Source organism: Pleurodeles waltl, chromosome 8, assembly GCF_031143425.1.
Source record: "Pleurodeles waltl isolate 20211129_DDA chromosome 8, aPleWal1.hap1.20221129, whole genome shotgun sequence".
Taxonomy (NCBI): domain Eukaryota; kingdom Metazoa; phylum Chordata; class Amphibia; order Caudata; family Salamandridae; genus Pleurodeles; species Pleurodeles waltl.
Genome location: NC_090447.1, coordinates 251303322 through 251375410, shown reverse-complemented (window position 1 = coordinate 251375410; position 72089 = coordinate 251303322).

The window sequence follows — 72089 nt, the reverse complement described above, 5'->3', positions numbered from 1 at the left end:
TATATTACACTGTGTTGCTGCAGAGGAGTTCACGTGAAACATAAAGCCTTGCCTTATATAAGATCCGCTACAAGATATAGCAATCACTTTCCTGTAACTGGAAGACATGATATTGCACCTGTACACAATACTTAAGTCTACAGTTCATGAAACAATAGTTGCTCAGTAGCTGATCCATTCATGGACATTTCCTGTTTATAAAATACCACAAAATACAACAGATATACTTTCTATGGTCATTAAATCCTTGTAGTCTAAAACAATTTCACAGTTGAACTTTGACCTTGCTATTGCTTAGCGTTTCTTTTTATAACAGAAAAAAATGAAAAAATAATAATTTACAAAACCATTAAGGGTGACTTTGTGTGGTACAGTCACACATTTGCACACTATTTGAAAGGACATATGCTCATATATGGAAAGAAATACACGTCTATCAGAAACCATGCACAATCAGAATGCATACAAACACTCATGCACACAGCAAAATAAAATGTAGGTACACCTGAAAACCAACCAATAAACATACATTCTCACAAGAGAAATGCAGGCATATTTGTAGAAACAGTTGGATGCGTCCATGAGTGCATGGATGAATCAATGGATACATGAGTGTGGGTGAGTATGCGGAAGAATGGGTGTTGTGCAAAGATTGGTATATTGATGAAATGCAGATAGATGCAGAATGCCAATGAAAAACTGTGGGAAATTGGGTTAAGGAGGGGATGGTTAAACCCTACTAAACCAACAACCGCAGTTCTTGTCAGGGTGAAACACAAGCAAAGACCACACAACAAAAATCCCACATCAACTTACAAAAACAGAGTAACATTTAATAAATTATTTGACACCACAATGACAAAAATCCAATTAATAGAACCAAAGATATGCAGTTTTAAACATTTAACTGAAAACAGTGCTTAGAAGCCTCAAAGCACCCCAAATGTGGCTATCTGGTTGCACCAAAATGGGAAAAGTCACAAGTTCAGACTGACTGCGATGGATCATGGGCCAGAAACAGGATCCAAGTTAGGCCGCTGCACAAAGTACCTCATATCCGGGTTGTAAAGCATTGAGAGGTCCTCCATCAAGGTTGCATTGTGCAGCATATGAATGCAAAATCCTGCTTCGAGGATTCATCATGCAGCAATGGTACCAAGGAGCTGGAAGGCTGGGATGAGAGGTCCTTCTTTGAGGATGCAGCACACAGCGACAGATTCAAGGAGCTGCGGGGTCCTCCAGATTTATGATATGCAAGTGTGGTATGTGACAGCTCCTCTCCATCATTAAGTCATAGATGTCCCGTCCTTCTAACATCTATTCCTCCTTTGCCTCACTGTCTGGGAGCAATACACAAAGACCAACTGCCAGCAACACCTAGTCATGTGACCTAGGATGCAGGCTGCAGGCACCAAATGGTCAGTACAGGAAAAAGCCAAAATTCTAAAAGTGACATTCTCAAGGTTGTGACTTAAAATCTGCCTTTACCATTAAAGAGTTTTTTCAATTACAGTTTTTTAGGCACCAAAATCGACATTCCTATCTGCTCCCAATTGAAAGTTATCACATATTAAATGTAGTTAACCCAATGTTATCTATGTACTGTTGCTTGTTGTTGCCATCCCTTGCTGTGCAGTAAAGCCTATTGTATATTTTGATGTATTCATCCACCTTAAAGCCATGCAGGTTTAAAACACATATATCCTCAAATGAAACTTCCTGGTACATTATAATTCTAAGTACCCAGTTCTTGAGGGAATATTGGGTTACAATACATAAATACAAGCATTTATGGCAAATGATTGTCTCCATCATAACGGCTGTCAAAACAGGGAGTTATTTAAAGTATCTCACTACTGACAAGTGAAACTCACATGATAATTGTGAAAGACCTAAAGTTCATAGGTCATGCAATCCTTCTTCTTCAAGCAACAATCACAATACCGTTCCAGCACATCTCTCGTTTTCTTGAATATGGCAATGTTTGCTTTGAAAGGCATTAAAGCATAACTAGGCCATGCCTATTTACTTTTTACAGCATTTTGTAACAGTGGTGTGAAATTAGGGCTCATTATGGCAACCCCATAGTGTGTCATCTGGTTTCATTAAATGTTAATTTCAAATTAAGTAAAGATATAATGCAAGTTATCTTCACGTCTCAGGCTCTTAGGCCCTAATAAACAACGCACAAAGATATTAACAAAGAAAGGAAACGAAAGCTATTAAACTATTTCTTTTTCCTGCATTAGTAACAGTTTTTACTGTGTAATTAACATCCTAATGCCATCTATAAAATACATTGTAGTCCCAAATGTATAGCACACGAATTCACAGCAAACCGTGGGTGTTTTTGGACGTTTTATGTTTGTTCTTTTGTGTAGACTTCTATTGCTTTATGAATAAACCTTGTATTATGTGCTTAGTGCCCTTGAATACTTTCTATTGGTATGTCTTAGAAATTACGAGTTGTGTCCCTTTTGAAGTGTAAACCACTTTTCATTTTAAAAGTAGTTCTGATATGGTATGCTTGCAGGCATCCGGTTTCATCCCATGGCGTGGTGGCCTTTGGGGCTTTTTCAAGACTCTGAATTATTTTCTTGTTTTCGCATTCTGTTTAGGAGCCTGATTATGAGTGTAGGCGCTATTTATCGCACCTGATAAATAAACACGTGGTAGGTTATTTATCTGTTATGATAAATGGCGCGTAGTACGAGATTGTGGGGAAAAACCTGCAGATGTTGGTGTTTAAAGCACCAAAATATGCATGATGCCGGAAATACTATATGCCTTTCTTCTGTTAAATGTAGGCAGCTTTGACCTGCAGAAATGTAACAATGGTAGAGGTATTTAATGCATCGAATAATTATTGGATACCTTATATACCTTCAAACTCGTAATTCCAACCCATGCTTAAACGGGAGTTTATACGGGGTCCAAACTAACCAACCCACTTGTAATCAGGCCCTTAGAATTCCTAAATGTATTAATCACAGTCCTGCAGTCCACAGTCAATGAATAGTTTACATCAGCTGGTTAGAATTGGATATAGATTAAATCAAATAGTTTGATAAGTGCGGATAACAATGAATGTGCAAGGCATTAGGTGTGAAGAGAAGAAAACAAGCAGTGAAAAGTGCTGGGGGTTGGGTGAGGGTACAGTTCATTGGTTGATTCACCAATGGCTCGTGAATCGGGCTTTGTAGGAATTCTGCTTCAATAAAACAGAGACTGTATCGAATTTTACGGAAGACTGTGTTACACTGACTGGTTGATGACATAAAAACTCTAGATTTACCTTCGTCTGTATTATCTGTGCTTTGTAGATCCCCATTGCATTGACTTCAACCCCCAGATGGGTCTATGGATCAACTACCTCCAACGCACCTAGATATTAGGTAACAAGTGTAATTGGTTCTTTTCTTGCTACCTTGCCTCAAGTAAATGGATAACAAGCATTCTGCAGGACCTCTATTCTGCGTCCAGCTAACAGTGGTCGAGCAGACTGCCCCTCAACAACTCATACCAGCCAGACAAAGGTTGACTAGCAGGTGCATCTGCACACAACCCTGTTTTTATCCTTGATTAGCCGTTACCTTTTCAGTCACTCTGTTATGATGACCAAACTAACATGAACCCATGTATTTGGCTCCAATAATTGCATGGCTCGCAGAAGTGTGCACTGGAATGCCCAAATTATGTAATTTATTCTCAAAATTCCTCAGTCAATGCGAATGAATAGCCCAGGAAGCATGAGTATACATAGACATTTGATGAAATTGATTTACAAATCAGTATCATAAATACAAAAACATAATCTAGAGTTATGCATCCCTCCCTACGGGCACTTTGTGTTGTCAGTAATGGCACTTTTTCTCCACCCACTGTTGAATACATAAAATAACATTCTGGTGAAAAACTTTCCTTCAACACCAACAAAGTCATGAGTCTGCAACTTTTAAGAGGGTTAGAGTGTGCTTCATGTGTAGTGGGTAGAGACTTGAGCCTCGCCATGATTCAGGAACCGAACCCCCATTTCATATGTAAATAAACAATGGATACAGCCATTTTTTCATCAAGCAGAATTCGTCTTAGAAACCTATGTGAGTGCCTGGTGTGGTTCCGATGACAGTGTTCCTAATGCAGTATTGATATTGAACCTACATTGCCCCTTTATTATTTCTGAAGTTACAACATCACATCCATGGAATTAATAGAGATGTCTAACTCAGCGTTTAGCAGTGACACAATTGCTAGCGCCTGGCACAGGGACATTTTCCACCTTGTTCACAATAGACCAGAAGCCCCTTTTTAATGTCCTCACAAATGTCAGCACGACAATACTCAATTAAGACTTCCGCACAGTTTTTTATGCTGTATTATTCAATTAATTTATTGCTGTTTCATTCATGCTGACATTCTATTTATTCTCTTATAGCCTGAGGCTTTATCCCACCCCTCTACTGAGCAAGCCTCACTTATAGTGTAAACCAACTAATATTATTCAAGGTTTTTACCAGGCAACTTTAATATATGACTTTTAAAATCATTTAGCAAGGCTGTCCATTTGGCAAATGTGACTCACATCCCCTTTTTATGTCATTAGTTTTCTTTGTATCAAACACTTTCCACCACTTAAACCCTTTCTCTTGTGTTGGAATTCCACCTTTGTTGAACTGAAACATCTGTTTAATTCCCTTAAACAATTGCCAAAGCCACTCAACACCTGCTTAATATTTTCCTTGCTTTGGGATTGTAGAGAGGGAAACTTCCAGGAGAGACTTTGTCATTCCAGTGCTCTTCCATGTTCTGCAACTATTATTTTATAGGTGAAGTCCTTAGACACAATAATGTGTCCATTGCTGTAAACACCCAATAGACGTTCAATCATGCTTGATAAAGGGCCAAATTTTACCAGTCTTTCATTATGTATAGGTTGAACATACACATTAATCTGCTTTATTTTCAGAAAACAAAAGGTAGATATTTTTCTTAACAGGATCACTTGTATGTTAGCTTAGAACTGATGGAGAAGGGTGGTCAAAATATGTTTCTAACATTCCTCTGGAAGATACAGTTTATGAATCAAAGGTAATCTGTGTGCATGTTCCATACTATTAGAATCAATTCTTGAACCTGAGTAACCTTGTACTCCTTTTAAGATTGGTTGTTTGAACTTCATAAGTTCATCACTTTTGCCTCTCCATTTAGTGAGTTTTTTGATTACTAAAGGAACAGGCATTCCACCACTCTTTGACTTAATGTCTGAAATCTCCAGTTCTGGATGGTACTTTCTTGTGTTTCTAACCTGGCCCCTCATTAGTCCAGGTTAGGATTATTTTGATTAACTGTAAAATGTGCTTGGTCCTTGCTGTTACACCGAGTTTATAGGCACACTCTGGTTTAATTGTGATGATCAGCGACTGGGAGGGCTCTTCGGTACTTATTTTGTCTTAAATATATCGTAAATGAGCAAGCAGGCGTCACAAGCAGTTTTAACAATATTTTACTTTTCTTCCTTGAGTTAGTGTTTGGATTACGCAGATGTTGATGTTTTTGTCTCTTGCCAGTTCCTTCATTCATGAGCTCATGCAAATTTACTTCTATCAAATTCTCTTTTGTTGTGGCACAAGTAGATATGACAGTAGGGGTAAGATTACTTTAATTAATTAATGAGTTGAATCGTAAAAATATGTCAGATTTCCTCTCCTTAGTCTCTGGGCTAGGAGTATCAAGAAGGCATGACAGTTTATCTGAAAATCGGTCTAAAAGGAACTCTGTCTTATCACTGTAAAATAAATAGATACGGTGTGCAAAGGATCTATTTTGAAATCCAATTTATTAGATTTCTGGTTTACTGTATTCGTCTTTGCTTCCAATGTAGTACAAAGTATCCTCTTCAGTCCTTGAATGGGTTTGCTCTCATTTGCTCGTGAGGACTTGACCAATTTATAGGAATTGCTTAAGTGCTTTGTACCTGATGCTCATGTGGTGCTTCAGCAAACTCATTCCCAATTACGAAAAACACCAAATTAAAGCCCCCTTTCCGATATTGATCTACACACTATGAGCAAGATGTATCAAACATTTTTGCGAGTGAAAAAACTGCATTTTGGTATGTATCAAATCCAATTTGAGATTTTGTAACTTGTTACCGAATTGCAAATTGGATTTGCGACTACATACCGATTCGGTATTAGGAAGGGGTGTGTCAAGGACGTCCCTTCCTAATACCGAATAGCAGAGGTATGTATGATTGTTTTGTGACCGTGAATGTGGTCACAAAACAATTGCAGTTACCACCAATTTCAGATTGGTGGTAACCCATTCATAAGGGGGAAGGGGGGTCCCTAATGGACCCCCTTCCCCTTTGTGAATGCATGCGAAAGGATTTTTTAAAAGCAGGCAGTGGTCCCACGAACCATGCCTACTCTTAAAAAAAAAAAAAAACTTTTCATTTTTCTTTTTTAAATGCATCCCATTTTCATTTAAGGAAAACGGGCTGAATTTAAAACAAAAAAAGATAGCTTTATTGAGGAGCAATCACAGACATGGTGGTCTGCTTGAGCCCAGCAGGCCACAATCCTTAAGATTGTAGCCACTCGCAATGGGTCACAAATTGCGACCTACCTCATGAATATTAAGGAGGTAGGTCTATTTGCGAGCCCTTGCGAATCGCTATATGAAACTCCTTGAGTTTCATACATTCCAGTAGCGATTAATTAATTGTGATTCGCAAAAAAAATGCAATTTGGTATTCGCTATTGGGAAACTTGATACATTTGGCCCCATGTCCTTTGCGATTTCTTAACAAGTGGTTCAATGAAACCTGAATATGTACATTATCTAACATTTGCGAGTGTATTGGAAGCTTTGAAGTAGTCAACTGCTGTTGTTCCAAAGTATGTAGTTGGGCCTCTATCTTTAACATTATTGTTCATAGCACTTCAAGTGCAGGACTGTTAGGAATGGGCTCTCTTGTTGGCAGTCAGTTTGCACTCTGTTGAAGCAGGGATGCTCACTCTAGTCAGGGCAATCGAGATTCACACTTAGGATAACCCCTGCTCACCCCCTTGGTAGCTTGGCACGAGCAGTCAGGCTTATCTCAAAGGCATTCTGTAAAGTACTTGTACCCACATACACAGTTATACAGTGAAAACACTACAAAATGGACACCACACAGGTTTAGAAAAATAGCCAATATTTATATTAATCAAACAAGACCAAAACAACAAAAGTCCAACATACACAAGTAAAGTTATGAATTTTTATAATAAAAAGAGTCTTACTCCATAGAAAACAATGGAAACGTTGTTATTACACAAAGTACCTGGTTTGCGTTAAAAATAAAGCCGCACGGGTGAGCATGCAGTGGAAAAGTCATCAATGTGTCGATTCCTTACTTGCAAGTGAGGCTGGGTGTCATTTCTTCTCTGGTCAGGTAGGCGATGCGTCGTTTTTCTCTCCCACAAGAGAGCGATGTGTCGATTTCTGGACAGGGCACCTCAGAGCCGCACAGGATCACATGATTTTGACGCCCAGCCACCCAGTGACAATGCATGTAAAATCTGGCAGCAGGGTGATGGAAAAAACACGCTACAAGGGGTCGCGTCATTTTTACCGCCATGTTGCAGGTGGTGCGTCAAAATGTTCCTCGCATGCCTTCCTGTGGGTGAATTTCAGTCCTTTTTCAACCAGTTTCACCTTTCAAGGGCTCAGGGACTGGATAGGGCACCACTTGGCAGGGCAGGAGTCTCAGCAGTGAGTCCAGGTCCTGGCAGAGGAAGTCTTTGATGGCCCTGAGACTTCAAAACAGGAGGCAAGCTCAAACCAAGCCCTTGGAGACACTTCACAAGCAGGAATACACCATAAAGTCCAGTCTTTGCCCTCATTTCAGGCAGAAGCAGCAACTGCAGGCCAACCCAGCAAAGCACAATCACAGGTAAAGGGGTGGTACTCCTCCTCCAGCTCTTCAGCTCTTCTCCTTGGCAGACGTTCCTCTTGGTCCTAGAAGTAATTTGAAGTCTGGGGTTTTGGGTCCAATACTGATACCCCTTTCTGCATTTGAAGTTGTCCAACATCAAAGAAAAGCCTCTGTTGTTTACAGGATCCTGCCCTGCCCAGGCCAGGCCCCAGACATACACCAGGGGGTTGGTGTCAGAAGATTACCCATTAAATCAAACTTCCACAGGAGCAGATGCCTTTTACCCAACTCCCTCCAACAGATGCATGTTCAGACTTTAACTGATTATCTGAACCCTGCATCCACAATGGGGAAAGGGGAATGTAAATAGAAAAAGAGAGACCGCCTCCAGATCCAGTTCCAGCCTGTGTTTCCCACTTGAAGATAGAATATTCAGCGTGTGTCTCTGAAAACCTGCACCTTTCTTACTATTGGGATTTTTTTTAAAGGAAGGACCTGCAGTCTGGTGATAAGATCATAGATAAGTACCTTCCTACTGTGCATTCAACTGTTCAGCCATTCACATTCACCCAATTCTATTGTTCTCCTAACCTGGATCTTTTGAGACACTAGCCTCTCTCTAAAAGAACAATGTTAACTTAATATCTTCTTTTCTCCAGGGGTCAGAGGTTTCTAGGTTCTCTGGAGAACAGTTCAAAAGTTCACAAATATACAAACTACTAATGTATTTTACAGGAAACGAAAACTCAAGTTTGAGCTTTCTCAATCACAGTCTTTAGGAATTAGTCTGAGCACTGAGGTTTGTCTCTAAGACTGACAAGTCTGCAAAGCAAGAGTTATTGAATATATATGAACAGGTATATATTGGCAAGTCTGGAAATCATACAAAAGGATTCTGTACTGCAATTGCTTGAAGTTCTGTTAAGCCAAAACACATTCTCCTCAGAAAGCTGATAGCCAGTTGTTGGAAGAAGGAATACATTCAGCTTCTTCAAAAGGGAAAAAGTAGCTGGTGTGCATACCATAACAAGAAAAAGAATGAATTACTCAAAACTGGAAGAATTCTCTATGAAACGAAGCGCCTCAGGAACACTGCTCGTCCTCCTCAGGATGACAGTTGAAGTGCAGGGTTCACAGAGAGAAACAGCTGGAAGGAAGCTTCAGCACGATACTAAGGTAGAAACACTACAGCGCTGATCTTACAAGGATTTGCGACCACCATCTTGAGTGGCAGTTGAACCTGAAGAAACTAGTTCTAAGAACAGCCTCCGCAAGAGCCACCGGGAGTGAGGACGACACTGCAACCAATGTTGGAACAAGGAAAAGGGGAATTGTTTTTGCTGAGGGAAGAACTTAACAACACTGGCAATAGTTTTCCTGATAGTTGGAGACTACATTGTGGGAGGGCAGGCACAGGCCATTCAGGTGTAAGTGACCACTCCTCCCTCCACTCTAGCCCAGGTGGCTCATCAGGATATGCAGGTTACACCCCAGCACCCTTTGTGTCACTGTCTAGTGGAGATGCACAAACAGCCCAACTGTCAGTCTCACCCAGACAAGGAATCCACAAACAGGCAGAGTCACAGAATGGTTTAAGCAAGAAAATAGCTACTTTCTAAAAGTGGTGTTTTCAAACTAACAATCTAAAAACCACCTCCACTAAGAGATATATTTTTAAATTGTGAGTTCAGAGACCCCAAACTCCTTATTTTTATCTGCTCTCAAAAGGAAACTGCACTTTAAAGATATTTAAAGACAGCCCCCATGTTAAACTATGAGAGAGATAGGCCTTGCAACAGTGAAAACTGAATTTGGCAGTATTTCACTGTCAGGACATGTAAAAACACACAAGTACATGTCCTACCTTTAACATACACTTCACCCTGCCCCTAGTGCTCCTTAGAGCCTACATTAGGGGTGCCCTACAGGTCTAAAAAGGGAAGGTTTAGGCTTGGCAAGTGGGTACATTTGCCACGTCGAATTGACAGTTTAAAAACTGCACACACAGACCCTTCAGTGGCAGATCTGAGCCATGCTTTCAGAGCTACTCATGTGGGTGGCACAATCCGTGCTGCAGGCCCACTAGTAGCATTTGATTTGCAGGCCCTGGGCACCTCTAGTGCACTTTACTAGGTACTCACTGGTAAATCAAATATGCCAATCAGGGATAAACCAATCACCAACACAATTTACACAGACAGCATATTCACTTTAGCACTAGTTAGCAGTGGTAGAGTGCCCAGAGCCCTAAAGCCAACAAAAACTGGTCAGAAAAAAAAGGAGGCATGAGGCAAAACGTTTGGAGATGAGCCTGCAAAAATGACCAGGCCCAACAAGGACCATATCCTATCCAAGTTTCATGCCAGATGTTTTTCCAGCGATGACAGGCACCAATGAGTTTGGCACCTGGGTTTCATTGAAAATCCGTTTTATTTCCCTTCATGATTCCTTTTCTCTGTTAACTAGTTAAAATTCTTGATTTTAAACATTTGCCACATCTCAACTCATTCCCAAGTCCCTGACTATTTCAGGAGAGTAGCTGTGTACTGACCCTGCAGCACACCTTTTGCACTACAAGTGTGATGCCAACAGTAGAACATATTTGTAGGCCAGTAATCCATTGCACCTCGAGAAAGATTGGGTGCATCCTCCCATCTTCAGCTGGTCCTGCATGTGTCCACTTCCTGTGCAGTCAGAACATAAGGAACATTATTCTGTGCCAAAAGTGTCTCCCACACCACAATTTCCAAGGTGTTGCACTGCATGTTCTGAACAGCAATTTCCAGTTTGCTTTCCAGTAGACTGCACTTTATTGTCAAATAACCTTATGCTGCTCCAGCAGCCAAAATACATTTAAAAGACAATTATTCATTTGGCATGTCATGCTTAGGGCACCAGCTCTCTGTACCAGTGCAGGGGAGCTGAGAGTGGACAAAACGTGGGGTGGGATAAGCACAAATGTCACTCGGTATCACAATTTCCAAGGCATCACATTACTTTTTCAGAACAGGTAAGGTCAGACTGCTCTTCAGTAAAGTGTACTTATGCTGACAAAAAATGTCTTCTGCTGCTCCAGTTGCAGAAAGTCTTTTGATGGGTGGTTATCAAATTAACCTGTAGTGGGCACGGTGTCCTCCTATATTCTGTCACTTTTGAGTTCACAAGCTCATCTAGGCCATGCACACAGAGCTAGTGAGCAGTCAGAATGTGCGGTATGGCATGTCCAAACTTCCACCTGCTCTGCACTCAATTGTCAATATGTCAACATTCTTAGGTGACCTCATCTTTATTGCATACACGCACTTTAGAATATCTGACACCTTGATGCCATTGTTAAGGAGAAGATTCCCTTCCATAGTGTATTTACGTTGGACAGAAATTCTATACACATGATTTCCCGACTGCAAAATGCCAGTAATTCACTTGGACCAGATTTAGTTGACTTACATTCTCTGCTGCTCCTGGCTCAGGATAGTAAAATTATGGTGCCTGGAGATTTTATTTTGTGGATTGGATGGTATGACAGAGCAACATATATACAGCCATGACCTATTGGCTGAGTTCCAATCCTACTACGCATCTTTGTATGAGATGGAGTCAGCCGACTTCATGCAGGAATACCTAGCGGAAGTCTCTTTGGTCTGGCTGGTCTTCCTATATTGAGTAGATAGTGCCGGCCAGTGACACCCCGGCCGGGGGGTAGAATCCAGGTTCTGAAGGCCTGACAACGGACTTTTACAAAGCATAAAAAGACATTTTAGCCCCTTACCCCCTAGCAGTATATGCTGTGGCGTTCTCGGATGGAATGCTGCCCTCAATGCTGCGTGAGGCAGTTATCTTGGTTCTCCTTACACACGAGTCATGCCTCATGTAGGCCACTATCTCTACTCCATTGTTATTATAAAATCCAAGCTAAAATGATTGCAAACCAACTGTCCCTTTTACATGAGAAGACAGTTTTCCCAGTTCAGGCTGGTTTTGTCCCCCATAGATTCACATCAATTACCCGGCATGCAGTGTTCGCTGTTTTGCATCAATTGAAACCTTAGCTGAAGGCTGCAATAGTCTTACTTGAAGCCAAAAAGGCATTTGATTCCATGTAATGGTCCTTTCTTTTGTAATGCTAAGGCTGGATGGCATCTCAAAGGTATTCGTAGCACTGATTCACTTGCTCTATTCTGGTCCTGTTGCCAGAGCCACTGTTTATGGTATACTTTCAGAAACAGGGTTACACGGCAGGGATGTCCCCATTTCCTTTACCTTTTATCTTAGCCATGGACCCCCTGTCGCATAAGCTCTCATTATTCTAATCAGAATACTGGATTTGAGTGGCAGAATCACCTGTGGTGTGGGAGACTGAGACTTAACCCACTACAGGTGATACCTGTTGCCCTAATCAGGGTTTTGCTCCAGCTAACTAGCAGTGCCTCATCTCTACCCAAGAGCAGAAATGATTGGGCAGCCGAGCGCATGACACAATTGACTCCTCAAAGAAATCGTGGTTACTCAGGTCTCATCCTTTTCTCTAAGTTACATTAGTCTCACATATACAATGACAAGCAAAGGCAGTATATGTTTCAATAAGGTTTAAATGAAGCAACTGCATCTTAGACAATAAAGCATGTACTGCAATAACCACGATGACAAAGCTTGACAAGATTAAAATTGTGACAAGGAGAGTAAAGCATAGAAATAATGCTACCATATTGTCACTAGAGTCAATAGACTAATTCCTACCTAGACGATATTAGAGCATGGCATGTTAAGCTCTAGTTCTTCCTGGGAAGATATCATCCCCATGCCTGAGCAAAGGCCTGAAGTCTGCATAAGCAGCTGTAGCGAATCATTCAGCAATCAGCATACAGTCGGGGTCTTCTGGCTGGAATCTCCCTCTAACGTGTATGGGAAAAGGATGTGTTTTTATAATAAAACAACTGATGTTCTGAGAAAATGTCCCTACGTAAGTATGTGTGTGTTTCTATGAATACCAGAGACAAAACGTTTACCACGTTTACTGGCAACCTATCTAACTGTAGCATTGAGAGAAGCACAGAGTGCTGGTTGAAGAACACAGTGCTGGCCTAAGCAAAGAATAGCTAGATAGAGAGAAATGAAACAAGACTGCAAATGTGGCTATTGTTAAAATAATAAACGAGGCTGAATAAAATATATCTAGGTGAAAGTACACAGCAGCAGGCCTAGTGTGCTAAAATAACATGTATGGAGCTATAACTAAAATGGCTACACAACGCCCTGGCATGACGCCTCCAGGTATGCCACATGCACAGGGGGCCCGCCTTTCGCTCTGGCAAAATATTATCAGGGATGATATTATGCTCTTTGTGAAACACCTAGAATATAATGTATTCTTGTTGATCAGGGAAGCTGTTAGATTTGGTAGATACTCAGGTATCTCTCTCAACACAGATATATTTCTGCTCACTGATGGCACGGCGTCCTGTTCCCTGGAACACCTGGTTCAGTAGCTACAATGGCAAATGGATGCTTGCCTTTTGCTTCCCTATTTGTGGCAGGCATTGTTCAAAATCTCAAAATAGCCTTTCCAAAAAATGTATTTTTTCACACTCTCAAATCCTGGTTGCTAAAACATATTTGGGAATAAGCTGGGATACAATGACATTTCCCCATGAATGTGGAAGCATCAAATTCCATTATTTCGAGCTTTGTTTTTATGGGGCTCAATGTCACTTTGTTTCCCATTGGTATTGCCCAGGCACACATCTCCCGTACTTAATACAGGGTACAAGATCAAATAGATTACATTCCAGTGATGTTGATACATCTCCAGGGATTGCCTAAGCTATATAGAGAGATAAAATCTGTAGCCACATTATTCTGGATGTGGCGGACACTATGGCACAGAATGGGTGGCACCTTCTTATGCACCTCACTTTGGAATGGCTATACAGAAAATATTGACTAAAATGGCAATGCCTTACTTTAGTCACCTGTATGCAGTTGCCCTTTTCCTTACTTTTCGACAATTACAGGTGCATGGAAACCCCACAAATTTAGATATTTTCACGTATGCCATATGGAATACACTCCCCAGGCACCCGCAGAACCTGCTGGTTTTCTGGCACTGACTCAAATGCTTACCTCCTCTGACACAACACAGTGGGTGTCTTTGCTGTATGCATGAGTGTTCCACCATTGAGTAAGCAGAGCTGACCTAGATCTGTAATCATGGGCTGCGGACCTAGACACACACTTGTGTGATGCACAATGGAGGTACTGCTGTACACTGACCGAATGCATATCCTTGAATTACTGACACAAGCTCCTGCTTTTTAACTATCTACACAGGGCATACAGCACACTGGCCCACCAATACCGCATTGAACCTACATGTCTCCATAGATGTACATGCTGTGGAATTAAACATACAGGCTTTTTACATCTAGCCTAGGAGTACCCCTTTATTGTCGTCTATGGTGTGTGGTGCTGAACATGCTAGAGCAGATGACAGATCAACACATAATAGCCAATACACTCATAACAGTTTTGAGTTACATACAAGACACACCCAAGAGCACAAGGCCCTTTATAGCTTAACATAGAGTGGCCTTATAAAGGGGAACTCACAACACCCCCATGGTCAATGACAGGCTCTGGGCCCTAACAAACTATAATGACCATACCCAAATGTATCCGTGTCAGTGTGAACCACAAAACTCACTAAATTAACCTGTCCTGAACCCTCTGGTAGTTTGACATAAAAGCAGTCAGGCTTAGCTTCGAGGAAATGTGTAAAGTATTTATGCAGCCTTTAAATAGTAATAAAGTGAAAAGACAACACATGAAAAACCCCACACCAATTTTAAAATAGAGCAAAATGTAATAACAAAGTTGACACCAAAACAACAACAAATCTAATCAGTAGAACCAGAGTCATACATTTAAAAAAGTTTTTAGTAGAAACTAGCGCTGAAAAGATCAAAGTGCCAACTCCAGACATCTAGTGGCATGAGACCAGGGCAAAGACGAAGGTTATAGCCAACTGCAATGGAGCATGGTTTAGATATAGAAGGTGCATTGGGCCCTGTCTTGAGTTACCTTTGGATTTAAAAATAATTTTTGAAGTGAAATGTCTGAGAAGTTCAGTTCAGCTGGGAAAGGGACCCACTGGTGTCTGAGGAGGACACGTAATCGTAGGGGATCCTCTGCACCCAGTCGAGGTGAAGATTTCTACTTTCTGACTTAGTCTCTTTTTTGGAAGACTGGGACCTACCTACTTGCAGATCCATCCACGGTTCATTGTCGGTCAGCCTCCTTTCGATTCCGATGGCACTTATTGGCAGAAATATCCCAAGTTTTTATTTGGGCACTTTTAGTACCCCTTCCAAGGGTCCATGACTGGTGAGTACCATTTGGACTGTAGGACACACTTAGGCAGAGTCCAGATGCAGAGTTCAAGTTGCTGGAGCTTTTAGTATTCCAGTAGCTCAGAACAGGAGGTCAGCAACTAGCCCTTAGAGTCACTCTGTTGGTCCTGGGTTCAAGCATCAAGAAGTCCTCCAGCAGCAGGGTAGTCCTCTGAGGGTTCAAGAAAGGCTTCAAGCAGCAGGGCAGTCCTCTCAAGTGAAAGGCAGGCCTTTTTAGTGTCCTTCGCAGGTCCAGGAGTGAACTGAAGAGTGGGTCTGAGGGTCCTATTTATATACCTGGAGCCACCTTTGAAGTGGAAGAAACTTCTGGAGTTTTCCACCTACAAATAGTTCTAGAAATTCCTTCCTCTCTGCCCAGGCTCCAAGGGGTCTGGAGTAACAAAAGGCTAGTGTGAAGTTCTTTGTGAGTGTGCAGAGGCAGCTCCCTTGAAGTGTTGATGAGGCAGGGAAATGCTCTGCCCCACACATCTTGGCAGGATGGTCTATATTCCCGACAACTAGCCTCCCTTTGTCTCTCTGACTGGGAGGAATACACAAAGGCCAACTGCTATAGTAACCATAGTCATGTGACCCAGGAAACAGGCTGGAGGCACCAAATGGTTAGGACAAGAAAATACCAACTTTCTAAACTGTGACTGTGACTTAAAATCCAACTTTACCATTAAAGAGGGTTTTAAATTACAGTTCTTTAGACACCAAACATGACATTTCTACCTGTTCCGAAACAAATGTTATCACTTATTAAAATTAGTAATGTAACCTTATATTATCCTGTGGGCAAAGTATACCTCACAATAGTGAAAAACAAATTTAGGAGTTTTTTACTACCAGAACGTGTTAAACTTAAAAGTAGTGGTCCAACTTTATAAATATGCTGCACTCTGCCCTTTTATGGATGTTTAGGACTTACCGTAGGGGTGACGTATATGTATTAAAAAGGGAGTTTTGGGCCTGGTATGAGGTTTATTTTGCCAGATTAAATCAGCAGTTTGAAACAGTGCTCAGTCTACAACGTCCGGCCAGAAACCTGTTTTAAAAGGCAACCTATGACGGTGACACAATAGTGCTGCAGGCTCACTAGTAGCATTTACTTTACAGGCCCTGGGAACATGTGGCACCATTTTACTAGGGCTTTATAAGAAATTAAAAGGGTCAATCAGTTGTATTACAATATTACTAGGTTTTAAGGAGTGGAGTGAGCACCAGTACTTTAGCACTGGTTGGCAGTGGTAAAGTACACCATAGTACTAAAGCCAACAAAAACAAATGTCGGCAAAAGGATGTAAATAGGCAAAAAGGGTTTAAAGGTTTCTAATAAAGAGTCATGTTATTTGAATTATAGTTTTCTTCAAGTATTTTTAGAACTACTGTGTAGATTCAGCCTACTCTTGGCACACTGTAACCTTCAATCTATTACCATCTGTTTCCCAAGAAGGTAGAAAAGGGTATCCACATGAATATATGCAATATCAGGTACTTTTCGTACACTTTAAGCTTGTGGCTTTGCTTGGACTCTGCCAATTCACTCAGGAAATGAGAGTTAATGGATGGACAGGTATTTTGTCTCTTATGGATTTGATCACAGTATTTAATGTCCTGTCCTGATTGATTTACTTTTTTTTAATTATTTTTGGAAAAGGAAGAGAGATAATTACATTCATACATCATTGCCAATAACCAAACAGTTTGTGAAAAAATAAAAAATAAAATATATGATTACATCTTCTCATTCAACTGGAGAGGGACACTTCCCTTGTTTATCATCCCAACAAAACATCAGATTGAGCCTTCAATCATTGACCGTAAGCCAGTTCCGAAATTGTCCCCAAATAGCTTTCAATTTCTTCCTAGCCAATCTCCCCTTCCGTTCATACAGGGCAATTTCCAGATCATTCACAGATAATAACCGGCCTAACCACTGCTGCCATGATGGTGGTTGCGGGTTCAACCATGCAGAAGAAATACATAATCGATAAACCGCCATGGCAAGGAAAATAAACGCACTCTGTCGTCCCCTTATTTGTTCCGCAACCCCTAAGACCATGATCTCCGGGGTGAGGACCATGTCATACCCCAATATTTATTTTATCACGAGTTGCATACCATCTCTCAATGTCGTTAATTCCATGCACGTAGCAAACTATATCTGTTCCGTGGACCCCACACCTTGGACAATTAATTCCTCGTGAGCCCCCCCACTTAACAAGGTGGGCCGGCGTATAGTACAGATCGAACATGGTCTTATAATGTTGTGCTTGTAGAGACGAAGAGAGTAGCATAGTGTGTCCTAATTCAAGTGATTTAAGAAAATGAACACTTCCATCAACCAGTTTACCGCTCCACCTTTCACTATGCTTCCCCGGATCATCGGGTTGTTCTGCCATCAATAAGGAATAAATTATTAATTTAATAGTCATATTAGATTCCCCCAGAATACCTTTTAACAATAGGTTGCTTTTAAACCCCTGTGCCCCCCCCGTTTTCTTGCCCAAAAAGTCTTGTACCTGTAAAAAAAAAAAAAAATCCCTTTGTTCTAAACCGTATCATTCTTGAAGACTCATAAGCGCCTTCATTCCAAAATCGTCGAAAAAGTTTCCTAACCTCACTATGCCTTTGGAGGCCCATTTTGGCACATAGTTATCCTTAAATATTTCCGGAAGCGACAGATTATTCTTAATTAGGGTATAGTAGTTAAATCTTCCAAGCCCGTTTTTTAGACGCCATGGCCGCCAACATTTATAGGCCGCCTCTAATACCTTGTATCGAGCTTTCTTATAATACCCCGGTTCATGGAAGGTTAGCAAACACCCATTGGAGACAGATCCCACGAGCAGCTCATAAATATTGGGAGTATCTTCAACCTCGTTCTCCCCTGGTCTACCCCCCATAATGGGCGCATATATTGAAATGCTGCTGCCATTTGATATAGCTTCATATTAGGCAAGGCCCACCCCTCCTTCTCCCAAGGTAGAGACATAAACTTACCCGATCTTCTACACTTGCCATATGCCCAAATAAATCTCATAACTGCCCGGTCCATATCTTCAAAGCGAGAATTTGTAAAGTTCAAGGGTATGGCCTGAAATAAATACAATCATTTTGGGAGGAGAATCATTTTGACCATATTACACCTCCCCATGATAGTCATATGCAAATTATCCCATCTATGCATATCATTTTTAGCCTTCGCAAGTATTGGATCTAATTTCAGGTTGATGATTTCTCCTACTCTTGGTGAGATATTGATACCCAAGTAAACCGCATGCTCCACCCTCCGATTGTCCTGAGAATTTGTATATTGGTTAATCAACAACTGTGTTTTGGTTCTGTTTAACAAATGCCCGGAGAACATCCCGAACTTGGTCGTCACCTCTTCGATTTCTTTCAGTGCTAAATCCGGATTGGAAGTTATAATGGCTATATCATCCGCATACGCTAGGACTTTTGTGTCCCATCCATATCTGCACACCGGAATAATCTGCTTGTTCCCTTCAAGCTGTCTAAGCAGGGGATCTGTGTATAAGGCGAACAACAGCGGAGAGCATGGGCATCCCTGCCTAGTGCCTCGCCCCACTTGAATACATTCAGACTGCCCTCCCATTAGTTGTATTCTAACTCCGGGGACTTATACATAGCTTTTATAGCCAGAATGAACTTTTCCCGAAAGCCATAGTTCTCAATGACCTGCCAAAGATATTTCCAATTGACTCGATCAAATGCTTTCTCTGCGTCTAACAGGGCGACAGCCATGGGCTCCTCCGCAACTTCTGTTGCGTCGAAAAGCGTGATGACTCGTTGAAAATGTTCTACTGTATCTCTACCAGGGACAAATCCATGTTGTCGAGGTATTACCATTTCTTAATCACCAGGGATAATCAAGCAGCGAATATTTTTTAATAGACTTTAGCATCACTATTAATTAATGTTATCCGCCGATGTGAGGCCGGGCTCTGTGGGGCCTTCCCTTTCTTTAAAAAGACTACTATGTTGGCCATTCCCCATGATTGCGGGGTTTCTCCACCGTTCTGTACCTGGATAAACAGCTCGATCATCAGTGGACATAACAGTGTTTTGAAAGTTTTATAGAACTCTAAAGGAATCGCATCAGCGCCAGAACTTTCCCGGTGGCCAATTCGCTTAATGCCTTGTCTATTTCTAGACTACCGATCTGACCCTCCAATGGCAGATAATCCTCTTCTGATACTTTATTAAACCTGATGGGGCTTAAGAATTCCTGCATCTCTGTCACTGAAAATCCAGTTGTATCACTATAGAGGTCAGTATAAAATCCCTGGAACACCTTCCTAATACCATCCGCGTCTAACACTATTTGTCCCTGTTGATCTTGAATCTCTCTGATGACCCCAGCTGCTACTTTATGGCTTGCCCTTACCGCCAGCAGGTGCCCAGTTCTTTCTCCAAACTCATAGCTTTCAGAGCATTGTGCAAGATATTTTCCCACTACTCTTTCTGCGTTAACTTCATTTATTGCTGCCCTTGCTATAGCAATCCGCTCCTGGGTATTCTTTGTATCTTCCCCCCGTTCTATGGCTGCAATCAGCTGTATTTCTAAATCTCTGCGCTTCAGATGCGAGTCTCTTACTTTACTTTGAGCCCTTTTTTGTTTCTTCAAACTAAAGCTCAGAGTCGCCCTCGTACTCCTGCCTTCAAGGCTTCCCAGACTATCTCTATAGGGGCAGACCCTAAGTTAATCTCTAAGAATTCCGCTATCCAATTCCTCATGTAGTCACAGTATTCGAGGTCCTTAAGAAGCCCTCTTTCGAAGGTCCACCTCCTGGTTTTGTACTCGAGACCATTTAACTGCAAGTCCAATACCAATAGATCATGATCTGACATAATTTGTGGATATAATTCCATGCTAGCTTGTGTTAACAATTCAGGAGATGTCAAGAAAAAATCTAATTGAGCCAATTTCACATGAGGGGAAATAAGTGTACCCGGGGTCTAAGTCGCATACCTTAACCCAATCATCCACCAGTCCTAACTCTTTCTGCAGACCTACCATTGCCTTAAATACACGAGGATTCCGTCCCTGATATTTCTTAGCCACAGGCGCTAATATATCCTGCAAGCCATCCCAAGAGCCATTAAAGTTAAAAGCCCTGCATAGGATATACGGGGAAGGCCAGCCGGTTAGTTCTACAGCCATGGTATCCATTACAACTGGGTCATCAATTACCGCCCCATATACAGAACACAGCGTAAAACTACCTCCACCATAGAAGCATTCTACAATTGCCCATCTCCCATTCCTGTCAGCCTTCTGCCTGGAAAATTTCACTCTATTACTCCGGTCCAGTATCGCCACCCCTTTAGTTTTCACATCTTGTTTTGAGCATACCATCATTCTCATACCAAGTGACCCTAAGATTCCACGGTTTTCATATTCCACATGAGTCTCTTGTAAGCAGTAAATATCTGCCCTGAGGGTTTTTAAATCTTCCATAACTTTCCTTCTTTTTCGGGGATCATTTAAACCACAAATATTAAAAGAAGCTGTTCGAAGTCTAGTAATTTTTATCCCCTTTTTCTTTTTCCCCTCCCCTCCTTCCCGGCCTATTCTCCCTCCCAGCCTTTTTTGTTTGGTGTCCATCCTGGCTGTATGCAATCTACATATACTTCCTTTCTTCTCTCCCTCTTTAGTCCTTTTATTCTGCTCAATTCTCTTTATCCCTTCCTTCCCCCTTTTCCCCCCCTTGCCCTCTCTTTCACCCTCCCTACCCTCCCCCTCCCCACACCACTCCCATCCACCCCCCTCCCCCCCCCACAAGGGCTGGTTGGGGTCCCTTCTTCCCAGCCAGCCCTCCCCCTTCCTGTAGAGCAATCGGACCGCCTTTGGCCCGAATGTTGGCATGACGTAGATATGGGGTGCCCGCCCACCACCGAATTCATTGCCATCTTAACCCACATCATTTTAGCCCCGTCAAATATTCCTTTGCTTGAATCTCTAACATAAACCCTCTCACTTTCCCATTCTTAACCGTTTTTAGGCGAGCAGGGGCTATCAGGTAAGCTTCTCCTCCCTTGTCAAAAAATTGTTTGATCAGCTGTCGGAGCCGCCATCTACGCTCCACAGTTGTATGAAAAAATTCTGGTCAAGTAAAAAAAGTAACCCCTTCCATATTAGGGCGAGATTTATCAAAAATAGCTTGCCGCAACAAATAGTTACCAAAAATCACCAGAATAGCTCTAGGATATTTTGAGTCAGCTGAATGTACCCCCTCCCTCCTGGTTGGGGGAAATCTATGGACACGCTGAATCTCGTTATCCCAGTCCCAATGGTTCAATTTGGGAAATGCCCCCTGTAGTAGCTTAATCATGTAAGCCCGGATGTCATTCCCTTCCAGCCCTTCCTTTATGCCCAAAAAACGTAGATTATTTCTTCTCTGTTGGCTCTCAAAGTCTTCTAACTTCCACATTATGTCAGTCAATTGGCCCTCCTGCGTAGCATTCTGTTGTTTCAGCATATCAACATCCTCTTCAACTGCTACTGTCCTCTCATCCATTTGCCTAATTTGGCTTCTATCTCAGTACATGATTTTGCGACTTTACGCACTGCTCCTTGCAGCCGCTTTGTGGCTACCCTGGCTCGGTGACTTTCAATCTGAGTTTCTGTTTGAAATTCTTTAATTGAATTAAATATCGATTGTAACATCCCAGAGTCAGTGCTCGCTGCGCATGTATCATTCTTCATACCCCCATTGTTTCCTTCCATGTCATTGTCCACCAACTGTTGACCGCCTGTAGCAGATATATCTGTTGTACGTGTTGTGTCCGTTAAACTAATGCTGGAATAATCTCATTTTAAAGTCTTACTCCCACTTGATGCAGAAAATTCGGTGCCCTCCTGCGACCCAGACCTTGTTTTTGTGCACTTTTGCTGCCGCCGCCTCTGCCGTACTGTGGGTTTGTTACTTGATGATACATTTCCCCTCTCGGTGGATATGCTGCTACCAGATTTGCTAAGGCTATGCTCGTCAGCACTACTGAAATCGTATTCCTCTGTCAGAGAGGAGAATTTGTCCCGCTATCTTTTGCCCAGTCCAAGATTTTCATCTCTTTTTCATTTTCCTTGTCACGCCCTCCTGGGCTTTGCCAAATATTTTGCCCAGCTACGATATCCCGTGTGAGTATATTACTCAAATCTTCTACTTGCATAACGGTCGCATGCTGCTGCGCAAGGGGCCATTCCTGGCTGATGGGGGGATCCTTTTCCTTCCTTCTTACCATGGCACAGCTGTCTGAGCCCACTAATCCACCACCACCGGGTGGGGCTGCTGTTTCCTTAAGAGTCTTTTCACTGAGGGCCCCCACAGGTAAACTTTCTGTGGCAGTCTGACCTTCTCCAGAGGTGGGGGTTATAAGCGTAGTTCCACTTTCTTGCGTCCCTCCTGCAAGAAAAGACGTGATAGTAGCCTGGGTTTTACTTTTCCCCCTATTCTCCGGGAGTTGGGTGATGTTATCATCCACCTTTACATCTTTCCCTTGGCTAGTTATGTTTCTCCCAGTTTGTCTACCCATTGTCATTGTCATTGACCGTAAAATGTTTGCGCCGTCTGTCTTATCTCCAGAGTTCCGAGCCATTTTTGGTGCCATACTTATTTTCAAGGAATGGGGAGTGCTCTCACAAATCCAGCTAGCCCTACTATTACTACTTCCACGTCATGTATCACGTCATGTATCACTCTTTTAATAACACCCGTTGCAGGCTGATAGGGGGTGCAAGAGCGGTCAGTACTAACCTTGGTAATCAATAGCATTGGGGCCACCCAGTACTTGTTAAAATTGTACCCCGTAGAGCTTCTAATCTTCAAATTTCTTTTGTTATAGGTCACATGTTCAAAAATTCAATAGGGTAGGTGCCCTCAGTGTCCACACACCTTTATATTTATATATTAAATCTGCTAGAGTCTTTGCACGAAGAGGAAGAAAAAATAAAAGAATCCTGCTAGCATTTTCTCAAAAGTCTAGACAAGTCATTTCAAGCCACTTTCCCCCCTTTTCTTACTTGGGCTTTTCTTTTTTTTGTAGAATCAAGAGTGCAGAGCAGGTCAGGCGTGGGGGTTATTTCTGAAATACTCCCATCTTGTCTTCTCCTGCATTGTTCCAAAAATTTGAGGACAGCGTGTGCTTGCCCCCCATGGCTGTCGTTGGTGCTCTGTTCGCGAATCCAAAAATGGGGCGCTCTACAGCACGGCACTATGCCTGTGGGGCCGCCCCCAGCGCTTCCTTTCTTGCCGCCTTGAGCCGCGGCATAACACCGATAATCCGTGGAGGGGAGAGCTTCCCTCCGACCTCTCCGCGTCCGGGTCCGGGTCCGCTTCCGTTTTGTGGCGCCGGCTGACTGGTGTCCGATATCCGGTGTGGGCGTGGCAGACAAGCCTACCCCCTCTCTACGCGACGGCCATCTTGCTCGGAAAGTCCTGATTGATTTACAATGTCATGAATTAATAAAAGTATTTACTAAACAATTGAAACTTATTTGAATGAACTAAATGGAATGTATCTTAAGTGTAACTTAACAGGTAAAAACTAAAAGACATATTGACAAGATTTTATGAAGAATGTTTAAGTAATCATTAAAAGATTGCATTAGAATCTGAGGGCCTGATTCACAAATGTAAAACTGCAATTTTGTGTAAGTTTACGATTGTTTGCTATTCCCAAAATCATTGTACTAGTAGTATCTTTAAGACTACACATAAAAAGATAGAACTGTTATTTGAGAGCCAGGTTCTCACTGTTTGGTTCATTGAATTTTAATATTTCGTGTGGGTCAGAAATGGAGCAGGAAATGTTTTCCTTATATCAACTCCCTATGTAAGTGACTAAGCCTTACCAAATGTCCTGAAAGGTACAAAATGTAACAAGCACTATGCCTGTCAACTTTGGGACTAACCCTAAGTGTGATCATGTGCAGTTCTAGTTGACGAGAAGGGGGAAGTGAGATGGAATACAAACACAATATTGCAGTAGGTCAATCCTGGAGGAGATGTAGGCACAGATTCTCAACAATTTTGCTGTGACTTACTCTTGTGTCTCCCCAATTCTAGGAGAAAGCCAAGAGTATTCTTGGCATAGTTCTGAAATTTATGAGTGAGCCAGGAATACTAGAAGAGTAAAGTAAATCACACCCAGTCAAATACAAATCTTTGTGAACCTGGTGTATACATTCATTATCATTGTGCCATTCCTATGCAAAGACTTAGCTATCAAAGTGCAGGTGAACCAGTAGCACTGTGGCCCAGGGGTCCAAGAGACCAACTTCACCCCAACTGTAGCTTATTTGTTACTACCAAACCAGGGGATGGGGGTCTCTTCCTTGCTTAGAATAGGGTCCAAGACACCCTTTATTACACTACTGCTCCTATGGCACAGTTGCAAAGGGGGGAAACATTTTACCTCATCTGTGTTTGGTACGGGTTCATCTTGACTCATATTCCTTTAGACAAGAGTTTACATTCAAATGGTTGTGTCTGCCCCATCTACAACCATAATTAAACTGTAGAATATCTGTCATATTTTTTCATTTAATGTCTATTCTATGGTGTGTGCCTTTTAAGGAACATTGGGACTCGGGCATTGTCTACATATCACAAAAACAAGGGCCCAGATTTAAGAGGGGCTAGTGCCGTTCTCACAACATATTAGCCTCAGTTTTTTTTCATTAGTGGGTCGTTAGATGGCCAAATATGCCACGCCATATTTACAAAGTGGCGTAATAGATGCATTGCACCACTTTGTAACCCTTTGCGCTACATTATGCCTGAGCTAAGAATAATTTATGCTAAGGGTGCATTCTCCCTTGGGGGCGGCCTAAAAAATGGTGCAAAGAAATCTAAGAGATTTCCTTGTGTCATTTTGTTTAGCACTTTTAATGCCTGCTCTAAGCAGGCATTAAAAGGAGGCTTCCATTGGTTACAATGGGCCTCTAGATGCTTTGTAGGATTAGCGTTAATCCTGCAAAGCGCCGCACCAGTGTCAAAAATTCCCTAACTACTGCTGTGGTACACTGTATATTAATTACGGCACACACAGGGTGGCTTTAGGGGGCAAAAGTAGGCACTAGGTGCATCGCCACTTTTCATAAATATGACCTAAGGTTCCTTAATTAATCCTATACCAAGCTGTGGTTTGACCACGGATTACAACAGTTTCCAAAAACATTATATGCTCTGAGGTTCAAATAAATGCAGTTTGTTGAGGTTTGAAAGTTGAGTCGTAACAAGGTTCAATTATTTGATCCTCAGACCCCTTGATAGTTTTGAATGACTCTATTTAATAGACATTGAGCTCAATACATTTATAATTGCTTCAGGAACGTGAAGGTTTTGAAGCACAATTTATAGGGTGGCGGACTATACCCAAGAGACCACTGATTGCATGTTTGTCAACTTACTGAGACTTGCAATGTTTTTATGACATGTTATATTGTTGTTTACTTGTGGTAACAGGAATTGTATCATTAAAATAATGTATATATGTATATATATATATGTGTATATATATATATATATATATATATATATATATATATATATAGAGAGAGAGAGAGAGAGATATATATATATAGATATATATATACACACACACACACACATATATATACACGCTGGATTGCATAAATAAAGCCTGATGTGAAAAGGAGAGTCAGTAGACAACCCACTTCTTGATTTATGATCGATTGGGACACCTTGTTATTGTGACATATTTTGGGAGGTGACACAGTCCTCTTCCGAAAAAATAATTTACATTTGTTGTGTACTGTTCTATTTGTTTTGTTATCATATATGTGTTCCTTACAGTGGCCATTGTGTATTATTTGTTTCATTGAATGTACCTGCAGTAAATATTGTGTACTATTTGTATGCCTTCCGTCCAGGTCTGCACTGGAAACCAAAAGCAGTACTGGCAAATATTTTCAAACCAACCCACACATGCAAGTAGCGAGTGAATGCAGAGAGCGAGCCTGATCACTGCAAGAGGTGTGTGTGGAGGTTCTCCTCTCAAGAAACCTTTGGAAAAATGGAAAGTAAGCTGCCTCCTATAACACATTATTTATCATAGAGCCTTGTGTAATCATTGAATCGATGTATGGGGATTGGAGATATGACTGCATGGCTCAATGAATGCATTAATTGAATGGGTGAGAAATGGGTGGATTAATTCATTCAAATGTAGATGACAATAAATAAAGCCTTTTAGCTACGTGGAGCAAATGGTTTCAAAGCACTGAATAAGGGGCGGATGCTCTGGTTTTTATGTTATCTTTTACAACAAAATATCACCCACCCCAAATGCAACCAACACCAATCCTTGTGACTCAAGCGTGGCCCGGATATTTAAGAAAGTGCTCTGATTTAATTCTTTAAAGAATTAACCACAACGTATTAAGCTTTGATATCAAAGGGGAGAAAGAAAGAGATAAACATCTAGTGCCTGGATTGCACAACTCAAGCCAGGAAACCTGGCATCAATCCCAGCTTCCAATTGACCACACTGTGTGACAGAGGGTTATGATTGTTTCTAAATTCATGATTAGATTCACCTCTAATAACTGTCATTAATGCAAAAGTGTAACGTACTGCCAGTCTGGGCCTACTTCTTCCCTTTGCAGTTTGTGGTCATGTTTCAAAGCAGTTAGACTTAACCACAAATAAAGCCCTGGCAAAGCCAATAGATCTGCTGTTGGTGATAGTTTGTTTGCGCTTATTGTTTTGTCATGGTTTTTGCAAAATTATATTGTTCAGGAAGCTACAGGGTCTTTGTTGATCTAAAACAAAGCATAGGCTGTGGATAAAAATGTTTTCAGTCTCATAAAAGCACCCATTATCATAGTGCTCCCTGGCACTAAAGGCAACTACTTTGTGTGTGGATATGCTCATCGTGAAAAGGAAGGATGCTGTAACTCATTGTGAAGTCAGCCAGTGGCTAAAGTGGCCTGACATACTGCCCCTTGCTCGGTGGGTGGAAGAAATATTTGAATGACATAACCACAGATGGATTGATGAAGTGTGGTTGAAAACCCTTATAAGAAACAATGTCATACATATAATTTTCATAATATTAAAGGGTATTGGTTAACACGGACCTACAAAAGCCATTTGCTGCCAGCCTCATGCCGGTTTTCTTCCTGGGTAAAGTTTATTAAAGGATCATGGCTGAAACTGAGTCCAGAATATCCATGTTCTGAACAATTGTCGGCTTATGAATTCACATAGTAATATATTGAAGCTTTTCATTTGTGTATAGCAGGCTTACAAAAAGAGGATGGCTTAATACAGAACTCCTTCAAATGAATGCAATCTGCTATGTTGTGAAATACCAACAGTAACTTCAATAAAGGGCACTCTAAAAGGAATTTACAACAGCATTTGCAAGAGACAGTAACTGATAGTGTCCTGCTATCACATCAGGCAATAAACACAAAGGCAATCCTAAATTGATTATAAAGTAAAAATAAAAACACTGGTACTAAAGGGAACTACTTTGTGTGTGGATGAGATCATTGTGAGAAAACAAAATGCAGTCACTCAAAGTGAAGTTAACCATGGCTGAAGTGGGCTTACCAATATCCCCATGCGGTAGTGAGTGGAAGCAAAATGTGAATGACAGGACACATCGATGGCTGAAGAAAGCTGACAGAAAGCTCTTTTAGGTCAGTATATAATAAATGAAATTTTAGCAAAAGCAAAATGTCTTGGCTAATGCCAGACCTAAAAAGGTACATCTCTTACATAAATCAGTACTCAAGAGTGGCACATCTATGATGCCTAGTTCTTCCTCAGATCCTTTTATTCAGTTGAATCTAAAAATTGTAAACGTATCTTCTAAGTTCTGGAACACAAGTAACAAAATTACATCATATGCAGTTTTTGTAGACTTAAAATTAGATGCCAAGGAAACAAAAACAATTTCACCTTCATGTAAAGAGTTTTCAGGTGACTTACATGGCTGTGTTAGTTTGTGGGACCTAACAACTATGCACATGAGTTATTTTCTTGTTTGCTTCAATTTGAGAAATCCCTTCTTCCCTATTTGCGTGGCTGATGATTTTGAAGGGTTTCCTGTGCCAGCTGAATTTAACCCATAAGGAAATGGTATGAGTCAATATGGTCGTGTAGGCTTGTGTTTGTTTAGTCCCTCTTTCACATTATTGAAGCCCTGCCTTCTGATAGTTCATCCTTAATATCACCTGCTGATAACACCTCCTTCACATAATACTCCAAGAGTCGAGAAGATTGTGTGATATAGACCTGCCAGAAGAAACTGTAATGTTGGCTACCTGCCTTAGTGATAGCCATTCCATGCAAATTGCAACTTAATTTTGACTAGGTTTGAGCTGTATAAATACCACATACACACAAATATCTATACTACATCTAAAGTAGAAAGCTATGTACATATTTTCTGAATCTCATTGGCTGTTGAGCATGACACAAAGTAGTAGACACTAGCAGTATGAAACCATATTCAAATTCAATTCTATATTTCACAATGCTTCCTACTTTTCATGTCACTAGTGGGCTAGAGTGGAAGCTTCCATGCCTGGTTATGGGGATGGTACATCTGAGCACCCTCCTGAAGGGTGAATGAGTCTCCCCTGAACAGACATTGACAAGTCTCTGGTAGACTATGTAGTCCAGCTTGTAGGCACATTCTAAATGTGGCCCCATCTCATTATCTACCATACCTCTATGTAAAGAGGGTCCCAATATGTTCTTGCCCATGAGTCCACGTTTTGCTAACCCCTTTGTTAATTTCACTTTTTAATTTCAGTTGATCTATTTTCTTTCTTATTTTTCATTTTAATATTTCTATTATGTGAATGGATATATGATTATTTTAATTCATTTGTCTTCACTAGTTGTATATATCTACCTTTTTTATTATAATCTTCAAAATACAAAGACAAGTTGAACTTGAACTATGCCTTCTTGTAACCAGTTGCATTTTGGATGACTATAGTAATCTCCAGTTTCCATTGTTTTCAGCAAAACCCCTTCTTTAGGGAAGACCCTGTTGGAGCTGGGATCTCAGTTAAATATCAGTTAATGAAGCAATGCTTACTAACTCATAAGGGTAGAAACCCACCAACAGTCCAACAGACATTGGATGTAGAGGAGATTAACCAGGACCTGCATATCAATCAAATGGTCATCACAGTTTCAAATATTATTTTTCAGTCAATGATGAAAGTTGGTGTGACATCAAAAACGTTATTTATAGTTGTTTTAAGTTGACCAATCTTCATTGCATTCAGCATATAATTTCATCAATATCAAACAATAATTAATGAAACATAACTACCAGGCAATAATAGAATAAATATATTAAGTGAAGTAAAAGTCCCTAATCTAAGAATAGGAATGGATCAGTCAGAACCCATAAAAAGCTCCAAATAGAGAGGCTTAAGCATGAACCTTCAGAGTCAAATATTAGTTATTGATCCAATCAGAACTTACCATAAAGAAAAGTTCATGAAACACAGTAAAGTTCAGAACAGCACAGCTGTGGCCAGGAAAGTGAATGAGTTTGGGGAGAATGTACCTAGCAGAGCTGATTTGAGAAATGCATGAGCCTACTCCAGGAACATGCAGTTATATTAAACAACATATCTAGTCTTTTGCAACATGTTTCATCTTATTCATCTCACCAGCCCATCAGCAATCGGTGTCTTCATGGGCACAGGAACATCTTTTTGTCATGCCACTGCAGAAACAATAGTCCACAGACAGCAATGTTCAAGTTAATCATTTTTAAATACTTTGTATAAATCCATGAGTGCTCTCATCATTTACTTTGCATAAGAAAACTGCAGCTTCATGTTTACATTTTACATCATTTTATTAAAGTACAAGATACCTATTGATTCTCTTTACTAAGGCATATGGTATGAAACAGTTTGTAGAGTTATCCTAGATATTTTACAATGTTATTATATTCTATGAAAGATTTGCCTATGGGAAGTTCAAACTTACTTCTTTTACATCAAATCAGCATTTTCACAGTATGTCAGATTGTCAAAAGTTTAACATTTCACATTTATAACCTAGGTCTGTTTTCAGCAGAAAGTGTAATATGTGTAAATATGACAGCCTACTGCTTTTACTTTTTCCGTCAGAGCAGACTTTCAATTGCGATCAATGACTTGTATAACTGTCTACAGGAGATCACCTAGAACTTGAAAAGCTAGTTAATTGAAAGGCTTAAAGAAGTCAATGACCAGAGAGAGGGCTCAAAGATATTAAAAGACACTGACAAGAATGCACTAATAACACTCTTTTCAGACTACTTAAAGTTAGCTCAACAGAAGCGGACATTCTTTGAGGGTGTGAAATAAAAACTGAAGTCAAAGAGCCTTCAATATATGCTGATGTACCCAGCTACCATGAAAGTCCTTCCTGATTCACGGGCCCACTTCTTTAGCAACCTAGAGGAGGCATCTGGGCTGTGGGGTTGGGGCAGAGTCGAGATCTGGGGGAGGCCCCAGTCGTCAGTACCCGCCAATTACTCACCCACTCTCACGAAGTAAACCTAGATCCAGGAAATGTCTCACTACATCACACGGATCCTCAGAGTTGTCCGATATAGAGGCAGACCTAATGCGCCCGAATGAGCATTAAGCCTTAGATCCCGGCATCCCCACGGCTCAATCACCACTCCAATGATGAGGTTTACTCAGCCTTGGACAAGGAATGAGAGACAGGATTTTAAAGAGTCTACCATGCTTATTGAGGCCTTGATGGTGGTAGGCCCTATACGCGGCCACTGGAAGTAGTGGGTGATTCCCAATTTCACAGTTACTGGAGGTCCCCCAGGGTGACTCTCAAGCAGCAGAGGTGATGTTTGGGTGTTATTTAAGTTTCGGGGGTGACAGATGCTTCTGGGTGGTAAGAATAGGGTGGTAGATTCAAGGTTTTGTTCTAAATGTTTTGCACTAGCCCTCCCCCACCCTCAATTGTTTGTTATACTGTGTTTGTCTCACATCCCCATCTCACCAACTAGAGGGATAAATGGTATTCCTTATGAGCCCCCTGGCATCATTACATTACCATCTGAGCTAGAATGATTAACTTCTTCGTATTGTCATGGAATGTCAATGGACTTTTAGACATGCTCAAAAGAGATGCCATCATCTGTTATGCTGAGAGCAAATTTCCTTGGGTCCTTATGCTCCAAGGGACTCACTTTCTGGGCACACAATGCCCCTTTCTCAGTTGCTTCTGATATGACCGAGTGTTGCTTCACCAGGGTATCAAGGATGGTGGCAATTCTTCTCCACAAGGCCTTTTCTATACTCTATACAAAGCCACACATAGACCCACTGGACATATTCTTGGGCACTGAGTGGTCCCTTGAGGCAGTTAAAATTAATCTGTTGCTTAGTTACATCCCACAACATTCAGCCTGTGGAGCCCTGGATGACTATTGGTCTCTCCTCCTGAAGTTCCCCTCAGGATTACTATCATAGGAGAGGATTTTAAATTAGTCTCGGACACCATACGTGACTCCACGGCACACACCACAACCCACTGTGGTGGAAGCTTGAAGGTGCTGATGCACTGGATAAACTATCTAGGTCTTTGTGACACCTGGAAAGTGTGGCATCCCCACAACAAAGAATTTACACACGTCAGCAGACCATAAAACTCGCTCCTTTATTGACTTCATAATGCTACCTACTACCGATCTCTGCCATACAACTGCGATCAAAATCCTCCCTCAAGGCATCTCTGGTTACTCCTAGTACTCCTTCACTTGGATAATCTGGAGGTAGTTTGTATGCCCATTTGGCAGCTCAACATCTCGTTCCTGAAGGACAAGTGATAAAGACCTATTTTGGTCTTAACTGCTGCTCCGTCTCTTCTGTGGGCACCTTGTGGGCACCTAGTGAAGCCAAAATATGGGGCAGAGCTAAATATATACTGCACTCAAAAGAAATGACATATTGACAACAGGTGGTGGCCTTTGAGACCCAGATTCTTCAGCTTGAGACTCACTGCGTGGCAGAACCATCTTCTGTCACCCTCAGGCAGCTGGATCTGGCCAAAGCCACACTCTGTCAAATTGTTCTTGAAGAAGCCCGGCAATTATGGCATGCCTCCCACCAGCGAATATATGAGTTTGGTGACACACCCAGTAAGGGTTCCTACTGGTTAGCCACTACAGATTTATCCTTGAGAATAGTGCCTTAAACCCTTAACTCCCGAAGGCTGAAACATTGCATCCGCGGCAACCATAGTTGCCTCTTATGCAGAGTAGTACCGAGCCCTCTACAGCCCATCGATGCAGCCCCTTGGGATATCATCTGGGTCCATTCTAGGGGCCATCCCCCTTCTATGACTCTACCTGTTCAAGCAACAGGAATTTGACTCCCCTATCTGAGGATATTGAAGGCCATTTTCAATCTGAATTTGACCAAACCTCCGGGCCCCAATGGATTCCATGCTTAATTCTATCGAAAATACTGGAGCTCCTGATGCCTCAGCTGTTGAAATCATACCTAGAGGAACAAACCAAGGGGGGCTTTCCTGGCTGAGTTGGATCTAGCCACCATAGAGGTCCTAAATAAATCACCAGTGTGGTCCAGTGTGAGTCAAGAAGGCTAAATACGAGAATAGACACAGAACTAAAGATCTTTGTGAAGGCCCTGGCTCATAGGTTACTGTGGGTCATCAGAGACTTGGTTCACCCAGATCAGTGTGGCTTTATGCCAAACCGTAGTAACAGACATTGTGTTACACACCTCCATGTGACCCTGGAAAGCAGTTCCGAGATTGGAGAAGGCGTTCAACTTTATTGACTGGGTATTTATGACTCAGTTCCCAGTGCGTGTGGGTTTTGGCCTGCAATTTCATTGATACATTGCACTACTTTATTCTGCACCCTGAGCACAATTGCAAGTTAACGGTACACTTTCTAGCCCGTTCCCTATTTGTAGAGGAACTAGACAGGACTGCCCCCTCTTGGTCGTGTCAGATCCATCTATAGTGCGTATTTTATCTCTCCACGAAGAGGCTTCAGGCTTTGGACCAACTGAACCAAGTCTCGATGTGATGAGAGGGAAAGAAGCAATAGACTGGCAGACCAGCAGCCCTATTAAGAGGACCAGTTATTTGTATTTGGGAATACATATTTCAGTGGAGCCTGAACTCTCCTGGTCCCTTAATATGTCTCTGCTACTCACCAGAATAAAAATAGATTTTACCTGTTTGACACACTGATCCCTTCAAATCCTTGAAAGTGTAGCCTTATATAAAATGATGGCACTTACCCTGGTTCCTCTGTGTCCTTCAGAACTTTCCCAGACGTACCCTGGCTGGCCGGCCCCCACTTATTGCTTGGGATACTGGATGCCAGTCATATGACAGAGACATGGGCATGGTGGACATTCACCTCCAGTTATTGGTCATCAGTGACTGGTTGAGTGGAGGATGGGATGAGCTGGCATATAAACTGGAATTGTCCCTCCTTGGCCAAGACAGTGTTATGCATGTGGCACATGGGGGCCCCTTAAAAAAGCATATTCCCAAACCCACCAGAGTGGTGGTCATGGTCTGGTGCACAGCACTGGAGCGGTTGGATTGCAAACGGCTAGTCACGCAACAGACACTGCTGTGGAAGGGTCAGTGGCTGGAACAGGTCTCACAATAGGCAGTCTTCCATAAATGGGATGATATAGGTATTAGTTGCTTAGGAGATATGTGGTAGAGTACATCAAAGAATTCCTTTTAAGACCTACAGACCCAGTTTTCACTCTTCATCATGCAATTCCATAAATACCTACAGTTGAGACATGCACTCTCCTTGCACAGGGAGACACAAATAACCCCAAAATAATATCATGCACTTGCCAAATTACTCCAAAGAGCCCTGCAAAAAGGAGAAGTTTCCCAGATTTACAAGTTGCTCTTAATTAACTCGCCCACTAATTTTGAGCCTCTTAAATGGAAATAGGAAGTCTGGGTGGGACCCTTGGATAAGTCAGACTGGAGGATCTCCAGGGTGGTGGCTATCTCCTTGCATCTTCAGCGTATCCAGCTCTGCTACATACACATCACATATCTTATGCCTATACGTTTATGAAAAGCCAGCACATAGCTGTCTCCGAGCATGTCTGGTGCACCTCTTGGGAGGTAGACTTTTATCATGTAGTGTGGTTCTGTCCAGGTATAGTGCACTACTGGTTGGCGATTGGGGGCTACTGTTGGAGGTCCTCGAGCACACAGTGGAACTGTCCTCAAGGGCTGCTCTGTTGGGTATCCTGGAGGACCTGGGGGAGGCTGGGGGAAAGAGCATTGGTGGGTATGGGCACATTGCTTGCCAAGAGAGATGTTGCCAGGCTTTGGAACACTAAACAACCCCCTACAGTAGCAGACTGGCAGAGCGCTATGGAATGGTGCTCCAAGCTAGCAGGGCCTATTTATCTAAGCAGGGGCTGCCCACAAAGCATACAAAAATATGGGGTTGGTGGTGGACTTACTCTGGATTTAGTACTGGTGTTGATGATGGGTGAAGGGACAATTGACGTACATACTTTCTGGTTTCATAGATCCTGTATGGGAGCAGTGTATGGGCTTTGTGGGCTTAGCAATGTTTATGTTTTTGCTTCTTTTCTAAAATGCATAACATTTGATTATTGAAAGAATTGCACTAATAACATATCAATCAATTTAATCAGACATCTTATTTTAATTTCCAATCAATAGATAGACTGTAATATACAGCATCTGGTTGCAAAGCCCAGAAAACTGTTTCTGTAGAGGTCTTCTTGCTGTTCGGAAACTATCTTGGGCTCCATGGCTTTGGCCATGCAAACAATAGAGGTGCAATATTTTTCCATCCCATAACTGTGGGCACTTTAATTTCTTGCTTGTGTCATTTTAACTACCATCATGTGTACACCTACTCTGTAGTGGAACTCCATATAGCAGCCACTGAGAGGTGGGAGTCTGTGGCCTTCACTCTGATATCCAATGATTTATCAAGGGCCACATTCCATGTAGCCAGTAGACCACAGACAACCTCATGGAAAAAGCAGCACTAATCTAGTGTAATTCTCAGTAGATTTTCTCGTTCCTCTAATAGCATCTTAATCCCAAAATGATTAAAGGGTTGAAGGCTCATTTGCATGGGCATCTCCACCTGCAAATGTGGCCCTATTGTCTCTGTAGTCTGCTGGGGCTGTGGCCAATATGTGCGACCTGGAAGGGATTTTACTTCAACAGCACACACGTCCCCCACTCCTGCTGACATTTTGTAATGAACAAATGTAATTATGGGGTGTGGGAAATTAAACTGCCGGGTGAGGGGGGTTACTCAAGCAGCAACCACAATCCCTGTCAGGAAGAAACAAAGGCATGCCCCAAATGAACCTGTGATGAGCCCTCTGCTAACTTGGCACAAAGCAGTGAGGCTTAACTTAGAGGCAATGTGTAAAGTATCTATGCAACGCTTCACCCAGTAATACAGTTAAAACACAACACAAATATCACACCAAGCTGACAAAAATCCAAACAATGAACATGAGATATGCCATTTCAAAGTTTTCAGTAAAATCAGCACCTAGAAGCACAAAGTACCAACTCTGGTTATCTATATATGCTGGACCAGGACAAAAAGTTCAGGTCATCTGCAATGGAGTTCAGGCTGTCTACAGGGACCAAGTCCGGCCCATTGAACAAAAGGACTTTAAATTCTAGCTGTGGAGCAATGAAAAGTCCTGCATGGAGGATGCTTCATGCAGCAGAGCCGATGTGAGGTCCTTGCATACAGATGCATTGTGGATCTGCAGTTCAGAGGGAGCTGCAGAGGTGATGAGAATTCCAAGCATGGAGATGTGTCAAACAGTAGTGGTTCCAATGATCTGCTGTGGTCAATGAGATGTCCTGCGTTGACATTTGCCACCCAGTAGTGGTTCTGAGGCGCTGTGGGCTGTGAGGTGAAGTCCTGTGTTGGAGATGCATTGTACAGTTGCTCCGATGCGAAGTCTTGCAAGGCAATATGTCATACTATTTCGGCTCGACTAGGACCATAGATGGGCTGGCAGTGCACCTTCTGACCCACCTCCAAAGGTCCAGGACAGCTGGCAGGGGCCAGGTGCTGGGTTCAAGGTTGTTTTAGCCTGATGTTACCCTGAGGCTGTCACCAGGAGGCCAGCCAACTAGACCATTGAGTCACTCTGGGAGTCCTTGGTTCAAGATGCAGGTCCAATCCTTCTCACTCCCTCAGCAAGACAACAGAGTGGCAGTCCTTACAGCAAACCAGGACAACAGTCCTTCTTTTGAGTCTTCCACAGGTCCATATGTGTACTGATGAGTTGGGACTGAGGGTCCAATATCTATACCTCATGCCCACTTTGAAGTAAGAGAACATTCTAGGGGTTTACACCCCCAGAGGTATTTGGAATTTCCTACCTCCCTGCCTTGACCCATATTCCCTGGGGTCACAATAGACTAGTGCCAATCCCTTTGTGAGTGTGATCAGGCAAAGCCTTTGTGATGTGCAAGTGTAGTAGGTAACAGATCCTTCCCTTCAACAGGTCAGCTCCTCTGTCTCACTGTCTGGGAGCAATATAGAACAACCAACTCCCAGCTGAACTTAGCCATGTGACCTTGGAAACAGACTGCAGACAGCAAATGGTTGGGACGAGAAAATGCCATCTTTCTAAAAGTGGCAGTTTCAGAATTATACTTAAAATCCGACTTTACTATTAAAGAGTGTTTTAAATTACAGATTTAGACACTGAGCTCGACATCCCTACATGCTCCCAATTGAAAGTTATCAGTTATTGCATCACTTAGAAATGTAATATGGGAGAAGTAGGCCCTGCAGTACTGAAAAACAAATTTAAGAGTTGTTCACTGCCAGGACATGTGAAAGTTAAAAGTACATATTCAACTTTTTTAAATACACTGCACCCAGCCTTATGGACTGTTTATGACCTACCCTACGGGTGACATATTTGTATTAAAAAGGAAAGTTTAGGCCTGACAGAAGGTTTGCAGGCCATGTCAAAATGACAGGTTACAATTGCACTAACAAGCTGCCATGGCAGGTCAGAGACAGGTTTAAAAGGCTATTTAAAGGGGTGGCACAATCAGTGCTGCAGGGCCACTAGTAGCATTTAATGTACAGACCCTGGGTACATGTAGTGCCACTTTACAAGGAACTTACAAGTAAATTAACTGTGCCAATTGGATGTAAGCTGATTTTACCGTGTTTAAAGGAGAGGGCACAGTCACTTTAGCACTGATTAGCAGAAACTTGTTTAGAAAACAGGAGGGTGAAGGCAAAACGTGTGAGGATGACCAAGTACAACATTGGGCAACATGATATTCCTGGGAACCTAAGCTTTTATACATCGAGCAACAATGGCTCCCTTGAAAGAAATGCTCTCTGCCTCAGCTTTTATGGCACAAAAACACTGATACATTGTAATACAATAACACAGCTATTTAATTACTGCATCAATATCTTTAAAGTGAAATTACTAATATAGACAGTACTTAAAAAAAGGTGAAGTGAAAGTGATAAATAATAAATATTACAATTAATCATTGCACTACTCCGTCAAGAATAACATAGGAATTTTAACTTTTGTCACTTGTTACGCTCACTGCCCCATTTTAGAACACCTACTATAATATTAGTTTCACCTTGAAACTTAAGGATGCATTAATTAAAAATCAGTGTGATTATATTGACATTTATTAGTGTTTTTTGCCGTAGAAGCTTAGGGGGAGAAACGCTTCTCCAAAGGGAACCATTGTTGCTTGGTGGACATTTTGTAATGGAAAATACACTACTACTATTGCAATATTAAGAGTCCATTCATTGTATCACCCATACTATAGATGCTAGGAAACCCATTTTCCATGATGTGAATAGCCTTGAGTCACATGCTATGGATAAATATAATTTATTGCAAGATTGTGAAACAGATGTGTAACAAGATGAATGAATTCCAATTGAGAAGTAGTCACTTAGACTGAAAAAGAAGCCCTACAGTAATACCTCAAAGACAACAATTCATTTAGTGACATGTAGAGAGCACAGCCCTAAGGCTTTGAGGAACTGTTATCCATTGATTGACAGACTCCTGGATAAAACCAATTGGTTAGAATATTTCCAGAGTTGGTTCTGAGGGACACGTTATGTTTGGGAATAAAAGAGGTTTATTTGAAAACCACACTATGAGAAGGTAGGGCAGGTTCTATGTCGGCCTAAAGACAGCTTTAGTTTGTTCACCAAATTCATGTAATAAATTGTAAATCATAAATAAAAAAATGCATACACATATACATGCATAGATGGGCTTTGAGTCTGTCCTCTTCAACTGTTGGTCTGTTTATCTGTTATTTACGTTTTGTTTCCACCCACCACAGCACACAGCATGGAGATAATAGGTCAGCCCACTTCAGTCATTAACTGTCTTTCACTGAGAGCAATACCATTTTACCTGATCACCTGTACTCATTCACTTAAAAACAAGCACACTTGTGCCAGGGGTTGTGATCCAATATCTTACTTTGCCCATGATGTTTACTTTCCATTTTTGTCTTTTTTATTTTTGTAGCCATCCTTGTATGTGTTAACTATGGTTCTTATTTAGAGTTTGGTAGATGGGATATTCAGTCACAAATGTGGTGGATGTCCTTTCACCTATACCACAAATGCATTACAGCCCATTGCACTTGCAGTAAAGCTGACAGGATATGCACGGATGTGCACCATGGGTTGATGAAGTACCCCATCTTCCAAACTAAATAAGGCCCTATGCTTTCAGAAAACAGTAATCCGGATCACTTTCCTTGCACTACAAGAATCATATTTTCTTGTTTTATGCATTAATTAGTTGGAATTTCTATAGCTGCTCCAAGTGTACCTGTCTGCTACGAGGCACCTGTACTGTCTGTTAAAATTAAATGTATTTGTTAATTTTAGTTTAAAATTTTGCTTAGAAAATACCTCTACCATGTTTGGCCAGTAGCAATTGTTTTCCTTTTTTTTTGTTGCTGCATATGATAGTAATATAAAATCAAAAATAACCACCCCACCAGCTTTCCATCATCAGATCTAACAGCTTTACCATTGCTTGTTAATGTAAAGTAATGAATTTTGGCCTGTGCGATCCACATATAGCGTCAAATAATTTGCTGCCTATTTGTTCAAAGAGCTATTTGATAAATTGAGAGTTATTAATCTTGCTAATCTGTTGGCATACTCTCAATCTTGGAGGTGCATCTATTGCAGTAAAAGTATGTTAACAAAGCCTGCAGGAGAATCATGTGCATTCCAAATATAATGAATAAGAACTTAATTTAAGTGTTTAGGTTAGGCTGTATCTGCTGGAAAGATTAAATTGATGAAACTGAAGGACAAACAGTACTAGACTAACTGGCTGCCATTGATGGCAGGACAAGATGTCCATTGGTTTAGTTTTGCTCATTCTCATGAAGGTTTATTGTCAGCTGGTCATCATTAGTGTCATCACCATCTGGTCAGAATAAAGGATACAAGATTTGTCCAGAGAAAGATGAGGAGAAAATATTTTAAAGAAAGCAATCTGTGTTGTACATGTGCTACAACATCCTGATTGTTCTATGACAATATCCGAGACAATTGATGCATCCAATATAGACGTTGGTAGTGTTGCCACAAATCTAATAGACTAAAAAATAAAATTACCATCTAGTAGCATACTTCTAAGAATGAATGCTATAGAAAAAGCACATTTGATTCTCAATAAATAAATGTTACCTGTAAAAGAAGTCTGTTGCTACTAGAGACTTTGAAGCCAATTCACAATCCATTCACGGTTTTAAACCTATGTTAGTGACTGTCAATGACTCTGTTTGTGCTTGAAAACTATTAACATACAGATACATGTGCAATTTGTGGTACATCTGCATAACAACTGTGTGCATTTATGCATTTGAAAATCCCACGCTAGGGCTGTGAATCGGAAGTCCAAGACTTTTTATGAACACCAACAAAAACATCTGAGTTTGTTGACGTTTTCCAATCGGTTCCACGCTGAAAATTTAAGATTTACTTTGGTATATTAATGAAGTAATCTGCCTAGCATATTGTGTAGAGAAGGGAAGCAGAATGCCTCCAAACCATAAGGTGTTTAGGAAAAGAGGTTTCTTAGTGTTTTCTTAGTAGAAGAAAAACAAGAAACAAAAATGTGTGTTTGCACATTGGACAGCGTTTCCACAATGGTGACTGGTACAATGCGACACTGGAGAAATAGCAGCCTTTAACAAGCATTTGCAATGCAACGGGTCTCGCGTTTGCTCATGTTAGAGCTGATCGCGTTGTAAACTCCTAACCCGACTTTTCACCAATCGGGCAAAAGTGCATTATGTAGATAACCCGAAAAAGTTAAATTAATTATGTAAAGGGCTCGACTTCTGCCAAGCGAGATCGCGCTCGTAAATGAGAGAAAAAGAAGTCCACGAGCCCGATGGAAAACAGCGAGCCGCGCATGTTTTCTGTACTTGGTCGCTGCGCTGGAGGAGGGCTAGCCACCGGAAAAGGCATGACGTTTGCATGCCTTCGACTAATGAAAGCAAGCAGATTTTATTAGGCAAGCCCACGAACCAATAAAAAACACTGACATGACGTTGACAGGGCTCCGAGCCCTTTTCTAAACACTAAAGCGTCTCGCTGCGATACGCATGCGCGAGCGCATGCAACGCAGGCTCGACCCTAAAAACGAATCAAGACTCAAAATCATACGGCTGGAAATGAGGGATATAGTTCTTCAGCTTATGCAATTACAATTTTCTTTGTTAATCAGGCCATGCATCTGGAATCTTCGGACTAACAATTAGTAGATTTGAAAAGCAGCATTTTGGAGAATTTAAATTTTGAAAATTAGATCCTCTTTAATATTAGATTTAATTAGGCGATTACGTTTGAACATGGAAATAAGAATGGGAAAGTGATGTTGTCTCTTGGAGCAGATACCAGGTTTTGGTAAACGTGTCTCCTTATTTTCAATTCCCCAAGAACGTTTAATCAAACAAGTAAGTAATTAGGAAAGTTTTGAACTGATGGAAAATAGTGCATGGAATAAAATGTCTTTATTTTTGCCAATTAGACCGAGGCATGGTGAAGAGGGGGTGTAGTTTTCTGGGAATTACACAAAATGTCTTTCTACAGCTGATGTCCAAAAAGGCATTTATTTATTTACATGTCCAGATATATAAATACACTTTAAATAAATGAAAGAAGGTTTACACTGTGTACACAAAATGCAATATCATTATAAAAAGTTAACTGCATTGTACTACTGACTCTTACAAAGTATTTGTTTTCCCAGTTTCTTATGTTTCACGCCAATCAGAAAAAACGTTGTTCTTCATCGATCCGCCTTCGTAAAGGAAAGGATCCCCAGTCTTTCTGCGCCTTACCAAGGTCTCCAAAGAGATGTGCCAACTGCTGGAATAGCTCATGATGTGGCCTGGCACACCCACCCCCCTCTGCCGGCAGCCCCCCATTTCCCCTATCTCCACTCTCTGCAGACCAGAGAACGGTGCCGGATTGATAGTGGAGCACTGCTAACAGGATTTCTAGCTGTTGAGCTACTTAGCCAGCGCAGGTCCACAGTTCATACAAAAACATTAATCATTGTGGGCACTGTGGTGTCGTGTGGTGTTTACTATTATCGTGCAATGTGTTGTGCATGGCTAAATAAAAACAGCACACCTGACTTTAGTTGTAACACTGGTCAGCGGGGAGTTCTTTACACACGGCAACCTCTTGTTCCCTCTGTCTCCTCCCACTGACCTGGCTTTATTTATATATTCGTTCACGTGACCGACAGGGCTATACCACCATTCTCATATACGAGGGGAGGCGGGCTGACCTCCCCTTTAGCCGGACGCTAAACAATGGTAGTGCCCGCCACCAGTTGCATCACTGGCGCAACACTACATTCCTCCCCAACAAAGAAAAATGGCAAACAGGCGAATTAAATAACTATCAGACAAAAACAAAATAATTCACATGCTAGTTCATACTAGATGGTCCTGTATCATCTGGGACGGAGCTGGATTACTCCTCAAAGCATACCTGGTGCATTTGGACCTATCAGTGCTGACCTCAGCTTCAAGACCACTGGGAGATGTCTCCATGTCCTGATTATGTTCAGAGGGGTCGAAGGCTAACACAGGAGTACCAGGGGAGACCAACGGGCAACTGCTGGAACAATGAATAGAGTTGTGATCACTATCCAGTACCGGTTCCTGTTCAGAAGCTCCATCTAAGGACGGTGAAGGGTAAAATCTCTCTAAGATTGAGGCATTCCGGGTGATTGTGGAGCCTCCTCTTCGGGCTACAACCATAGTCCTACTTCTCTGCACAATAACCCATGGGCTCTGGTCAAATGGCAAACAAAACTTGCTCCGTGGTGACTGCGCCTTCAATAACACTGTGTCTCCTACCCGCAGATCTGAAATCTTCGCATGACGAAAGCAACTAGCCTGTCGGTTCCATTTATTCGTTTGTTGTGCACCTGGAGATCATCTATGGCCCCGGGATTCCAGTTACAATGATGAGGTATGGAGTCAACCACGACCTTTCCTAGCGGCACATGAGCCGGGGCTTGCCCAGTGGTGGAATGAGAAGTCTGCCGATAATTTCTTAGGAAAGAATATATGGCATATTCCACCGGTTGTCCATCAGCAGAGGCAATACGGATGACTTTGTCCAATGTCCTCATAAAGCGTTCAACTTCTCTGTTCACCTGTGGCCAGCGAGGTGTGATTTTCCTATGTGGGATGTCAATGGACTCAAGATACGACGCTATTTCCTGGCTCTGGAATGGAGGGCCGATATCTGTCCGCAACTCAGTGATGACACCATGAGTAGCGAGAATCTTCTCAATCTTGGGAATCAGGTGTGTCTACCATCAGGAAGGTTTCCATAGTCTAAACTTGCGGACACCCAGGCCTGTGGGGGCCCAGTCTCAGTCTCTATCGGCGCAGGTCTTCTGGATTCGCCTGACGCCTGACACCATTCACATGAGGGTAAAAGCTGCTCGAACTTTCCGTCCATCAGGGGGAACCAGAATTTGGTTTGTAATCTATTCTTAGTCTTGACCATCCCTTGGTGTCCGTGATGGACAATTTGGAATACTTTGTTTTCAAAGGAAGACAGAATAACCAGATGATGACCTCTAAAATTGACCTTTGAGTGCAAGAGGTGTGTCCTGACTGTAGGCAAAGACTCTCACGTTTGCAGATTTTAGGCTGGGGGCCTGACTCATCTGGTGATAAATTTCTGCCGCTAAGATGTTGATCAAAGCTCCTGTGTCAACGACAGCAAGAGTGGAATGTTCACCGACTTGTATTTGGAATCGCAGGAGCTGTTTTGGGGGCTGGCTTGCTGCACCCACTGTGAAAAGAGAATGGATGATATGTTCTTCAGTGTGGTCGTCATCCATATCACTGCTTCCCTGGGCTTCCCTGGGGTTGGCTTACTGCTGCGTTGACATTGGTGTTTTCCAATCGTGGTTTTCTGGATCTACACACTTTTACAAAGTGATTCACATTCCTAAGCCCTTTGCATCTTTTCCCTCACGCCGGGCAGTCAGAGGTTTTGTGTTAGGCCCCCCAACAGTATCCGCAGAGTCTTGTTCTGCCGGTATTATTTGGTCTTGTCTTGTTGGGGTATGGCATTATTGCGATGAGTGGCTCTTCCATCACCGGTCTTTGGAGCGATGCTTCTTTGTGGGATGCTCTGGCTTTGGAGAGTTCCTTAGTGCGCCCCATCATAAGGATGTCTGGTAATGACCTCCCAGACTCTTCAAGAATTCTTTCTCTCAGCTTCACTGACGCACACCCTTGGATAATCTGACCTCTTATTTCTTTGGTCTCATCTGCAAAGTTGCAGTGTTAGCCAGTTTCTTTAAACGCATGTGAAACGAGTCAATCGATTCTTCGGCATGCTGGTGGGCTTGTTGGAAAATGAACCATTCATAATCCATGTTGCCCATGGGCTCAAAGTGCATGTTGAAGGCTCCTATGACGGTCAAATGCATCTTGGGGGTGGCTTCTGTAAGATTTTTTGATATTTTGTAGATTTCTTTCCCCCGAGGTGTATCAACATGGCTCTCTTCGGGGCATTCTCTACGTTGGTGTCCTCGAAGAAGAGTAAAACCCGTTCTACCCAGTTCTTCCATCTGGACATTTGTGCCGACGGGGAACCCTCCACAACGAATGGTTCAACTGGAGGACTGTTGGACATGTTGGCAGATTCGCAGTGCGAGCTTGCGGGTCTTCACCATGTGTGGTCAGCAGTGCTGCAGAGGTGGATGCAGGGGATTCTCGCTGCGCTGTGCAACCTCTTCCTTGTTATTTTAATTTTTTGATGCTTGCCACAGTGCCAGAAATAGTACAGTGCATAGGTATAGAATCGCCTTGTCTTTATCAACATACGCTGAAGTCCTAGATGCCCTGAGCATGGAGCTGCACTAGTTCAAACACACTTGTGCAGAGTGTGGAATCTGAGGTCCTCAACTGAAAGACTGTTCAAGCAGCGTGAGGAATCTGCTGCCATATAAGCCAGATTACTGGGAGCCGTGCAGACACGTCTCACCTGCCCGAGCAGCATGTGGAATCAGCTGCTGGAAAGATGCCACTCGCCTGGAGTTGTGCAGCCGCATCTCATACTGACGGCCATACAGGTGTGCTGTGATGGACACGGGCACAGGGGGCGGGGCCTCCTGGAGCTGTGAAGGCGCTGGCATCAGCGGTTGGGGAGCAGGCAAGAAGACCTCACCGCCTTGGATGCCACACGGTGGAGCAGGGTGGCAGATGCGGACACCACATGGTATGAACACTGCACAGGAAAGTGCAGCCGCTAAAGCATGGTTGCAGGTGGGTGACGTGTGGTGTTTACTATTATCGCGCTGCATGTTGCACGTGGCTGAACAAAAATGGTACACCAGACTTTAGTTCTAACACTGGTCAGCAGGGGAGTTCTTTACACATGGCAACCTCTTGTTCTCTCTGTCTCCACCCACTGACCTGGATTTATTTATACATTCGCTCACAAGACCAGCAGGGCCATTCCACCATTCTCATATATGAGGGGAGGCGGACTGACTTCCCCTCTAGCCGGCCGCTAAACAATGGTAGTTCCCACGACCAGTTGCATCACTGGTGCGACACTACAGGCACTTTGCTTATTTGAAAATCTGTAATTGAGAGTAGAGAGTACAGCTAAATATTTGAATACTGAAAGGGTGTCCCACCAAGGCTAGGATACTGGGCAGGAAGTGAAAAGGAAATAGGGACTTCCCCATGACTCCTCTGCCACTGCACAGTCTCCAGCTCTTTGACGTGAAACATTTATGACTATGCAAGTTGCTTTTGTGTAATCATAGGAACAATATATGGAGGTAAGGGGACGGAGAGGAATATTATTTGCTGATGCTTCTAAAACAGGTAACTCTTAGTATAATGGGGGACATAATTGATTACTCAAGCAGTATATTTGTTTGCTTGTTCATCTTTAGTGGTAAATACCACTATTCAGTGTCTTCTTTTCTTTCTTACTTCCAGGATAACCAAAGAAAGCCAGTAGCATGAGCAAGTCCAACAAAGCCACACTTGCCATCTCCACGGATGATGGAGGTGTGTCGGCTGGTGGTAAGCCATGCTTATTTATTCTTCTTTGTTTTAATAATAATTAATCCTACATCTTCCATAAACAGCATGGACATCTATATATTCTGTTTTTTATTTTTCTTAACTTCCCCATGTATCTATTTTGATACATGTTAACCCTGCATACCTCCTTTTATTGCCTTTTACATTCACTCCTTTTTATTCCTCCTTTACCTTTTTGTTTTATTTTCTTTTGTCCTCTTTGTTGTTACTGTACCATGAATCTCTACCTCATTTAGTTTTCTCCTCTCTCTTCTCATCTTCTCTTTTTGATTTTCATTGTTTTCTGGTCCTTTTCCTGGTGATTGTCAACCACTTTTAAACATTGAAATACATTGCTTTTTTGACAATTTGGATTATTAAAATGCAGAGATGAACCTCTCAAAGTGATACTTTAGTTAGTAAGAATTTTAAATTCTGTGAGTATTAATTGTTTTGTACATGTGCCAATACTGTGGTTGGTAGTGATATTACTAAACAGTACCTTTTTTCTAGAGCTGACATTAAGGAGAAGGAGCAAGAGAAGGAGGACTAGGGTGTGAACAAGACAGGGCAGAAGGAAGTAGCTTCTGTGGCATATAGTAAGCCACCTTCCCTTCTTAACAGCAACTGTGGCATTTGTTAACCGTAGCAAGGCATTTCTTCTTTGCCTGCAAGGAAGAGAAGTGGGTGTGCAGTCTACTCATAAATGCCACCTCCCAACCTCGCACATACCACATTTCTTCCATGCCTACATCCTATGACATCCCTTACACAATTAGATCATCAACATTCAATTTTCCTCACCCATGCATAGCTGCCAAACCTAAACCAAGCCAAACACCAACCATATCTAACACCCACTCACTCCCAAAGCCAGGAACAATATTTGTTGTATGTTATAATGGTCTTGTGTGGGCTGGAAGTTGAGTAGGATAAAATAACTGTCACTGGAATTAATATTATTCAACAATAGTTGTACAAAAACATTCGGCTGGATTGGCCTAATTAAGTTTAATGCATGAAAGACGAAATTATTTGTACTGTATACATTCAGGCCTCTCCCTTTTATGAAGCACTATAACTTTGCAGTTTGGTCATTTCTAACACACTTTAATATTGTGTGATCAAAGGTTTCACCTCATCAATTCATTAAGTACCAGATAAACAACTGAATACATCAGCAGCTGAGAGGTGGAGAAAATTACAGTGGCAAGTAAGCATACAAAGAGAAGTAGGGTAGGTAACCAGTGGACTAGGAGGCATGGTCCTGGTGGAGGATCTCTTTCTTAACCCTAGAGACGGATGAGCTATTGTATTGAAGATGTAAAAGACCACAGAGATAATATTTCCCCTTGTTTTGGAACCACAAAACCTCAAGCTAGTTTAAGGGATTCTTTGTGAACTCACTCGGCTTTCTTTGAATTATAACAGGCGTTCCAAGGCCTGACAGTAATAGCCAGAGAAAATTACCTGATTGGATCAGCTATTAAAGAACATTAAGTATACTATTTGCTAATTGACTATTTTTTCTAGGACATTTTGGATCATTTATATTTTCATATGGTTTGCACTCCCTGTAAGTAAAAAAATTAAAAGTAAGATTTGAAAAACTTAGTACATTGTTATAATGGAGTGGAATTACACACCCTATGTGGGATTCCATTTATTTCTACTTGCTACAAGCAGTTTGGAAAAAATATGCTAAAAGTGTGGTTTTGAAAACAAGTGTGAGTGGTTTCTGAGGTAAAATATTCATAAGGGCGATCTATACTGCAAAGTTCCCCCAGATTGACCCTGGATACCATAAATGTTCTAAAACAAAATAAGTCACGCACTTTCAACAGCACATGGCTGTAATAAAATTGTATAGCTTTGCATTTAAACCATCACACCATATGCTTTCATATACTATTAGAACTGGGGGTGCGCCATGGGATTCAGAGTTCTGTAAGGCATTTCATGGCATAGACGCAAAAGAGCAAATGTCAAAGTTAATTCTGAAATGTGCATGAGATATTATACTTTTGTTGTTTTTATAATGGATGAGTTCAATAAAAAAAAAAAAAAATTGAAGAGTAGACAGTTACTTTGTTGCCTCTCACTCGCTTTCCACCCTTGCTCTGCCTACCACTCGCTCTTTTTCTATTTCGTACTCTTTGTTCATCTCTCTCTCTCTATAGTAGTATCATTTCTCATAAATCTGTGCCTCAACCTTTCCTTTTATAGATTTTTAGAAATGTTTTACAAACCAATTCACACATAAAAGATCTGTAATTGGAATAGAGAGGCAGATTAATAGGCCTGGTTGATGTGGCCTAGTCACACAAGGTGATGCAAGGCAGTGCAAGCCCTTAAGTGGGATTTACTAAGCCATGTTTCATGGGTGCAGCATAGGCGTTCTCATGCATCCACCATGAATTTTGAAGGAATCCCTGATTTACAAAGGTCAATGAACCTGGGATTCCGTTAAAAAGGTAGGCCTTCCTAAGTGAGGCATAATCAGGAGAAATATCTTTATTTGTCCTCGTTATTTCCTCTCACGGTACAACATTTCAAAACAGTGAAAAGAGAGTGCAACAAAACAACAAATAGTAAAACACATCACATTGCAAAAATCTAGTACAAAATAACAGCACACAATTCAACAGAACATATCACTACCACAATAAATTGCACCACAGCACCACAGCACATAAATACAAACATGTTGTCATACACTTTTCATCTCCGGAAAGCCGTTTTTGTAATATAGTGGCACTCCCTTAACTCATCACCAAGCACATGAAATAGCACCAGTCAGAAATGCTTTTGGATTCGCCCCCTTCAGTGTCTTTTGTGTGCTCGGATCATTTGTAATGTGCAGAATGTAAAAACAGCACAACACAAATAGTCTGGTCACATGGATTTACAGAAATCCTGCATTGTAAATATTGATGAGATAGGATTCCTTGTGCAAATACCTGTGGCCAGATGTGAATAAACAGATGGAGGCTTGCATTCTTCAGCAGATTTGTCTCCTAAAAGTCTTGGAGAGGCAACGACAAAAAGTGCCACTTTGAGTAAAGATATAAGGGGGAGCATAGGAGCATTCAGCAATCCAGGGGACTATTGTATTCTCTCCTCATTCACCCAGTGGTAGTTCTGCCTCATGGACAGCTTCGACTGTGTGAATACATATAAATAACAAGGGCAGATGGTAATCTTTCAGTGATTTGTGGGTAGTCACAGAGCGTTTCTAACATTTTCTTGTGAATCACAAGTTAGTGGGCAACGACTCTTTAATGCCTATTTTTTCTCAAGGAACTGCAATGTTTATATTTTACGTTGCAAAGGCATTGGCAGCAGCGTCCTCCCCAGCCCGGGAGTATATAAGTGACCATGCCACACACGGTGAGCATTAACAGATGTCTTTATTCCTCAGCATATGACCACCCACTGTTGGATCATGGCATAACTGTGAATGACCACGTCCTAGCACTTCCCAACAGTTAGGCTCTTCCTCTACTGAGTCTGCCTAGAACCACAAGGGTCCTAGCGCACCCAGTCTCACTACACTACATTGGTGTCTTGGAATGTTGTTTTATTAATGATTGGGATTTGGCTTTTTCACGTGCCAGCTTTGCAAGTGAGGGAAGACTTTAATACAAGAGTAACTGATAATAAGTCCAAAAATTAAAAAACACTCATTACAAGATTCCCACAAAATGACATGTTCAATAAAAAAAATAGTATCCACTGATTGCACATGCCACTGGATAAACGTTGTTAGGCAAAGTGAGTAAGTAATCATAATTAAAAAATCGCTGTTAGCAAAACTAACTCTCAAAATTTTCTGCACACCAAACTAGATTTCATTTGCACAACAACACGTCCTGGGGGCATGAATCCTGATATCTTAAATGTCTGGATCTGTGCACATTTACCATCACAGATGAAACCCAGTGCTGCAATCAGCTAACAAAATAAAATGAACATTAACTTTGTAGGATCCTATTCTGGAATGGCAAAGCTGTATCATTTCATTAAGTAAGGTATCATAAGCTAAACTAAGATTAAGTATGTATTTCTACAACGGAACATACTGGATGTTTGCTTGACATAGATGCTGTTGGTAACAAACGCTCAAACAATAAGGGCCTTGGGTTATTTTTTCATTTGCCTGTGCTAGGCAGTGGAGATTTTTCTATTTATTTCATTGTATTTCCTTGTGTAACAACAACCTCGACAGGCACATGAACAAATACTGTTACAGGTTCCCAAACTGCACTGCAATCATAAAGATGTACAGTTAGGATCATAGCAGTTATGTCTCTGTTAGGCCACCTACAGTAGTATACAAATATTAGTGTCCTACACTTCTTAGTATATTTCACTGTCTTCCTCCTGGATCACCATACACTGCACCTGCATAGCATTGGTTAGTCCGTGCATACATCATCATCATGCCAACTTTATGATGAATGCCTTGTCGTTTATTCATATCATTGTGGTGAAGGCACATCTCAGATCACTCACATGCATCTTACTCCTGTGAGTTGAAGAACTGCCCAAAGCATCCCATATGGCTCCAGGTGGGAGGAAGGTGTAAATAAAGAAGCTTCTTCATCCATGCTGTTGATGCAGAAGACCGAGTGGGTCAGTTACTGCGCAGTGAGATGTAGCAATCCTGTTCCCCAAGCCATTCTCATTTGTAATTTGCCCAACAGCAATGATAGTGCCACATATCATCCTTTTTCACAGGGATCTCATGAACCCACTCAAATAAAGCCATCATCTGTGTGGAGGCCAAGGTCACCTTTGTCATACTGCCCAATATCTCAAATATTTCTTCCTAGAATTAAAGAATACCAGGGCAAAACCATGCAATGTGCATAAACTGAGCCACCTCAGTTCTGCATTTACCACATCTCTGCTCTGCACTTGTGCAGCACCACTAGGGTAAAATAGGTACTTAATTAGTATGGAACAGTATCTGCTATTTAACAATATGTATCTGGTTTGAGAACAGCAAAACTTCCATTGCTCCTCTGTTATGTCAAGTCCTAAATCATTCTCCCATTTTATACAAGAGGAATTAGGTGTAATTTTCCTTTTAGCTTATTTATTTGGAAAGCCTTGTTACCAATTTCCCCATCCTCTACGATATGATAATCTTTGAGAATATTTACAGCACTTTATAGTACTACAGCAGTTTACAGTACCACACTGACTATTCCTTAAACATATGCGGCACGCTAAAATGCAAAAAAATATCCTGACTAGTAGTCTCTCCCAGTTCTCTGGAATCATAAATGAACTTTTCAATACAAAGTATTGCACAATTTTATGCCATGCCCATGATGCTAACGCCACTGGGTTTATCTGTCTTGCGGGTCGGGTATTATCACCCAGTATCATACTATTTAGGAGGCACTGATCCACTAAATCCCTGTCAATAGAGATATATTGAAGCTCCTGCACGCTGCCAAACCAATATCTGGTGTGCTGCACCTGAACAACATATAAAGAGACTACACTGCCCACTCTGGAACCAAGTCTAACAACATACATAAACACTATGATTTACATGCAGCATAATTAGATAGTTATTTAAAAAAAATCCTTTATTAATGTGCAAAAATTAAATTACATATTCACATCCAGAATCCCCTATCAACAAAACCAAAATAGAAGGACAAGAAAGAGTGCCAAAAGAACAAGTGCTCGTGATTAGAAGAAAAAGAGAAAAATAAATCTCACGCCTATCCAATAAGAACAGAGATTTAGAAAAATGCCTGTTGGTTCAACCTTTTCCACATTGAATCATTAATATAATTGCGAGAGTATTCAATCCCCAATTGAGTCCTTCCTTTATCATAAAAAAGAGAAAACACATCCAGGCTCCAACACCATCGAAGACGTTTCGACCCCCTGGGGCTAATTCACTTTTTGAATGGATATTCGAAGGCCGGATAAGAAGTAAAGCTAACGGCATGTTTGATTTAAAGGATTATTTTGAAAAAGATTTGATGATGTTATGAAGAAAGGAGGATATCCCCATGTGATACGGATGTGAGGTGAGGCGAGGCAAAGTGATACTGAAGGAAATTGTGGCCTCAAGAGTGTAATTGCAATAAGTTGGTCCCCTATCGTTCTAGTCCTGATGAAGACCCATGTGTGAGCCCGGAATTAGCCCGAGAGCCAGAGGGGGTCAAAACGTTGACAATGGTGTTGGAGCCTGGATGTGTTTTCTCTTTTTTATGATAAAGGAAGGACTATTTTGCGGATTGAATACTCTCGCAATTATATTAATGATTCAATATGGAAAAGGTTGAACCAAGAGGCATTTTTCTAAATCTCTGTTCTTATTGGATAGGTGTGAGGGGGTAACCTGACTGTCAACCCAAGACCACATTTCTATCAAAAACCATAAACAAAAATAAATTATTTGCTTTGTGCATGCTGGGTATGTATCAAGGCATGCAACCCCACAGCTTTGCCAGTCTTAACCAACCATCTGGCTGACAAGTATGTCATCCCTGTTTCCAGGAAACTATCACTCTAGCATTTGCAAAATCTTCACATCACCAAGAGCTGCATCAAGCTCATTGCAAAAATTATGTTCTCAAGCATATCCTTCCACTCAGTACACATTGTACAAATAAGTTCCTCTAAGTGTTATATGTTGTTGGTTGTTGATCCTTTTCAGTGCCCCTCTTTGTAGGTTCAGCCTTTCCCCATTTTGTCCTACTTTTCTTGAAAATGCATTGCTGTTTGGTGAAACTAAGAATCAGTTTAGCGTGAACAAAAGTCTGAATACTGCCTTTTGCCATGATTCTCATCCTGGCCGGACTCCAAACTGGATTTAAAATTCTATGAGTAGTTGCTTATCTGGCACGAAGGTATGGTGAACCACTTGGACAGCTTACGTGAAAATATGGGTAAAGAACATCTTCAGCCCTTAATGTTCTATGTTCTTGCAGCACAGTATCCCTTTCACAATAATGCAGTATTCTTACTATGATAAATCAAGGAGACCCTAGTGGGAGTTGCCGGGGGCGCAGGGGGGCCAGGGATCTAAGAAACTGCTCCACCACCAGAACCTCTGAAAAGCTATCACGTCAAACAATGTCAAACAGAAAGGATTCTGCAAATGGTTCAAGTTTCCCCTTAGGGTTGGCCTCTGGTATCTCTATGGTTCATGTATTATTTCTCCTGGCACTGGCCTCCAGGTCTTAATTTTTAGCTTTCATTACTTCTAGGACACTTTCAAGCCACACCAGTTTCTTACTGTGTCATGATGAGGTGTCATCTAGGTTCAATACATGCTTATCAGGAATATCCATTCTGGGTGCCTGCTTATGCATTTGTTTCTTAATGTGAGCCATTCTGAGTGACAAAATATCCTTTCTGGTTGTTATTTGGCATCCAATTACTATTAATTTTGAGCAGGGTGTGCTTCAGGTCATCACCCGTATTGCTACTGTAACAAGTACTGTGAACTTTTGTATTTGCTGTAGCGTGGCTAGCTGACTCCCCCACATGATGTTCAGTTGATGTTATGTCAGTTCCTATGGAAGCAAATAGGAGTTTACTTTGCTTGTTGTCTGTCTATCTCACTTTTGATGCCACTGAATAACTGGATTATTTATACCGTAGGTGCTTGAATCTAAATTGCACACAATAATGAGTCTTTGCTATGACTCCAGCAGTTGCCGAGTATTCCTTTCACATGCAGTGGGATACTATATTTGTGTTGAAGGGGGAACAATTCACTCCACCAGTATGTCCTGTGTTAGAAATTGGGTTTCTGGTTGGCAGAGGTGTGCACCCTGTCCAAGCTGAAACTAAAATCCTAGGCAGGGTAAATCACAAACACACCCTAGGTTAGCCTGTACTTACCCTCTGGTAGGTTGGCACAGAGCAGTCACTGAACTTAAGAGGCAATGTGTAAAGTATTTGTGCAACACTTCAAACACGAAAACGCTAAAAGCACCACTCACAAATAATCAGCACCAGGTTAGACAAACAGAGATTAGTGGGATGATCAAAACAAGACCAATACAGCAAAAATCCAGTAAGTAGAAGTCGAGATATGAATTTTTAAAGATTAAAATGCAAAAACAGTGCTTAAAAGCATAGAGTGCCACTTGGGAATATCTGGTCACACTAGAATGGGTTAAATCCAAAATTTCAGGCTGACTGCGATGGAGCGCAGGTTGGATGTAGTCCCAGATAAGGCCAGCTGAAGTTTTATCTTCTCAAGAATTAGACCAAGAGTCTTGTTCATGTGGAAGATGTTTGCTGGGATCACAGAGAGCATCGCTGGTGGTGGTCCATGGGTGTGAAGAGTCGCCGGGGCATCACGGACGATTGGCCTGGAGCCTTGTGGCCAGGAACAAAATACTTGCTGTGCAAAGAGATGAACTTGTGACAGCTCACGCTGGTTCGTCGGGGGAGTATTGTGGTTCTGGCGTAAGTGGGCCTGTTTGCAGTCATGAAGAGATAAAAAGATTGATTTCAGGTACCAAAAACCACTTCCAGAGGCCAGAGACTGGACAAGTGCCTCTTGGGGGTCAGCAGCTGGTTGAAGATGGGTCCGGAAGCTGCAGCAGGTGTGTTGGAAGTCTTTTGTGTCCCTGAGACTTCAGAAAAACTGGAGGCAAGTCAGAAAGTCCTTGAAGTTACTTTGGTTCTGGAATGTAGAAATTTAGGTCCAGGCTGTCTCCCAGGCAAGAAGGCAGCAGGCCAGCTCAGTAAAGCAGGAGTCCAGCAGAGTAACAGCTCAGCAGATTGGCATTCCTTGTAGCAGCACAGCAGTCTTTCTTCCTGACAGAGTATCCACAGGTTCAGAAGTGTACTGAGTTGGTGGTGTCAGAGGTCCAGTTCTTATACCTAGTTGTGCCTTTGAAGTGGGGGAGACTTCCAAGAAAGTTCTTTGAAGGGTACAGAGGTCCTCCCTTCCTGACCTGGCTCTGGACTCACTGCAGAGGAGTATGCTGCCTTTTCTGTGGGGCAGGACACTGCCCATTCAGGGGTGCCAGTCTCCACCTCCCATCCTGCCAAGGATAGCTCATCCAGCTGTGAATGGCCCATCAGTCATACCTAAGCATCCCACCATACCTAAGCTTTCCACCTGTCACACCTGCCCCAGATGTGTATTGGAGACAGGCAGTAGGCACCACATGACTAAAGTAAGAAAATGTAAACTTTATAAAAGTGGCATTTTCAGAACTGCAATTTATAATCCAACTTTACCATAAATTGTGATTTTAAATTGTGAGCCCAGAGACACCCAACCTGACTAATGTATCTCTTCCAGATTGTGAATCACACCTATAAGATATAATAAAGTAATCCCAACGTTATCCTATGGGAGAGATGGGCCTTGCTGTAATGACAAATTAATTTGGGAGTTTGTCACTACCGGGGCATGTAAAACTTAGAAGTACATGTCCTGACTTTTAAATATATTGCAACCTGCCCTGTGAGTCATATAAGGCCTACCTTTAACGTGACAAATGTATAAAAAAAAGGAAGATTTGGGCCTCAAAAAAGGGTTATTTTTCCAGGTCAACATGGATGTGTAAAACTGCACACACAGGATGTGCAATGTCAGGTTGGAGGGCTACTTAGTTGGGTGGCATGATCAATGCTGCGGGCCCAGAAGTAGCATTTCACTAACATGCCCTGGGCACATGTAGTGCACTTTACCAGGGACTTATAAGTTAATTAAATATACCAATTGGGGTTAGGCCAATGTGACCATGATTTAGGAGAGACAGAGCACAAGCACTTTAGCACTAGGTAGCAGCCTAAAAGCAGAATAAATGAGGTCAGAAAAAGAGGAGGAGGAAGGCAAACGGTTTGGTGTGACCCTTCAGAGAGGACCGTTTTCCAACTCCCTGTATTTCACAATATTACCAAGCCAATCCTCCAATCATCCCCCAAACAATCAGGCAAAACATGTCACTTTGAGGTCCCTCGACTTGAGCCTTGTTTGTTGAACATTCCTGGAGGGTCCTCCTAAGAGATATCTATGTAAGCAACTCACTAAATGGTGCCCGAAACTGCACAGGCTTGAACACCATGTGCTCCGCCACCGTCTAGGCCCCTAGGACATCTCTGTCAACCAGTTTAGAAGAAAATAAATGAGTCTGGCAGCTTCCCTACAATACAATTTTCGGTCTACAAGTGGACCATCAAGCTCACCAGTGGACCCTGTCGCTGCTGGCCTTCCAAGGACCCACTCTAAGAATGCCAAAAGCGCTCACCTCACATGAGGTAATTCTGCCCAATGCACCTAGCAGTTTTGACACTCCTCTGTAGGAGAAGCAAAATGTCCTCCACAGCCACTGCATGGCACAGAGCCGCCTTTAAGTGGCCATGCTGCCATACTCCCTGCCAATTGAGACTTACGGACATGAGCACCAAAAAATAGAATAATTGAAAGTGTTTTGGATAAAAATGTCATAAAACCACACAAGACTGCTTGTTCAACTAGCAGTGCCCATTTGTTACCTTTTCTATGTGTTCAAGGCAAACTTGCCGTCCTCATGCCAACGTGTTACATATTACGTGTATTTGAGGGAAGTGTGCACTCCTGATTTCCATTTGATACTTGTTTTTTCTGTGTAAAGTTACACTCCACTGACCATGTGCTTCCTTATTGTAATTGTAATATCAACACTAGTTGGATTTACATAGCACTTACTACCCCTGATAAGGCATTGATTTGCATTACAGTGAGTAGCACGCTACTCCGGAAACCAAGGTTAGTGGTTAATACATTGGTTATTAATCTTTGTTGGTGACTGGAGTAGCCGTATGCTCCTGAGGTAATCATTCCATACATTCACTTAAGGTTATTTGTAGTAGATTAGATTAAATGGAAGTAGATGTGAACATTAGTGGGGGTTACGTACGTTTTTGCAAGTGGTTGGTATGATGAATAGATGGTCTAGCGGAGATAAGGTATTTGTAGGTTGCATGGACACAGTTTTAAAGAAGAGGAGGCTATAGTCAATTGAATGGGGTGTAGGAAATTTGCAGAAGTTAGAAGCTAGTTAGAATAGGCTTTACTAGGATAGGATGCAGAGGATGGAGTTAAGGAGTTGGTACTTTGAAAGAAAGAACAGGGAGCATTTGAAAAATGTTAACAGGGGTGGGCGGTAAACTCTCCTCTGCCAGTGAAGTTCACAGTTTTTGCCACTCCCCACACCATTTGAGGGGCGGAGTTTCCCAAAACTCCGTCATTCGCTGCATAGCGGAGTTTGCCGGTGCCTGGAAGAGCCCTTTAACTGTGCCTTACTGGTAATGCTATTGCTAATGGCTTAAGCCACCCGCTGTTCCAGCTTTTACTCGCTATTGAAGTCGTGTGACTCACTGCCCTATCACGTGTTGGGGCAACAGCCTGGCCTCAGCCAATACTTCTGGGTACACTAAGAACCATGGCGGCAGTACTGACGTGTAGTCTAGGGGTGGGTGACATAAAGGACCCTGTGGCACTCTTCGAGGCTTACAGTGCCGAGGAGATCCGCTAGTTAGAATGACATATGCGTGCCGAGATGGAACAGAAAAAGGAATATGGTTGAGGCAGCAGATACCGTAGGAGAGCTTTGTGCGTAGCAGGTGGTGGGCTTCGTGCAGGACATGGAAAGATATTGCACTAGTTTGCATGACATTCAGCATCAGGGCCATGGGCTCCGACGTGCACCCCATAAAGAAGTTCTCTCTGCAGCTTACACTTATGGCACAGGGAAGAATGGCAAGGTGTCAACCGGGTGGTGACTGGAGACTGGAGGGGGAATCCTAGAAAACAGCAGAGTTGAAATTGCTGCATGGAGGAGGAGAAGTCATAGGGAGCTATGCTTAAAAAAGCTGACCGGGATGGCTGACTACTGCTAAATGAAGGTAATAAAGCATTGTTCATGTTGAATGTGGGCCAGTCGGAACTCCACGGAATCCCTCGGAGTGTTTTTTGTAACTCCGCGGAATCCTTCTGTGTGTTTTTTTGTAACTCCATGGAATTCCACGAGTTCCACACACCCCTAAATTTAAGGCCAACGTCAGATTTACATGCAGAATTTTAGAGTATATTGGGAGGATTCTTTTTTCATTAGCATGCACTTTAAGGATATAAACGTGTAAAAAGGAACTGAAGACACTAAACAACACTATTTATGTGTGTGGTAGTGCTGCTATCTTAAGTATGTTGATTGCCGCTAACATCAGGTGAATGGTCTTTTACTGCTATGGATTGATTTCTGTTGGGATGGGAATGTTTCATTCATAGTATATGAGAGTGTACCTCTGTCCTGAGTGCTCAACTGCATGTGTATCTGGTACCCTGACTTTTGACCCTTGTGTCGCATGTGCAGAGGGCTGGGCCTGTCCTTTGCAATGCAGGATCCAAAACCTGACTTGTTACCTGAAATGGGTGCACCAAGCATACCCTCAGAGGTGATAGAGGAATATTACCCTGTTTTAGACTTAGCACATCAAGCAGTGGTGACAACATATTGTGTTTTATGATCTCAAATAATTGACTAGACCTTTTTATCGGTGTCACTGCGAGTGTAGCCTACAGGTCCATCTCCGGTAAAGTTGTGTTTCTTTCTTACCAAAAACCTTGAGATGCCATCCTCTGTGTTTCTGAAGTAGATTTACCTGTGTTGTAGGCATATAGAACTTGTGTAGAGGGAGAACTCTGTGTGTATAGGAGTCTGACTACTGAAATTAGTACAATCCATTTGTATTATCCCTGATTTACCATAGCACAAGATGGAGGATGAGGACATTTCTTGTGACAATGGAAGTACATTGCCTGCATTCCTGTGTTAGTTCGGTAGACATCCAGACATGAGGTGAAGCAGTTGAGGACAAGCCATTTGGTACCTGTTTTTTCTTGAGGGTGAGTGAAATGGGACTCAGTATCTGCCCTTGGGAGTAGCTGCCACTATGGCATCTATCTGTGACAGCTTGCCCTTCTTATCCTCATTCAAAAACCCACAGTTCCTGATTTTCCCGACCTCTCTAATTTCTTGCATCCCACAGTGAACTGAATGCAGAACCTGGCATGTAGTTCACTCAGCTTTGCAGCCAGCTCAGTAAAGACGTGACTCTAAAACGTTCTAGTAGACTCCGTTGCACAGTGCCTGTAAGCATCTCAACGACTAGTATGTTACCTTGTTGTATAGCATGTAATTGCTGGTAACTATGGTTCCTAAGTGCTTAATATGTTGTGCTCATAAAGGAGATAAATTATTTGTCATAAAAGGAGGTTAGAAAGGAAGACACATCTCTTTTGTTAGTTGGAATTTGCTGTATTCTTTTATTCACTATGTGCTGTCTATGCATCATCACACCATTCTTCAGATGAATATGCACTTTGCAAATAAAGAAATATAAACAAATAAATATTTGTATGCGTGCTGGAGTCATCTGTAGAACTCGGTCCTGTAGCTTCAGTCAGCAGCATTAGCTCTCGTACACACTTCCCTACTGAAAGACACAAGTCATTTACCAAACATTGAATTTCTGCTCTTTTTTATTCTGCCGAGGTTGTACCACTCCCTTTATCCTCTGGAATTGCACCTGTCTGAGGCACTGCTGACAAACTGCTGTGCCTGTCATTTCCTGTCTACCTTAATTTCTTAAGTCCCACATGGACCAGCTAACTAGAACCAGAGAACATTGCAGCTCTCTGGAAGGTATTATTTCTGCCGCCTTAATCTTGCCTTCTGGTTTTAACTCTCCTCCAGCACCACTGGGAGCTACAAGTGTAGTGGGAAAGGAATAAAACAGGTGGAAGGAGCATATCCAAATACACCTAAGGTGATTGGAGGAATGCTTGCAAATAATCTAGCCACTGACAATCACTTGCGGTCGCATTCTGCCACATCCTTTTTCATCCATTGCTCCACTCTAAACAAAAGCCCAACTTATGCAAATCAGCACTGGCCCTCCTCCTCATAAGAACAGTCCATCCCGAACTACTAGATGAAGCCACTTCCAAAAGGAACACAAGCAGCCCAGGTTTCAGCCTTGTACCGTCAGTGAAATATAAGTTGACCTTATGGCACAGTGAGACTGACATGTGGCACCCTCTAAGAATTTGGCTCTATACTTATTAGGCTTATAATTTCCTAAAGACTCGGAGTATGATACTTCAGTCGGTTAAAAAAAACATCTGGCAGATGATTGAACGAATAGGCTTCACTTAACAAACAGAATTGACAATCAATTACAGCAACGTTATCAATAATGCTACAACATTACTTCAGTTGGAAATGGATTATGTCAGAAATACATTTAGGAACAATCTCTCACACCCAATTAATGTTTGAAATATGATATAAATGGCAGTTTTGTGTTAACCCTTTTCTCTGCGAGTTTTCCTTTTTGAAAACGGTGAAAATAGATTCTTTGTGAGTGTTCAAAATATCATATTGGGATATTCAATGCTCAGTGTTAAAAAAGACAATAGTATGGCTACTGGACTAGTGAAGGGAAGATGGACAGATGTGGTGTCCCTCAGCACAAAATAGCATCTTTAGATCAGGAGTCCATAATGTGCCACACAACATTTCTACCAAAGCTCGCCTCGTTTGGGAAACAGACCACGAAGAAAGCTGCTTCAGCGTTTATGGCAATAACAGTGCCTTCTACATAGATTAATGAAAAGTATTTTACAGAGGCAATACGCCTTGGATATAATGTGCTAATGAAATCAAACATCATGTTTTCACGTGTGTGTTTGCATGCATTAGCACATTACAGCCAGACCTGTTAACTTAGTCAATACTTGCTTATGTGTAACTGGTGGGCATATTTGCGTGGATCAGCTTCTCAAACAATTAGTTGTTCAACCTTTCAGAAGTATAACAGAAGAATCATTTGTAAGTTTGCTTATCATGTGTATTACTGACACAACTCAAAACGCTAATTATATCAATGCATCATTGCCAGTATTCGGGTAAACAGCAGGGGCACCTCCTCTGCTATGGTGGAGGTGCGTTACCACCTTCCCCAGCCAGCAGCAGCAGCAGCTGCAAAACCTTTACAAGAAAGCGATAATTAACTATGTTTATTATCGTTTTCTTGTAAAAGGGGCGGGTCCACGAGCGATGACAGGGTTTAGGGAGAGTGCACAGCACTCCCCTCACTGCACATGTATGTTTGTCTGGCCGTCTTGGGACGGCCAAACACAACTGCACACTAGGCTCTCTCCAACGTGGCACAGCGTTGCTGGGTTGGAGACAGCAGGCAGATACTTCCACTCTGCCATGGAGTGCCTTAGTTAGGCGATCCATCCAATTCTAACACTGCTTTCATGCTGCCAGCAGCATGAAAGCAGTGTTAGGATTGGATGCAGGGCAGGCTGGGAGCCTGTGCCTGAAGTGGAGGAGAGGAGCGGAGTGGATTGGAGCAGCAAGAAAGGCACGTTTTTCATTAAATTATTACATATTTTTTGTTGTTGTCCCCCACCCCACGTGCCCTGCCGCCCTGCCATTTTTTCCTCCCGTGAGTTGCCATTGGTAACCAGTGGTATTCATAAACGTTCAAAGCAACATTTTTAATGTCTCATTGCTTTTTGTCACAACATATCACACAGCAACATGCCATTTTACACTGTCTGCCCTGCCTGTGTAGACTTCCTGGTAATGCAATAATAAGGCTGTTGTGACTTTGGAGTAGAAAACTACTCTTTTTATGGCTATGAGTGAGCCAAGTGTTGAGAACAATTGAAGAGAAGTAGAAGTGAGCCACACTCATTTATTTATAGAGCACAGGTACCACCAAGAGCATCTTCATGCTAGTATATAGAAAAAGAGTTGAAAAAACTAGCACAAGTATTCTTAAACTGGCAAATGTCTGACAGGTGGATGAAGGACACTGGGAAGCCATTCCATAGTTGTGGCCCCAACATCCTGAAGGAGCGGCCTCTAGTTCTGGTTTGATTAACACTGGGGATTGCCATAATAAGTACATTTTAACCTCAGAGAGTTCTCACTGGCACCTAGTGAGATATCACATTGGAAAGGAAGTCTAGCTGGATCTCATAGAACACCCAATGAAGCAAACAAAGAATCTGGTATTGTATAAATTCCTTGACAGGCAACCAGTGAAAGGCTTGACGACCTGTTGAGACACATGTACTGTTGCAAAGAATGTAGACTCGATGCACAACAAGATTCTGTAGCTTTTGCAATTTATTAATGCTGTTAGCCAGTAGCCTCAGATAGAGTGAATTACAGTAGACTATATGCAACATCATGCAAGTGCTAACAACCACAATATTCAGGAAGAGGGTAGAAAAGGGAAAGTCTTCAGTAGAAGTTTGAGCTGCATGAATCCTGTTGACCAAACCAAGTAGGAATGTCATGTTTGGTGTCTAAGGAGTCATTAAAAACTCTTTTTAACAGTAAAGTCAGATTTTAAGTCACAATTCTGAAAACACCACATTTACAAATTTGGCATTTTCTTGTCCTAACCATTTGGTGCCTGCAGCTTGTTTCCTAGTTACATGACAAGATGCAGTTGGCAGCAGACCTTTGTGTATTCCTCCCAGACCGCCACACAACAGAGGCCTGGGGTGTTGGCAGGATGGACCATCCAGGCAGGTTGGGGGGTGGAGCTGTGCACAGCCCTACTACTTTAAAGATACTGTCTCAGCTGACACACAAGGAACATCACACTAACCTATTGTGACTGCAGACTACTGGGACCAGGACAGGAAGGCAGGGAATTCCAAACACCTCTATGGGGGAAATCTCCAGAAGCTGCTCCCATTTCAAAGCTAGCACCAGTTATAAAAAGGGGACCCACTCTTCAGATCACTCCTGGACCCATGGAAGACTCAGGACTCAGAACTCAGAAGAAGGACTGCTCTGTTGCCCTTCCGCAAGATGGACTGCCCTGCTGCCTATGGAAGGAAGACTGGACCTGCTTCTTCAGCTCAGAACCACCAGAGTGACTCAAGGGCTAGCTAACTGTTCTGAGCCACAGGGACACATCAAGCTGCAGGGACCTGGCCTGCATCTGTCCAGTTGCCCAGACTCAACTGGACCTGTCTGTGCCTTGCTGCTGGTCTTTGCTGAGTGATTCATGATCCCAAGAGGTTCCCCCTAGATCCTAGATCCTTTGCTGGCATTAGAGTGTATACCTCCTGGCCCAACTGTGAGATACCTCAGAACGGATGCAGCATGATGCAGCTTGATGTGGCGGCATGCAGGATCTTGCATCATAGCACTGTGCAGCCCCTGATTAGTGACCTCATCTGAACTGATGCAGCTCAAGGAAATTTAATGCAGGACCTTGCATCGATTTCACAGCTCCTCGTCGGAATCAACAAAACTCAAAGCAATGCTCTGCATCAAGGAAATAATGTATAATTCTCAGTAAAACTAACCTTGGCCTCATATCGTGACAGCACTCAGTCACAGACGGCCTGTACTTGTGACTTTGTTCCGGTCCAGCATGACCAAAAGTTACCCTTTTGCTGCAAATCTTATAACACCTTTAAAATGTAAAATGTCCAGTTCTACTTATTGGATTTTTGTTGTTTTGGTGCCAAATACATCTTTCCTTCTTTCATTCCTTCTTTCTTTCTGTTTGCCTTTTTCTTTCATTCTTTCCTTTATTTATTTTTCCATTTTTTTTCTTTTTTACCTTCTCTGCTTGCCTATTTCTTTTTTTCTTTCTTTACCATTCTGCAAGATCCTCGATAAAACAAAACAAGAACTGCCAAATCCTGGCGGCCAATGCCGGACCCATTGGCTCTGCCAGTGCTTGTTTTAAATTGATGTGGGAATTTTCTTGTGCTGTGTTTCCACTCTATTACTGTTTTAGGCTACATAAATACTTACACATTGCCTCTACGTTAAGTCTGACTGCTTGTGTGTCAAGCAACCAGAGGGCAAGCACAGGTTAATTTAGTGACTGTTTGTAGTTCACCATGTGAAAGATTGTGGTTGTTGCTTGAGAAGGCCTCACACCCCACTCAAGCAACAACCTAAGTCCTCAAGGCATGAAGGTACATTTTCTGAAGGGTGTGATCAAATTTATATGATGCAGAGCAGCTGAATATGAGTGCTTTCACCAGTTTATTTGGTGTGACGTTAAATGCACTGATTGCTTCATGGGAAAAGTTTAGATCACCTAAATGGTGATGTATACATTGTCTTTCAGTGGGGACCACAAAATCTGCAGACATCCACCCATTGATTTATAGATTTTTAGGGCCACATTTATGGCAAAGTCATGCAATGCAGCAAGTCACCTTGCTGGACGGCACTGTGTGACAGGGAAAGGGCAGAAATATGCCATATTTAAGGCAATATGACACATTCCTGCCTTTTCCCCTGTGCTTGCGCCCGTTTGGCTGCCTAGTGCCAATGCAGGTAGCCTTGCACCATGATGCAAGGCTGCATCTGTTGCATGCAGGATAGCTTTTGTGAAGGAAAAACAATCTGCTGAGGCATATTCCTCTATCTATGTGTGCTGCTGTATGCAGCACAAAGAAAGATGTAAAAATCCATGGGAGTCATGTGGAACCACCAGCGCAATGCCCATAGAATGCCTTCCCAGGGCACAGTAAAGCAACACAGCAATTTGTGCTGCATTGCATTAATCCTGATTTATGAAGCCATACAAGGCTAAGGTGGCCTTGCATGGTTCCATAAATCTACCTTAAGAGTTGAATCGCGCATGCACCACTGTTGCCTCTCCTCCACACAGTTCCTTACTTCTTCTGGTCCCTGGTGCCATACAAAGGGTGCATGATGTTAGAGACCCACACAATTGCTCTGTTTAAACTATTGCAACATCTATAATCGAGCACTTATTCATAGATTGAGTTCACTTGGGGGGCACGCATTTTATGTAACACCTTACAAGCCACACTTTGTTTTGTTTTAAATCAGCGCAGACTTGAAGCCCGTTGCAGTCCTTGTACATTTATCATTTGCATACACTTGTTTAACAAGCAGTTTTGCATTGTTGAAGTGTTTTGCTGCACTTCCTGAGCACACGTAGGGCCTGATTTATGAAAAGTTAGCGCTGCCTGTATGTCATTGTTTGAAGCAAAAGCGGAACAAACGTACAAAATAACATTAAATATAATAATAATTTTATTTTGTAAGTTTCTGCCACTTTTGCGTCAAAAAATGACATAGAGGGGGCGCTAACTTTTCATAAATCAGGCCCTTACTGTTTTCTTTAATCTGCATTTTAGCCGAAATATTTACCCAAATGCACTGTTGCACTGTGTAGCATACAGTTGACTAGAATCCTGACTGTAAACGTTTTGTGGTAGCATGCATTAACTCATCCAGCGAGAAACGCACAAAACAGGAGCATGGTTTTAATTTTATGCCAATGATAGAAGCAAAACAATGTCTTATTGTACAGCAAATAATCTCTGAAAGTCACAAAGCATGATACAAGATGATGTGGTGGATTCCTAAGAAGAATGCCTATGAATAGACAAACAGTCTAACACATTAGGCATTAGCTAACAAAGAGGCTCTGTAAAGTGCAGCACAATGCACAAGGGAGGACCATTTGTTTTTATAGCACAAAGATCATATGCCTCCAGATGACAAGCGAATACATTTAGAAAGCTTGTGAAACTATGCTACATTGCTCAACAATGCTAAATTAGGTAAAATACTTTTAGGTGTTTCCCTAGCAGTTCCTTATGGATTTTGTGGGAACTAACAACCAAAAACAGATCATCAGACCTATGCAAGTAGTCCTTGTTACAACTATTTCCAACATATGTTGTGTTCAGAATGCTTTATTGTCCATAGTGAGTTTGGAGCATTTTGTTGCAGCTCCCTAGTTCTATTTAATCACTTCTGATAACTGGCTATTTTCTTACATCCCATTTTGCATTTCTCAAAATGCAATTTCTTAAAATGTGCTATTTAAGAAATGCCAAACGGGTCTTTGATACATCTGTCCCATTGTCCTTTGTTGGTTGGCTAAATCTTGTAGCACTTTGACACTGTGAGATAACTCATCTAGGGTCAGATGTATCAAAGACCCGTTTTGCATTTCTTAAATAGCGATTTTAAGAAATCGCTCTTTGAGAAATGTAAATTGGGATGTAAGAAAATAGCGAATCCCTAACAGCAATTTTAAAAAAATTCGCAATCGCTATTAGGGATTCGCTAATAGGGAATTGGACTCCATTCATTGTTATGGGCCTGGGCCCTTAGGTGCCAATGGTTTTGCATTTCCTAATTTGCAAATTCCTTTTAGGAGTTCGCAAATTGGGAAATGCAAATCCAAGGGTACTGGAGGCTAAGGCCGCCTTTGATGCACCCCCCCAAAAAAAATGTGCACATGTAAAGCACACATATGCGCTATGGGCATGTGTGTGCTACATGGCACATTTAAAAATACATTAGAAATGCATGTTTAAAATTGCACATGGTTACGACCAAATTGGATTTGGTGGTAATTGCATTTCCTAAATGCCCAGTTTGCATTTAGGAAATGCATGATACATGCACATAGGAAATCGCAAACAGGAATTCCCTATTTGCGATTTCCTATTTAGGGAATTGCAATTTGCGATTCCATATTTAGAGTCGCAATTTTAGGGAATCGCAAAAAATTGCTATTCCCTAAAATTGCACTGCAATGCCTTTTCATACATCGTGAAAGGCGATTTTGCATTCGCAAATGGTGGAATCTTGTGATTCTTACCATTCGCGAATGTAAAATATCTTAATACATCTGGCCCCTAGTTTCTTGTTGAATCTAGCACAAGTAGTTCGTAATTCCTTTAAATTTTGCTCAGAAACCTCAAATTTGCTAACTTTCTTTCAAAGGGATTTGATCAACTGCCCTTTGGGGGTCTCTGGTAATTCTTTAATGTGCTCCACAGTTTTAGTAGGTCATGTAAAACCAGGCTGAAAAAATGTGTTGTGAACCACAGTTTCCATCAACTTCCAGCCTTACTTCTACCACCCCATCTTCATGGGAATCAGCCATCCTTTCTTTGAGGTAAGTAACATTAATGAAGAATTTTTTGGGTGGTTCCTATACCAGACATGTTTTTCATTCTTTGGCCATTTAGAGGCATAGGACTGGCAGAGGCTACTGGGATTCAACTATGAGGTTGTTTGCCACTGGTCTTCAACTGGGATTCAACTGGAAGTTGTTTACCACTAGCCTCCTGGGACACTACTATGGCTCTGGAAAATGAATCAAGGACAACCCTTTCCTTTCTTGCCTCTCAGGGTAGCATGGGTGAGTCGTCCCAGGATTCTCAGGGAGGTAGTTTGTGAAACACAAGCTCTGTGGTACTGAAAATTCTGGACCCGTGTTATAAGCGTCGTCGTATCACAACGATTTTGGTATCAGCAGACCGAGAATGATTAGAATAGTATGCACAAGCATTGTATTCATATTCGGGTAACGAAATCACCCGAATATCAGAGTTTCCGTCCTGAACCCTCGTGTTCCATTTAAACGACAGCCATTTTGTGATTGCCCTCACATAGGCCAATGTCTAATGCTGAAAACGAGTCTGAAGGACACGTACATCTTTGCTGACTCCTCTGTGACCTGGGCAAGCTGACTCCACTGCCTGAAGCCAAACCTGTTCGGCCAGTTTCTTTCCCAGTGGCCGAATGAGATTAGTATCAAGGCACAACACATCATAAAACCTTTCATCACACACAAACCATGCCTAATCTTACACACACCTGTCCCTGTTTCTTTCTTTATGACTTGCTTTACAAGGAGGAGGTGCCCGTTTATATTGGGGGTCCGTCGATATCTGATGAAAGTATTAAGCCTTGCCGGGTAATTGATTGAGGGCTGGACAAACTGAAATATGGGCTTGTCATTATAACCCTGCTATTTCTTTGTAGTGAAAATATGTGAATGATCAACTGTAAAATAAGGAATGTTTGCCTAAAGCATAATATTTTGTATAAAAGAGAAGGTTAGCTTTGCAAAGGGAGCAGTCTCCTGAGAATATACACCGTGTTGTACTTCTAGGATACCTGTTACTGGCTGCAGCCAATAAACAAGATCTTTGACTTCACCAAGAAGACTCTGTGTTTCTGTAGTCTGAAACAGGAAGGACTCGAAGTCTTAGGGTGTGTTCCCTGGCACCACTGGGTTCTGAAAAACCCAGTACTTCAGTTGGCGCCCAACGTGGGGCGATTTCAGCGGTACCAGTCCAAGCCAGAGGTTCGTGAGGAGCTTCGTGTGAAAATTCTGGAGGAAGGCCGCCACTTCATCGACCCCTGTATGTCGACGTGGTCCGAAAGTCTTTGCTGCGAGGTTCCCCGCTTTCCGACGGCTACAAAGGACTGCTGCCCTGACTATCGCCCTGTTTTGGACCCTTGATGATTTGGTAGAGCGAAACGATAAACGAGTCTTCTGGTGATGTCATCGATACCTCAGTTAAGTATAAGTGGAGCGTCTTCCAGTCCTTAGTTTCGTTCTTAGTTTGGTATCCCCTTGGGATCTTTGATTTGGAACTTGCAAGTACCAAAGCCGAGGGATTCCTGTATTCACGAGACTATCGTATTCGATAATCCTTTGAAGTTTGAAGCTAGACTAGAGAGCGAAGATGCCTGGTCTTAGCAGATATGGAAATTTGTTTTGTCTTGGTTATAATAGGGATTCCCGATTGGAGGACTTGTGTCCGGTTCCTCCGATTGGAACTCCAACCTATGAACTATATGTGAAACATGGCATAGGCCCCCTCACATATAATGAAGTATGGATCCGATACACCAGGAAAGATGGTGTTTTAAAATGGCCCCAATATGGTAGTTTTGACACAGAGATTCTGAATAATCTGGAGGTTAAACTTTTCAAGAAGAAAGCCCGGCCGGCGATGTTTGACTCTTTCCGCCTATGGCGTAAGGAAGCCAAACAGAAGGAAATTAAATTAGCAAAGAGAAATAAGAGGGAAGAGGGTATCTCGATAATGCAAGCTGCCATGCAGTTTAAAGATGATGAAGAAGAACAGATGAATGAGCAGTTGCACAGGCAACGTAAAATGGTGACCGATAAATGTTATCCAGTTCTTCCGCTTCTTCAGCAAGATGCAGCAAAAGAACTTGAGAAAGATCCTTTAATGTCACACTTGTTGAGTTCGCCACCCCCTTATGCGCAGAATGCTACAGCACCCCCGCAACATTTAGCTGTGCAACCTCCAGTAATTGTGCCTCAGGTTCTTCCACAGCCGCCAGCTCCTTTTCAGTTGGCTCCTACTACTATGGCGCAGCCCCTTCAAGGGCCGCCGACTTCGCTACCTGCTCCATCTGTACCTACTACGACTTTATGTACTACATTGACTGCCTCTTCTGGTGTTCTTCCTGATACTGCCTCTGCTTCTGCGTCTGCCTTGCCTCCCTCTGTTTTTCCTCCTGTTCTTTCATCAACTTCTCCTTCTGTCCGAGAGAGAATGACAGATACTGTTGCCAGCCTTATATTTCCTCTCTTTGGGTCGTCTGGTGTGACCCCAGATTCGGAGCGTAAACAGTCGCCTAGTCAACTGCCTAATTCTCAAGAGAGAGAAATGTTTGACCATATGGCGCGTAAATGGGTTGTTTACCCTTTAAGATACGATGTAGAGTCTGTTATGGATGTCTTCCGTCAGTGGGGAGCACCGAAACAAAGATACGTTTTTGAGAAAATGTGTGCTTTCCTTTGTGAGGAATTGGAAGATAATGATTTGGAAACAAATCCGCCTGATTTGTGCCGTGTACGGTTTGAGTTTGCAAAGGGCACGATTGTGGGTCCCGATGTTGAGACAGCAGTTGCGACGTTGTTGTCCTTTAGGAATAAGGATCCTTCTCAGTCATTGTTCCAACATGACTCCTCTGTTAAAAAAAAGGTGCGACAGTACCCAATGAGAGAAGTCCCTCCGGTATGGAAGGACGCCGTTGCGGCTGATGTTGCTAATCAAATTGATGCTGTCCCAGCTCATTTTCAGCGGGTTTGGGTACATGTTCCGTGGAAGCGAGCTGAAGTTTTAGCCCTTAAGCAGACTTTGCCTGATCCCCGTAAAAACCCTGCAGGGTATTATAAGGAATTATCACAGACTGCAGACTCATGCATTATGAATTTAGCCGACATAGACATGTTATTTGGAAATGTTGTTCCACAGCCTTTGTGGGGATTGATTCGCCATACAGATCATGCACAAGAGTTAGGTGACTCATGGGCTAATATTAGTGCTGCAAATGATAGACAAGTTGGTGGTGCCAAGCCTGAGCCTTTGGTAGCAGAACTGCCTGCTAGGATCATTACTTACATGAAGACTTTAATGCCTGCAATGCGTGTGAATTGGGATAAATTGTCTGCGTGTAAGCAGAAGAAAGATGAAACAGTGTCTGATTTCTTCACCAGGTTTGAGGAAACGTTTATTGACCACAGTGGTCAAGATATGAGTACAGAAGGTGGTCAACGGTTGTTCGTCGACAAGTTTGTGCACAATTTGCTTGCCGAGCTGTGTAAGAAATTGAAGGATTCAGAGAGTTCTTGGGCCGTTTCCTCTTCAGCACAAATATTGGCTACTGCACAGTACTACGAAAATAGGGATAAAGATGAGAAGGATAGAGCAGACAAGAAAACTAAAGAATTAAAGACAAAGGTTCTTTTACAACAGGCGTATCCGCCACGTGGTGGTCAGAGTAACTATCAGCAACCTCAACAGTTCCAGAGAAACTCGCAAAGGTTCGAGTTTTCTCAACCACGTGTTCCTGTAGGTCCCAATCAGTGTTCATATTGTAAAGAAGAGGGTCATTTCAAGTATAGTTGTCCTATTTTGTTACAGCGTACGAATGGTGCTTCTGGCGCAAGAGGTCGAGGTGTTCAACAAGCTCCTAGAGGTAGAGGACGTGGAAGTTTCCCCCAGAACACGCGTTCCTTTCCGTCTCAAAACTCAATGAATAGTTTTGACCAACAACATAACGCGTCTGGTAGGATGGCTCAGTACTATGCTGACGACTACTATGCAGAAGATGAGAATCTGGAAGATAATAATTGCTAGGACAGCCATAGACGAAGAGAGGGAGTTTTTTTAGTTCCAGTGGATCAGAATGGACCTTATGTTAAGGTGATTACCTCAGGTGTGGCGGAGCCTTTTCTGTTGGATACTGGTGCTACAAAGAGTTCTATTATGCACTCAAAACTCTCTGGCGCACCTTTGTCTGGCGAGATGAATGTTTCAGTAGGTTTTTCTGGCGCCCCGGTTAGAAACCCGATTTCTAGTCCTATGTCCCTTTCTGTCGGACCTTGTGAATTGGAAGCACCCCTTATTCTGACGACAGGTTGTGGTGAAAACTTGTTAGGATTGGATTTGTTGAAAAGATTGTATGCAACATTATATTGTTCTCCTTCGGGAGTACAACTTACACTGGGTAGGAAATTGGTCTCTCCAATGTATTTGTCGAAGGATAAACTTCCGACCGAATTGTAGTTTCTTCCTGATACCATTTGGGCTACTGGTCCTAATGACGTGGGTCTGTTGGAAATACCGCCTTATGTTGTGACATTGAAAGCCAATGTTAAATTACCACGCATTCAACAATACAAGATCTCTAGTGAAGGTGAAAAGGCGTTGCTAGCGATCATTTATGATTTAATTGAAAAAGATGTAATTGAAGAGACAAGAGGCAACGTTTGTAATAGTCCTGTTCTGCCTGTTTTGAAACGTACTGACCCCTCTAAGCCACCTATTTACAGGCTCGTGATTGATCTTAGAGAGGTAAATAAAATAGTTGTGCCACAGTTTCCAGTTGTTCCTGATATCACTGCCATATTGACTATGATTCCAGCTTCCGCCACCTGGTTCTCGGTGATTGACTTAAAGAATGCTTTCTTCAGCATCCCGATTGCAGAGGAGAGCAGGGATATTTTTGGCTTCAGTTTAGGAGGCCGAAGTTTCTGCTTTAAACGCGCTCCACAAGGCTACTGTGAAAGTCCATCAATATATAGTCAGGCTTTAAAAACACAGCTTGATGCCATTGTTTTACCTGACGGCGCTACCCTTATTCAGTACATTGATGATTTGCTAGTCGCTACAGATACTGAAGAGATTTGTAAAGAAGC